General features: G+C 33.7%; 1 protein-coding gene across 1 annotated transcript; it reads right to left on the minus strand.

The window, feature by feature from the left end:
* Nucleotides 1–8,371: 8,371 nt before the first annotated feature.
* On the minus strand, nucleotides 8,372–52,144 carry LOC123654351 (solute carrier organic anion transporter family member 74D-like). The gene is made up of 11 exons (XM_045590297.1): nucleotides 52,140–52,144; nucleotides 51,325–52,061; nucleotides 30,635–30,775; nucleotides 21,308–21,439; nucleotides 17,442–17,606; nucleotides 14,778–14,903; nucleotides 14,054–14,187; nucleotides 13,569–13,699; nucleotides 12,203–12,375; nucleotides 11,171–11,347; nucleotides 8,372–9,580 (listed from the first exon to the last, which is right to left on the minus strand). The coding sequence occupies exons 1-11, from the start codon at nucleotides 52,142–52,144 to the stop codon at nucleotides 9,447–9,449; spliced, it is 2,055 nt and encodes a 684-aa protein (XP_045446253.1). The 3' UTR covers nucleotides 8,372–9,446.
* Between the last annotated feature and the right edge of the window lie 19,945 nt (nucleotides 52,145–72,089).

The following is a 72,089-nucleotide window of genomic DNA, read 5'->3' on the forward strand; positions in this document are numbered from 1 at the left end:
CCTAATGAAAGAATTCTTAAGTAAAGCAACAGTGAATACTTTTTTATATAAAATTAACACCCACTGGCTAAAAATGTCCATGACTTTTGTTATACATGCATTATAATATACCACAGGAGATTGATTATTACAACTACAAATCGACACTCCTGTGACTGTCTAGTAAAGCTAGAACGTAGTCGGGCGCTGACGGTTTTTTTTTTAATGTATACACACACTCACATTTTAATGTACACGCACATATACACGTATACATTTCATTACATAACATACTTACACATATACACCTATATAATTATTATCAAATATAAAGAGAATATTTGGATAAATATGCTTTATTCTCTACCAATGAATACGACAGGGTTTCTATTTTACCCACGTTTAAAATTAGACTAACATAATTAATTGTGTTTGTTCGCAAACGAAAAAAAAACAACTTCAACTACATCGACAAGTAATACAACTTAAGAAGACGAAAAAAATTAATAAACACACTAGTCATCACGATTTTTGAGGGTTTCCCTCGATTTCTCTGGGATTCCATCATCAAATCTTGATTTCCTTATCATGGTATATATATACGGTCGAATTGAGCAACCTCCTCCTTTTTTGATGTCGGTTAAAAAAGAAATAAAAAAACATTTTCTTTACATGACGCGAAGAATAAAACCACGATGTAGTAAAAAGCCCTCGGAAAAACCTAAAAATTACAAGCAAACCCAAATCCAAATGACTGTGGATCATATTATGTTGTAATTGCCCTTAAAGAGAAATAATGCCCAACAAAACGCAACTTTTCTATTAATTTACTCTTAGTTATGTTATACAATTAACCTAACTATAAAAGTGGAAAATTTGCCAGTTTAACGGTAAAAGTAGCCGAAAGTTGTTTTAATAGACTAAATAAATTAAACTTTATTTAATGAAGGGCGTCTGTGAAGCAAAACAAACAACATTCACTTTCGATTTTCTAATACTATAATAATATTATTGAACTGTCCTTCTTTATGTGTTCTTTTTATATTAATTTTTGTAGTATGATTATCAGACTTTAAATTATTTTAATGAGGTTGGTTGATGAAAATATGAAGTAATATTTTCATGTAAAAGTAAGCTAAGGGTATTTATTATACATCAAGAGATAATCTGAGCAGACATTCGATTCCTACCGCAAATGTTACCAAGTTCAAGTCTGCGGTTTTACACGATAAGTAACGCTAAACAATACCAAGGTAATATTTATTATCTTTATAATTTTCATTTCAAAAACAGACGGACAAATTATATATCAACCGATTTAAAATAATCAATTTGTTATGGCACGTTACCGAAACCGTGAAGTTCACGACCTTCGTATAATGTCTAAAAGTTAATTTGTCGTGAACCGTCCATCCTGTCACATGGAGACAATGGCTATATAAGTCACTATATTGGAATGGACCAGGCAGAGAACTACAACCATGGCGAAGTTAGTGTCTATTATTTTTCTGATATTGGTTTTGAGTAGTGCATTATCCTTCCCAGGTATGGCAAAATTTTCATTACCACTATATGTTTAGTAGTGAATTTTCACTAACGCTGATGCTGCAACTGTTATTAGTATCTTGGTGGTCGAAGTCAATTGAGTAATAATAAATTTTAGGTGTCTTTGGAAAAAAATTACGTTGAAAATTGTTTTCAATGGATCTATTAGTCAACGGTAATGTACACCAATAATATGATAATACACAACAGTACAATCAGTATTGATACACCAATAATATGATATTACACCAATAATACAATATTGGTAGGTACCCAATAATATGTCTAGCTTATAGAATTTATTTTGTTAATTAAACCAAACAATGTGTCGACCTTATTCTTTGTTTTTTTTTTTTTTTGATATATATATGACAACTGCGATTACTTGATTTTAAAAATAATCGTCTTCCCTAACGTGTCTAGAACTTAATTTACAGTAAAATTGTTGATACTTATTTGTTTCACAGAACGCAAAAGGCGTTCCCTCGGGTTTAGCGGGCTAAGTGTAAGCGGGGCAAAGGCTGGTGCGGCAGCGAGCGCTGGTGCCAACGGCTATAGCAGTAGCAGTTCGAGCTCCAGCGAGAGTGGTGGATGTGACAAGTAATATAAATATTATACAATTACTTCAACTTAAAAACTAATGGAAAATTAGCTCCATCTAATGACCATAGTATAAAATGGTAGCACATAACTTTTACCTATGTGTCACCTTAAAGTGGCTACGTCACAAAGAGATTTTGTTTTAGATTTGACGAATGATCGGTTTACAAACAGTGTTTATCTTCTTTTTTTTTGTAGGATTAGATCGCAAACAGTCTTACCGACCGCCTAATGATAAGCAGATCCCGTGCCTATGGACTCCTACAACATCAGATGCATTACAAGCGATTTTGCCGACCCTAACGTCTTGCCCTCCCCCGGAACTCTGGCTACCTCACTCACTACAGGAATACAACACTAATTGAGAACGGTATTAGCATTAGTACTAGGCTGTGATCTTCTATAAGACTGGAATACTTCCTCGATCTTGAGCAAAAAATGTTACTGTTTTGCCCTACCTCAATTGCTTAGACAATAACATTAACTTAAACGCTGATAAAAAAGAACATCTTCTACTAACCACTGTATAATATCCTGGCAACCAGGTAACAGTTGTCCTGGAAATTAATAAATGTTCATACTAAAGCAGCTGTCCTAAATGGTTCAAAAGAAGATTTATCCCGAATTATTGGCGTCAAAACTTCAGAGCTTTGACGCCAATAATTCGGGAGTGCCGTAGAGTGATTCGGGAGCAAGTGTACATATATTATAGATAGCAAGTAAGTGTATATATAAACATAGATAATAATAATAATAATAATGACAACAATGATTTTAAAGTAAGGCGCAATTTAATAAAAAATAAAATAAAAATAAAAACAATGTTTAAAAAAATCTGTCTTTTTGCATGTAAGATATCAATTAAGTTTAGCATATTTTGGTCGGTGGACTCATGTCTGCATTAGGGGTACTAAAATAGAATAACTAGTATTCTTAATGTAAGCTGCAGTAGTGTACCAAGTAAACGATCACTAACAAAACTAAAAATCGGAATAACAAAAGCACGGGCATTATAAGCATGTGGACATAACTTTATATAAAAAACAAAGAAGATTTATCCTAAAACAATGGTCCGTTTCCAAAACTATAATTTTTTTTTGCATTTTTACTCAAACACTTTATATTTGTAGAATAATTTTAAGACTATTATTTTCTATACAAGGCATCTATGAATGAGAAAATATGTAGTTTAATGGAATATTCTGCTCTTTAAATTAAAATCAATTAGATTGATTTTAATTTAAAGCCGTTGTTAATTGTAGTTTTTAAACGACAATTAATAACGGCAAAAATTTTCACTGAAAGAGACACATTTTGTGGTAACACGTTTCTTGTTGTTCCGTTTTATAAATAAACAGTTTTACACTAGAATTAATATACTATTAGATTACTGATAGAAATAAAAGCCTAAAAACATTGTCCATACAAATAAATAACGGCTAAAGTAGATTAGGGTTTTTTGCATTATATTAGTTAACTATCTGTGTCCACGACTTCGTCCGCGTGGAGTTTAAAAAAAAAGTTATTGCTCAGTTTGCAGAGTTATAAAATAAATAAATTTCTAAAATAAAAGTATCATAAGTTACTCCTTATTACATCAGCTATCTGCCAGTGAAAGACCCGGTCAAAATCGGTCCAGCCGTTTCAGAGATTAGCCGGAACAAACAGACAGACAGACAAAAATTGTAAAAATTTTGGTATATGTACCGTGTATACATCCATATGCGTTAATTAAAAAGCGGTTATTTTAATATTACAAACAGACACTCCAATTTTATTTATTTGTATAAATTTGCATACATTTAACTGTCAACATCTCGATTGTTTTTAGGTAGAGTTAAACCTACTATTATATCTCTTAGTTATATTATTATGTATAATTTTAAATTTATACTCAAATCAGCTAATAACGATAATTGCTCAGTGGAAACGCTATATACTATATACATCTTATACGATACTGTACGGAAGACATAAGCTTAGAAAGATTAGAAGTATTTATAAACATTTTTGAGTAGTACCTAAGTACTTCTCTTAAGTAGTGTTGTGCTCATGTGGTGTGCATCGTAGCCAGAACTTCTGGATAGGTTCAGAGGTAAGGTTGGTAACACTCCTTGGGCTATCTCGATTCCAGATAGATCTATCTGGGCTAGGATAGCTAGTTTACGAATCTCGAACATGATAATTGAATGTTACATATAATTTTCCTTATTTTTTTTTCAGTTGCAGTGATAGTGACGATGGGTTAACTAAAGGTCAATCATTCGCAAGAGCATCCGCTGCGGCATCCGCTTATTCTTATAAATAAACCGAAGACGAATTCTTGACTCAATTACTATGTACGATAATTAATAATTATTATTTATTATTACTATTAGACATATAACAATTTTTATTTATATACATATATGTAATATTTTACTACCAGAGATCAGCGGTTTCACACGCTTCAGCCTGTAGTATCCCACTACTGGGCATAGGCCTCTTTCCCCATGTAGGAGAAGGATCAGAGCTTAATCCACCACGCTGCTCCAATGCGGGTTAGCGGATATATTTCTTACTATGAGTAACGATCGCTACCAGGTGTACATGATAACAAGTGGGACCGACGGCTTAACGTGCTCTCTGAGGCACGTTGCGGAGACCCACAAGGACTGCACAAACACCCAGACCACGGCACGGTTTGTCATGTGCTGGGATCGAACACGCAACCGCCAACGCAACAGGTACAATCCATAGCTGTGACCGTTGCGCCAGCGTCACGTGTTAATTTGAAGAAAAAAAAAAGCCTTCCTCGGTAAATCCGACACATAACTTTTCAATTCGAACCAGCAGTTCCTGAGTTTAGCGCGTTTAAAACCAACTTTTCAGCTTTATAATATTAGTATAGATATTAAATGTTACTTATTTTAATGTCGTCATTTCAATAAATTATTGCTAGAAATATTTTTTACTTTTCACTGTTTCTTTTATCTAATATTTTTTTTAAGAAAAATATAATATATATGTATATATAATATAATGGGCATATCCTACGATTAACAGTAAATTAAACAATAATTGGATCTACATCCTAACATGACGATTTAATACACTGTACTCTTAATACTATATTAGATATATATCTGTTAGTAAACCATTAAATAAAATAACTAAAAATGTCTTTAAGTAGTTAGTGTAATAGCACTGAAAATAATTTAAATTTAAATTTACAACACTATAATATCTTTATTATATAGTAGTTTATTCTTAAATTTGGTAGAATTTCTAGAATAAATTTTATAAGGTGTCGATAGTATATTTTTATAAGGTTTCACGTTGATTATAAAATCACATACAAATATTTAAAAAAAAATTATATTCTATATAAATAAAAATAAATGTCGCTAAGTGCATAACTCGAGAATGGCTTGACCAACTCGGCTAATTCTTTTTTGGATGTTCGTTAGGGCCACGGAAAGTTTTAATACAAAAAAATAATAATTAAAACAAATTATTATTACTATTAAATTTTGACAGAAGACGAAGTCTGTCCGGACAGCTAGTATTTTTATAAATTTCTTTATTCGCAACTACCAAGATTCTTAAGAATAGAAATATCAATAAAACAAAAAGGTCTCAATAAAGTTTTTATTTACAAATAATTAAAAAAAAAATACGTGACAAACGTCACAGTAACAAATCTACACATACATCGAAGTTACATTACGAAGCTGTACCGAACTCATGACCAGATATTTATTCTATTATTAAAATGGACATATTGTTCACAATTCATTTATTTTCAAAAAAAAAATCTTACGCTAATATGAAAAATATAGAGTACTGTCGCGTACAAACTCGCTACGTAAATTGTAATTCTTCTAAACATTTCTTTGTGATATTTTGGTACAATTTTATTACTAGTCATTAAACTAACTTATAAACGATTCTTCGTACGAGCATACACAGTGCTATAGGCGTTATATATTTATAAATAATCATAACATTAAAAAACAAACAATAATAATATTTTTATGTTCATTACCGAGGCTGCTACAGAACATAACGCTTATAGCAAATCACTTAGGAGATATATCAATAATATTAGTATGCCCATACGCTATAAAATAGGTGTACATCTTCCCGATGTAATAATTATTTACTAAATTACGATAAAATAGTTATTTACCACATTACATTATTCCACAAACTCTTAAAACACTAAATAAAATTTAGACAAATGATCGATTGATGTATTTCTTAAACAGTACGTTAAAGTACTGAATAATCGGTATATTCATATCGAGGTATTAAACGTTAGCACTAAAAGATAGACTAGTAAAATTGTGTTCATTACATGAAGAGATATTTCGATACTTATACAAGCTGCGAACATAAAGCAACAAACAACAAATTCAGCTACATTATGAACAATACATAAGAAGATAATTGAAAAGATTTTAAATATATAAAATGGCAAAAATGATTAAATATATATATATAAAAAAATCAATATGCATTGCACAATTTCTAAAGCTATGTTTACATTTTTTAGTTTTTTCGCAGTTCTAGTAAAACGAATGTTAAAAAATAATTCCACTGCAGGTAAAATTGCTCAATATTGTTTCAATTCACATTAACTCGTAGCACCATAGTACCAACATTGTAATATAAAAATGCGTAAAATTGTATTAAGTGATGCCATCTAAAAAAATAATATTTTACTTTAAAAATTTATCTTTAAAAATATTTTATTTAAATTTCATTTAAAAACATTGCACAAATATAATGCACATTTAATAAGTATTAGGAAAAATATTTTAAAAAAATGTTTTCTACTAATATACTATACATACCTACCTAACCTAGCTATACCTAAAACCTAATGACATCTAAAATTGACACCCCGAGTCGTAAATGACAATGTCAAATATTGACATGTAAACTTGAACAGGGATCAAGATATCATTAGGTAATTTTTTTTTACAACGCGCATTTTAATTCGTATTTATATATTTTAGAACTGTTTTAAGTAGAAAAAAATAACAATTATATCAGCACTGTATGGGCAGTATTTGTTGCGATAGAAAAATTTATCTAATAAGAAAAAAGGACTCAAAGATGTAAAGAAACATTTTGATATTTTAAATTTACCCGTTAACCTAAATTGACATCTTATTTTTACTAAGTATTTTACACATGACCCAGCCTTATTAGACCTTCCGTAATATTTAAGGTTAATAAAAGTAATATTGCATTAATTGGAACTATAGCTTACCATACTTATTTTTACCATAACTATACCAATATTAATAACATATTAAAAGCAAGTCAATATTATTAAAACTACTTACTCCGTTTTGATTAAAAAATATATTAATTTTTTAAAAATTGTTTAAGCACTTCTAATGAAAATTTAATTTATATGTAAAATATAAATAAAAATGGCAAAAGCCATTGCGCATAAATATATTGTCGAATATATTGACGAAATTTTTAATAACTTTATAACTTGATTAGGATGTACGTTTTGCTATAGACACGTTAAAAACACGTCAACACGTTAGCAACCGAATACAAGTTTGCCATTTTTAATTAGTATGGCAAAATCATTATACAAATAACGTATCAATGTGGCCGTAACTAATTTGATAATGAAAACGAACCGATATAAATACGAAACGTCCTAAATAATAACAGATGTCTAAACTATACTAATATAATGTGATTACATATCAAATTCATTTAATATATTTACAGTATTTAGCAGTAATTTGTATAAAAACCTCGCACTAATCTAATATAAAAGTCTAATCACTAGCCATGTAATTCGCAATAATAAAAAAAAAATTTTAACTTTTGTGACCACTGCTTACTGCTTTATAGTATTTTTTTTTTAATTGAGTTGGTACAATTTCTGTCGCTTGTGATTATTTTCATCAAAACCTCCTTTGTTTTTTTTTTATAATTTAGCAGTGGACACAAAGTTTCATAAAGTCAGTCCCAGTAATATGATTTCTTTGTAGAAACACATGTAAAAAAAACATAACTATACCGACATTAAAACTATATTTTGGGACTTTAAGGATCCAACCAGACCATATTTCCCTCCTATGAAAAATTCCAAAAAGAAAATAAATCTTGTACTATTTCTATAAAAAAAATTGTAAAGAAAAAAATCATATCGAGACTTTCAAATATTATGCGTATGAATTTTATTACTTAAATAAAATTGAGCACAGATTATAAAAGAAACTAGCGTACAAAAATTGTATAAATAATAAAATGCAATTATAGTATATTTCATTGTTCAGTCGTTATTAACAGTAAAAAAGTATCAGTAAAAATTGTGATTTGAAAATTATAGAAATAGTAACAATTAAAAGTATCTTAACATCAAGCATACAATATTTTAATTATTATGACAAATTTATATTAACACCGACAACATACATTTTTCTAAGCAATTAATGTTTATTTATAAAAAAATTCACATATACACCAAACAAATAAGTTGAATGCGTTATTCGTAAATTTCGTTAGAACGCAATAGCATTTTTAGTAAACTTTAATTATAATTATATTTTTGTTACTTCAACAAAGACTTTCATGAGAGCATCAATATATTAACATTCTAAATCCCTTTGACTATACGAGTATATCAGGAGATTATATTAGATACGAATCTAATTGATTTTTCATAATTCCACCTACAACAATACTTAAAAGTAACTCGTTTGTGATGGGCTGTTTTTAAAGTGACGAAAATAAAAATATTTTTTTACTAATATACATTATACAAGGCTTGGTTTGGAAGAAAATCAATCTATTTCAATCCTCAGCACTAGCATCTGAAAATTTTTTCAAATGTAAAAATGATATGAAAATTACCCCCCGATATATTTGTTGGATTGCTAAAGTCAATGCAAAAACTGCATTCATTTATTAATTTTAATTAATTAAAAACATGACGAACAGTAATAAATTCGTTTGACATGTCTTTAAAGGTCTAACAATACAATACATTCAATAGCGACGCACTGGGAAATTCCTACTATACTTATGTTGAATAATCAAAATCGCCACTTACAACACAAAGGATCTATGGCACCCACTACAGTATATATGTAATTATAGTCTTACAACATTTCATACCGATTGGATTTGAACTCGGATGTGCGGTCGATGAATGTTGAGAGTGTCCTTGTTGATGAACGTAGGTGTGAGAGTGGAAGTGATGGTTGTGGTGATGGTAGTGGTGATGGTGGAGGTGATGGCGGAGGTGATGGCGGGGGCGATAGCGGTGATGATGGAAAGGGTGATTGTGGAGCAGGCGTGCATCAGAGCGGCGTGTCGTTGGGCAGTGGGTCCCGGTCGGGGGGTCGCTCGGCGGGGTTCATGTCAATGCGGCCGGCGCGGCTCCACACCAGGATGTCCATTATAAACGCGAGGAACATCAGCGCGGCTGACAGCCCTGCAAAAGATTACAATTTGGTAAGAATGACTGCCCAGCGACAAATCATACGTAAGTAAGAAATATATCAGTTTCTTGGGTGTAATAACAAATACGAATAAATAAAACGGAAGCGATCAGGGTTAAGATCTAGACTACGTAAAACCGAATTAGAAAAACCGAATTATGGGGTTTTTGGGTGTGGAGGGTGGAGGGTGTAGGGGAATCTATACAAGGTAACACTATCACACCTCAAAACCCCATGGTTATGGAGATATCCATGGTTAAAGTTTTGAGGTTAGAAGAAGAATTTAAAGCTATTATAATACCTTTGAGCTCGTACTGTTTGCATTGTGTGACAAATCGACACTTTTAAACAAAATAACGCGTCAGAAATAATATTCTAATAAAATTAGTAACATTGCGTGCTAGAATATAGGTTTAGAAATTCGAAAAATACCCAAAACCGAATCGGAGCACCCCACTGTCCACGTGGTCTTGGTCTGTCCTACCCCTAGAGTGTTTTTTTTGTGCCGCGGAGGCGCGGAGGGAGGGCAGCCCTCGCCCGCCGTGCGAAAGCGCGCGAACGAATGCGTAGAGGAGCGGCTCCGCTGCGGAACGGAGCACGAGTGAGCGTGCTTTCGCACGCAAGGGCGGAAGGGCTGCACTTCCCGCAGCGCCGGAGCCAAGCGTTCCTCTAACTTTCGAAATTCTTCTTCTAACCTCAAAACTTTAACCATGGATATCTCCATAACCATGGGGTTCTGAGGTGTGACAGTGGTACCAGGGGTAGCGTTCCCCACCCTCTCCCTCCCCCCCTTCCCCCTGAAATTCGGTTTTACCTAATCTAAAGCTTTACCGCGATCAGTTTAAAAATTTGTGACTTTTTTGAAAAGGTATCGAGGCTTCTTTTTTATGAACAAGTTATACTTGGCTAAAAAAATTTAATCGTTATCATGTTACTAGTCTAGCTCTTAGTTTTGTCTCTTTTACTTTACATATTTTTATTTTCAATCGGTAAACTGCAATAAAATGACTATACGTATACATAATGAATACCCATTGCAATCGACTCAGTAGTCCGCAAGTCGGCAAGCAGTCAGTTCTTCATAATTTATTAAGGTTACTGAATAACATTAGGTACATTACCTAAGTTACTGATGTACCTAATGTTAAGATGTAAATTTTATTTTATTGATTGATGTTTTTGCTACCTTAAATTTATTCATTTTAGTTCAGTTTTTTTGGAATGACATTTTTTTTGACATTCGTTAAGCATGTGTAAATTACGTTACGGCCAAATCAATATTTAAATTTAATTTAATTCCATATACGAATGTCCGGCAGCTACGGAAAGAAAAAAAGGAAGAAAATTTTTTTATTATCCTTTTTTTGATTACAATTTTTAAAAAATATAACAATAATAGAAACATAAAAGAGTACAATAAACAAAAGGATAGGTAACAAACAAAAAAAAAATTGCAAAAAAAAAATGAAAAGGCCAACAAGGTTTCTGCCTCAGCAGTGTTTTTGACAGCAAGAATTTGTCGGCAAAAACGCTGTATCTCAGCCAGAACGTATAGCAGTGGACGACGTCTAGCAGCGGTTCACCGAGGTAGAAGTGGCGCAGGCGGTCGGCGTCGTACGAGGCGCAGGCGCCCAGCACGCCGCACGCCGCGTCGCGCAGGCGGCACGCCGCGTCCACCGCCGCGCCGAACACGATGGGGCACGGCACGTTGCCGAACACGCCGATCGCGAACTGGATCACGCCCATCGCCATCGCCTTGTCTGCGGGGCGGACCGGACTAAAAACGGGGCGACCGCTTTCGTTCACGATTACTTTTAAGCTATGCTAATATCAATCTGGTACCGTACTGCGTGTACCGTGTGAGTGCATACACGCACACACATCAACCTATCGCAGTCCACTGCTGGGCATTGGCCTCCACAAGTTCGCACCAAAAATACCGCGAACTCGTGTGTTTTGCCCATAGTCACCACGCTGGGCAGGCGGGTTGGTGACCGCAGGGCTGGCTGAGTCGCACCAAAGGTGCTGCTGTACGTCTTCGGTCTGTGTATTTCAAAGCCAGCAGTTGGATGGTTATCCTGCCAGCGGTCGGCGGTGTAAGTGCATACGTATCGGCAATTGCAATGTCTTCTGATCTTAACACAATTTATTAAATAAGGTGACAACGACCCATTCTTAATTACACATCATATACAATGAAAGTGAGATTATTATCTATTTCGCTATGGCTCGATACTAATAATAAAAACCGATCTGGTGTAGTGATGCAAATGGTCGCCTAAAACACCGACGGTTTGTAGGTTAGATTCCTGCTCGGGAAGGATATTTTTATTTGTACAAATATCCTTTTCGGTCTGTCTTTGTCGATCTCTCCGCCGTGCCTCGAAGAACACGTCAAGCCATCGGTCTCGATTGTTATCATAGAGACCTGATAGCGATCACTACTCATAGTAGGGAACGTATCCGCCAACCCGCAGTGAAGCAACGTGATGAATTAAACTCTAATCTTTCTCCTACATGGACAAAGAGCCCTATGCCCAACAGTGAGATTATACAGACTGAATCTCGGTACTGAAGTCTCTGATGTTTCGCGAGCGGGCTAGAGCGTCACCCACCGTGCTTGTCGGTGCAGCGGATGATGAGCAGCACGGCGCCCACCTCGCCCGTGGCGTGCACGAACATGAGCGCCGCGAACACGGCCACGAACGTGTAGATCTGGCTGCACGCGCCGCTGCACTCGCCGCTCACCGCGAACTGTGCGGGCGCCTTCCGCGAGTAGCGCTCCAGCCTGTGGAGGGTGGGGGGGGGTGAATATATAGTGACTCGCTGCATCTCACGGATGCGGCTATTATTTCCTATATCGTGAGAAAATAGGAATAAAAAGTAGCTTAGTAGTAACTGAGGTAGGGCACAGCAGGAATTTCCTGCTAAAATATGGAGCAGCCCGATTGGAGTAGTACCTCGACCTTACAGAAGATCACAGCAAAATAATAACTGTTTTCAAGCAGTATTGTGTTCCTGTTGGTGAGTAAGGTGACCAGAGCTCCTGGGGGGATTGGGGATCGGGTCGGCAACGCGCTTGCGATGCTTCTGGTGTTGCAGGTGTCTATAAGCTACGGTAATCGCTAACCATCAGGTGAACCGTACGCTTGTTTGCCGACCTAGTGACATAAAAAAAAGAAAAAAAAGCTTATGTATTATTATGGATCTCCTTCTAAAGAGTTAAAGAGAAACGAAAATTTATTCATCCATCATTTCAGCCTCATTAGCTTCTCTTTTACAATATTGTGCTTGGATTTCATGTTTCGGGGTTACGCTGACCACCGTCGGCGTCTTGCGTGCGCTCAATACTACTCTAAAATCAGCCTTATTAGAGTAAATGTTCGCCTCATTTGTATTTTTTTTAAATCCTATCTTAACTTTTTTATCACTTGTAGCTCATAGAAATTTAGCACCTAAAGTATTATAAGAAAAATTTATAATGTACTGACCCAGCCCTGCGCTGCTGTGACTCAGTAATTGCAATAGATGGAATCATTTTACTAATTCTTTTGATACAATCAAATAAATATTTTCTAAAAAAAAAAATAATAGATTCATTCTGTGTGTGGAATGAAAATATATATAAATTCTATATTCAAACGCGCCATCTATAATCTAGAAATAGAAATACGGCGCCATCGACCGGATATCTGTGTAACTTAGATGTCAAACCGCCATCTATTACGATTTTATAGAACTAACCGATATATAATAAACATTTAACTTGCAATAACAAATATTGAGATCAATAATTGAGATAAAAACTACCCTATCACCCAAGTTGGATCAAATTACAGATGCTTACAAAAGTTTGATAAAAATTGATTCAGTAGTTTCGGAGTTTATCGCTAACATACATTTTGACACGAAATTTATATATGTATACATATATATATATATAAGATGAGATATAAAATAGGCACTGAAGATGACGCTTACGTTTTAATAGCCTTGTCTCCCTTCGAACTGCCATCAACGCAAGAGCAGTTGTAGTACAGCCAAGTACTGTTGTCAAGCTGCTCACTACTCACACAGCCGGCCTGACACGGTGATTGATACGTGTACGAGTCCTGAAAAGTATCAACATTTATTAATTGCTTTATTTGATAAGCAACTTTATAAAAGAGATTTTACAACGGCACTAATTTCAGGATATAGGGAAAAAAATGTATGCAGTACAAAGTCTCTTTTTAACATTATAGGCCATAATAGAGCAGGCTACGGAATAGAAGATTAAAATCAAAAGAATAGCCAAAACTAACCCAAAATAGTTTCAGTAACAAAATAATTTTCGACCATAACAGTATTTGTATACCTTTTTAGGCAAGTTTTTAAATTACTATTTTAATTTTATATAGTAAGTTACCAAATCGAAATAGGAGTGATAATTCGGTTGTTTAAAATATACAACGAAAAATACAAACCTGCCCGCACACTGGCGAGTACGGGGCACCGTAACAGTGACAAGACGAGCTACAGGAAAGGTTTGCGACGTCTGCCGGTGTTATAGCGCGGAATGTTTCCGCAGGACAGCTGACAAACATCAACATTACCATACCTGGAAATATTTGTCCGTTTTACCACAAATACCTTAGTTTCTAAATTGTACAATCCACGAAAATCGCGATTTTTTTTTTCTTTTTTTAGAAAAATAATAAAATCGGACAAGTCAGGTATAAACATCTCCAGATAACATTAATATTAGTTTTTGTTGGCGCCGGTTCAAAATAAATTGCTTGCATTATTCTACGAACTTGTTTATAAAGACTAAGAAGGTTTATTCTTTGTTTGTGATACATTTTTTCTAAAGTTTTATTTTTGGTAGTTGATTTGCCAATTTCTATACCGTTTACAGTTTATATCAAGCATCATCGAGATAAGTAAAATAGGCCCCAACGTGAAGTAATTGTTGTAAACCATTAAAATTTCCCGCGAACATTTTTCCTCTACTTTATCAGATCAGAAACCAAATCTACATTATGGTGTATTGTCTATATTTGTGCTGTGATTTAGAAAGTCTGATTTCTTTCTGAACTAAATTTATTTTTTCGCATTTAAGAAAAATCTCAAAACAATCAAGTTTTTTTTAGGCATATTGTTCCGACATTTTTACATATGTATAGTTATTTCAATTATTAAAATTCTTACCGGCACTGTAAATAGCGGCTGTAATAGCCGTCCAAGCTGCGACTTGTCTCGCCGTGGGGACCAACTTTAGTATCACAACGCCTGAAGTTATGATCCCCAAACCCATCACCAATATACCACCCAAACCTGAAAGTAAAATTAAGAAAATGAGGAATATTGTCAATTAATAAAATATTTATGTAATCTTTATTGTTGTTGACGACGCGTTAGATCTGCGGTCGCAAGTTCGATCCCCGCTCAGACAGACATTTGTATTGGCCATATAAATGTTTGTCGTGGTCTGGGCATTTGTGCTTGTCTACTGTGTGTGTTTTCGGACCCCTGACACAGAAGAAAATCTTACTGGGGGCCGTGGAGTGTGAAGCGTTTATTTATTATTATTATTATTTTTATTAATAACTGAAGTACTTGTTTGTTTCATCACAGCAGCCTTTCGCAGTCCACTACTGGACATAGACCTCCACAAGTTCACGCCAAAAATGGCGTGAACTCATGTGTTTTGCCCATAGTCATCACGCTGGGCAGGCGGGTTGATGACCACAGGGCTGGCTTTGTCGCACCGAAGACGCCATCTTCGGCCTGTGTATTTCAAAGTCTGCAGTTGGATGGTTATCCCGCCATCGGTCGGTTTTTTAAGTTCCAAGGTAGTAGTGGAACTGTGTTACCCCTTAGTCGCCTCTTACGACACCCACGGGAAGAGAGGGCGTGGCTATATTCTTTGATGCCGTAACCACACAGCACTTGTTTGTTTATACACTCTTAATAGGATCTACTGGACTATTTTCAAAAATACTTTTATATTCGATAAACTGATTAATAATCAATAAAGAAGCTTGTACAACGTGATAGGAAGAGCACTTGATATAGGTACTTTATTTCAATGGTATTGTCCACAAGACCAAAAACAAAAAAAAACTAACAATGTATAATTAACCGAAAACGACTCTGAAAGTGTTGATATCGCGAAAACCAGTCCGCGAAACAAACACGAACGGCTTTACAACGATAGATTGCATCATTAGCAGTGATCGAAAATTTTATCTTCTAATGAATTTACCTTTATCTCAATTACAGTTCAAAAAGCTAACATCATACGAAATACTCATATCTATATGATGCCAAATTCTGCACGTCTACGCAAACTTTCTGTCAAACGGATTATCGTCAAACAACACTCACTATATAACAAAAAGTATAACAATTAGTAAAATACACAGTCGATTAGATCATCTATTACAAATAAAGAACCCGGTCTTTTTTCATTTCGTGCAAATTTATGGTAAAAACTCTTAATTTTATCATATGAGGTTTCGAATGACTGCTAATATTATTAAATAAACATTAAATAATCCTAAGTACATCAGCGAAAGTACCTTCATTCGTGAACACGATATTTCTATTTGAATTTTCAAGGTTAGTGATCATTGACCTCGAGTTTTTGTACGCCGTGAAATCATAAACGGTGGAAAATAATCCACGCTATACACTGTATTAGTCGAAAATATATGCAATTCGTAAACATATAGATAGTATGAATTTGTGCACATCTATGGGTATTAGGACTTGGAATAGGGGTGTCGGACATTGGTAACTGTCACAGTGAGCTGGCAAAATACTCGACATACTTGACAATATTTATTTACATAACAAAATCTTTGCTGCACATCTGATAAGATCTAATTTGTTGATAAGGCCACATTTACTGTTTCAAATTTAGTATATTTATAACGAAGTCGACCACTCTAAGAATATGTCAAGTGATTTACTGATCACGCTGACACTTAACACTTATAACCATGACTATTGACCATTCTGAAAGGTAAGAAAATTCTGAAAATGAATCAATAGAAAAAAAGTTTCGAGTGAATTGACAACTTTCAATTTTGTTACCAAAATTGTTCACCGTGTATAAGAAGGGTCTGGAGTCATAATTATTTAAGAGTTTTACCGAACATTAATTATCCATCTTTGTAAGATTTCGCCGTAAAAAAGTGGTATCGTAAACAAAACATTTTCACAGATAATAGAAATCGTAAGAATAATTTATACGGTCGTGGCACACATACGTAACGATTTGAATAATGTATATCGTAAAAAACATTTAAATAAATATTCTCGAAATTATCAAAGTGATTCTTATGAAAAGAAAAAAATTGAATATCGTTAATGTTGGAATTTTATTTATTTTTGATTATTTATTGGTTATAATATGTAACAACATATAAGGGTGACTGTTGTTTAAACATTAACAATTCGGTCTAATGGTAGTAGAAGACCGAAAAGAAGAGAAAAAAGTGGAACCAGGGCAAAAGAATGAAAAAACCTTACTAAGGAACCTGTATCAGCGTTTATAACTCAACCAACTACATGCAAAATCATTTACCATAAAAAAATTCTATTAAGGATCCCAGTTGTTATCATAAACAGCTGACAACGACCATCGCTCATAGAAAGCATTATATCCACTAACCCGCAGTGGAGCAGCGTGGTCCATTACGCTCCGAACCTTCTCCTACATGGAGAAAGAAGCTTATGCCCAGCGGTGGAATGTTACAGACTGAATAAATTAAAGACCTAGTAGAAGCACAAAAATCATATGACCTAAAAAAAATAAAGAGTCAAAAATGTCGATTACCAATATAAAATTTAATTCTAGTACCTCACCCGAGACAAGGTTGGCGTCGTGCGTCGGCAGTCGAAACTGCTTTTCTAGGTACTTGGGTAGAAAGGAGTACACCCCGCTTATGGGCATGAGATGTAGTACCGATGACGCTGTCCTCCACATCAAAATGTCGTTGGTCAGTTGGCGTTTGATTGTCGCGAAGAAATCTAAAAATAAAAATTGTATGGTGAATTTGTCGTTAGGAGTTGATACTTTTACAGTCCCATCATTAAAACTATGGTTATTTAGTTTAAGGGAAGGAAGGATAGGTATAGTTTACGAATAGTATATTTTTAAGAGAATAGCGGTTCTAATTCTAACATACATTTTACAGCATGTGCGGTGTAGTTCTTAATGGCTATGTACTTTTACAAAAAAAAAAAATCTCTCACCAAATGAAATACTAAATGTTTTAAAACAGTGTTTCCCAAAGTAGGCGATAACGCCCCCGTGTGGGCGCTGCAGTACTAAAGGGGGTAAGAGAGATGGGCGGTAAGAGACCTAGAAAAAAATTTTTGGCGTTGTGTAGAGGCTTGGGGGGTGATTTGTCATTTAATCTGTAAGGACTCTCGACTACAACTTGTGAAAATCAACTAATATTCATTAAAAGATTGCTCAAAGGGGGCACATTAAAATAATTTATTCTCTTAGTGGGCAGTATAAAAAATAAGTTTGGGAACCCCTGTTTTAAAAACAGATGTTTTATATTTATGTTAGTCATCACGCGACGGTTTATTTTATATCTCGACCGCACCGATCAATCTTCTTCACGTTTTCTTGTCATCTCTGATCAGGTAGCGAGCTAAGAGCGTCGTAATGGTTTTGCGATATTATATGATGATTATGTATTTGACGATTTTTGATAAAATCTAGTACATTTTGCAACTATACTAGTATTACAATATAATAATTTTTGTCAGGGAAAAATTAAATTGGGCATTTTTGTTAAATCTTCTAATTTATACAATTTTTATAAAGCATGGCTATTGAAGTGTTTTGCATATTGATTTTGAATTCGTGATTTTTTTATAAGGTTGTAGTTATTAGTCATAAGAATAGATACTTATCGACTTAAATTATGTCAACCGCATTGAGGAATTTAACGCGAGAGAGCGAGGATTTTAACTTAATTTTTTTTTTATGTCACTAGGTCGGCAAACAAGCGTACGGTTCACCTGATGGTAAGCGATTGCCGTAGCTTATAGACGCCTGCAACACCAGAAGCAACACCAGAAGCATCGCAAGCGCGTTGCCGACCTAATCCCCAATCCCCCCAGGAGCTCTGGTCACCTTAATCACCAACAGGAACACAATACTGCATGAAAACAGTATTATTTTGCTGTGATCTTCTGTAAGGTCGAGGTACTACCCCAGTCGGGTTGCTCCATATTTTGAGCAGGAAATTCCTGCTGTGCCCTACCTCAGTTAAAAATGACGACATCATATTTTTTGTATTCCTTGTTCCAAGGAATTACGAGTTCTAAATGAGTCTTTAGGGACTATTTTATTACATTTTGCTATTCTTTATCATCCACAACAAAGGGCAGCCCGGTCAGATAAGTAATAGCTATTTTAAGATTTAGTTAAAAATATTTGAACCACACCTAACATAGGACAAGCTATATAAAACCATGTGAAATGAATCACAATTTAACGTATATATAATCATTACTCGTAATGATTTATTCATTAAAACACCAATATTACATTCTCGCGACTAATTACTTTGAAGGATATCGTGACAAGAATCACTAAAACTAAATCATTATCATTATGTAAAGGAGTGAATTAATTTTACATTATTTTAATTACTTGTCTTGCATCAAGTGTCTCGAATGAAATTTTTAATGAAATATTTACATCTCTTATTTACTCATTTAGAATTGGTGTGTCTGTTACTTCGTAAGAGACACGTTTTTTGCTCGTAACACGTGTAAGATCGCACTTATGTACTCATAAAAGAATAAATTGGATAAAGTGTAATTGGCAGAAGTGTCGCTTCGTTGTGACTAGTAAAATAGATCAAGTAGTCCACAAAACGTTATAATAGTTTATATGAGTTTCAATGAAAAGTATTTTATAATATACTAGCTGTGCCCGCGGCTTCGCCCGCGTTGAAATTAGTTTGTCACAAAGTTTTCCCTGCAAACTTCCAGTGAAACTCTCATCAAAATCGGCTTAGCCGTTTCGTAAACCTTCCTCTTGCCAATGGTGGAGCCCTCTTTCCAATGGTGAAACCGCATGAAAATCCGTGCAGTCGATTTTGAGCGAATCGATCACATACACTTTTGGGGACTTGATTTTATAATACACTAACTGTTGCCCGCGACTACGTTCGCGTGGTTATGATGTTCGCGCATATCTATGCATTACTGTTAAGATGTTTAACGCAAATTATTTTTTTATTTAAGTCAATCGTTCAAGTTGAAATCAATCAGTTGAAATGCTTATCAAAAACTGAGTAACTTTTTAAAAAGCACAATTTAGTATAATTTAATAGTTATTTTTATAAAACCTCTCTATACACCACATTTTTAGTTTTATTTTCAGGCTGTATATATTTCATACAAACTATCAACTCCAATTAAATCCCCTTAGCGGTGGAATATCGTAAAATCCGTTCTTAGCGGACGTCTGCTAACTATAATCTACCTCCCTGCCAAATTTTATCTTTGTCCAACCTGGATGGATAGACCATCCAGTGGTTTTTGAGTTCTCGTGATGAGTGAGTTAGTGACCTCTCTCTTATATATTTAGATTACGATGCATTATTTGGACACCTCCTCACCATCTATAGAGCATATATTTTAAATTTCAAGTCTCTTACTTCAAAAACATAAGACTTTCATACAAACTTCCGACACCCGTTTTATCCCCTTAGGGGTCGATTTTCGTAAAATTAGTTCTTAGCGGATGTCTACGCCCTATAAGGAACCTACCTGCCAAATTTCAAGTCTGTAGCTGTTATAGTTTCGGAGGTTTCGTGATGAGTGAGTCAACCTACCATCCCCCGTTTTATCTCCAAAAGAGAGTTGATTTCTAAAGATACATTATTTGGACACCTTCTCATCATCTATAGAGCATACATTTTAAATTTCAAGTCTCTTACTTTAAAAACATAAGACTTTCATACAAACTTCCAACCCCCGTTTTACCCCCTTAGGGGTCGAGTTTCGTAAAATCCGTTCTTAGCGGATGTCTACGTTTTATAAGGAGTCTACTTGCCAAATTTCAAGTTTGTAGGTGTTATAGTTTCGGAGATTTCGTGATGAGTGAGTGACCTTTCGCTTTTATATATATTATATATATATATTATTATAGATTATAGATTAGTGATATAATTCACATTTGAGGGAATATCTCTAATTTCTTTTCCCATCTTTTCTTGTCTTAAAAAGTTTAAATAAATCGCAGTTTTTTACCACTTAGACAACCCCCATATACATAACCCCTTTTTATAGCACTAGAGTGCGAAACAAGAATATTGTCCACCTGGTGATGAGCGGATACCGTAGCCTGTGGACGGCCTGCATGACCAGGCCCATTACAAGCTCATTGTCGAGCCCAACCTCAGTCTTCCCCAGGAGCTCTGGCAACTTTACTCACCACAGGAACACAATACTACTTAAGGACAGCGTTATTTGACTAAAATCCTCTGCAGGTTAAGATACTTTCCCAGTTGGGCTGCTCTAGATTTTGAGCAGGATATTTCCAAATGTACTCTCAATTAAACATTAATACGTAACTAGCTACATACATTAAATTTGGAGTTATTAAATAGTTGCCATTATTTTAAAATTTAATGTTAATAATGACTTTGATATGCTCACAGTATACATACGCGTTATATAATAACAAATAGAAATACCTTTAAAGAGCGGTTCCTTCTTCTCTTTAGTCTTCTTAGGTGGCGGCGGCATCGGACTCTGTTTGATTTGTCGCGGAAAGAAGAACATCAGCGCCGACAGCAGCACGATAAACCCGGCTATGAACACCATTCCTGTAAAAATATTTTTAATTGTAGAAAACTAGATATGAAGATTTTATTACTAGTGTTATTAGTCATAAAGCGTTGTGATCATTTTTGTGAAATATTTTACAACTGGACGCCAAAGAACAAAAAATTCCTGAACAAATTATATGGTTTTCGAATGGAGAGGGGGCGCTAAAAAGGTATTGTTTCTCGGGTGCGAGTTAGGCTCGCTACGTCACTGGGTATATTTCATACCAAATAAAATATACGTGAACAAGATAGCTATACCACAATGAAACAAATATATCCGACTCACGCCCACCTGTCTAATAAATCAATTTTCAACCTTTCTACTTTACAAAAGATGAGGCATCTGCCTAAAAGTGAGAGGTTTACAAATTATTACACTAGCGTCTAGACTTAACGAGTTAAGTCCAAGATGGACTCGTATAGTGCCACGCTTTCTAAGAAAATTTGGCTCCAATGAACTGGCACAGCATTCAAACACTTCAGATTACCCACCAATTCATTAAATGACAATTTCATTGAAAAAAAAAATAATACGACGCTATGTGACTGCTACAATCAACATCAATGTAACTTATTAATAAAATCAATCAAACCGCTAACTGCTTATAACAAATAAAAGTATTCTGCTAACTTCTTAAATATATTCAATAACGGTCGGTTGCTATATATGACCAATTGTTATTAGTTTAAGTTATTTTATTTAGTTTATTATTATTAAGTTTTTTTTTATATTAGTCACTATAACATGAACCACAATATAACGCCATATTTAATATTTTTCCTGATTTCAAAATATTCTATTCACAAATTTACATAATAAATAAAATTAATATTGATTAATTGGACATACCCAACCCGCCTGCCCAGCGTGGTGACTATGGGCAAAGCACATGAGTTCACGTTATTTTTGGCGTAAACTTGTGGAGGCCTATGTCCAGCAGTAGACTGTATAGGCTGTAATGATGAATTGGACATACACACATACATAAGGTCTTCAGGCATCTATCCCTCTCTTTCAAACTCATCAACAATAATAGTTAAAAATTTACAATATTGTTACCCACTTAATAAAATGTATCTGCTGTGTGGTTACGGCAGTAGAGAATATAGCTACCCCCAGTGTTCCCGTGGGTGTTGTATGAGGCGACTAAGGGATAACAGTTTCACTAGCACCTTGGAAATTAAAATGCCGACCGATGGCGGGATAACCATCCAACAACTGGCTTTGAAATACACAGACCGAAGACGGGCAGCGACGTCTTCGGTGCGACAAAGCCAGTCCTGCGGTCACCAACCCGCCTGCCCAGTGGTGACTATGGGAAACATACATGAGTTCACGCCATTTTTCGCGCGAAATTGTCGTACTTCGTACCCTTTTTTGCGAAAATTGCGCGGACGGAGGAGTGTGAAATTTCGCACCCTTATAGTTTGTATAGAGGAGTACAGAATGCTAATATATTTTTTTTTAATTATGCATAAAAAATACATAAAAAAACATTGCACACACTACCATTTATTTGACACACGCATATATATTGTGTACTCTTTTGTTGAGTGTTCAAACTTATAATTTAAATTAATTATGGTCGCATTTTGACCACTCGAAGAACGCTAGAATAAATAAATATAAAACGCCGAGATGTTTGTATGTACACGCATAATTCTAATTCATTTTTTTAACTGACTTCAAAAAAGGAGGAAGTTACTCAATTCGACCGTACATATTTTTTTTCTCGGATAACTTTGTCGTTTATGAACCGAATTTGGTGATTCTTTTTTTGTTGGGATGGAGATATCTCAAGGGTGGTACTATGATAAGGAAGCCAGGATCTGATGATGGAATCCCAGAGAAATCGTAGTGACGACTAGTACGTTTGGTAATTTTGTCGTCTACTTACCTTGTATTACTTGTCGATGTAATTGAAGCCGGTTTTTTTCGTTTGCTAGCAAACACAATTATTTAGTTTGTTATTGTCAGGACAAAATAGATGTAATATTCAGCAAAAAATAGATATGACAGGACGAAGTTCATTAGCATTTAAAAAGTGATTCATAAACATAACTCCAACTAAAGGACATGTAAAAAGTTCTGTTAAAACTACCTGTGTAGAGTTCGATTTAAAAACAAATTTACTAAAAAATTATCGAAAGAATTGCAGACCACTGATGGACATAGACCTCGCCAAATTCGCGCCAGACATCTCGGTTTTCCGCCAGCCCACACCGGCAATCTTACGTAGATCGTCGGTCCAACCCGTTTTAATCATAACTAGCAAAGTGATTTTATACAGAAATAGATTTGTATTAAAATAGCATAATTGATTATCCGCCAACCCGCATTGTAGCAGCGTTGTGGATTAAGCTCTGATCCTTCTCCTACATGGGGAAAGAGGCCTATGTCCAGCAGTGGAATATTACAGGCTGAAGCGATCATAATTGAAATAGGTTTAATTTTAAAACGCTATATACGAGTATATACTAATTTAACAATTCTGTGCTATTTGCTCCGTATAACTAGTTATGTCATGTTATCAATGTTTCCTCTATTGACAGAGGTTGTCTGTAAGAGAGCACTATTAGTGATAAGAGCGCATCTGTACTTTGTTATGTTAGAATATTGTTATTTTCTTTAATGTACTTAGTTAAACAAATTATAGATAAATAAACTGCGTTCCATTCTTTCTAAATAGTTCGTACTATGACAACACTCGCCTTTTACAAATGACATAAAATTCAATATCTACATTATATAAGTACATATAAAAAATAATTTCCTATTTCCCTTGTTCACGTCACAATGTCAGAACAAATACTGATTTCATTAATCTCATTTGTTAAGTTTACTAATACTTTTTAAAAGCTCTTAGAATAGCCTATTAAACAAAATAATGTACTAAAAAATTTGTTTAGTATTAGAAAAGATAGAAATTATTTCAACTTCGTCGTCCTTTAACGTCTAACGGATTGGCTATCGTAATATTTAGGAGTGATTTAGATGTGATATATGGTCATCCGACGACCCAATTACAAAAAAATCAGGCTCAACCAGATATCAGGATAGAATAAGGCATGTCAGATCCGGCAAGCTCTATCAGGACCAGGTCTGGTCCAGACAAGGATAGCCTGATGTAAAATAGGTATAATCAAGTATGGTAAGGCATACTGGAGCAGGACCCAGTCCGGTCCAGACAAGAATAGCCTGATGTAAAATATAATGAAGTATGGTGAGGCATAGCGGATCAGAACCTGGTCCGGTCCAGATAAGGATAGTCTGGTGTAAAATATAATCAAGTATGGTAAGGCATAGTGGATCAGAACCCGGTCCGGTCCAGATAAGGATAGCCTGATGTAAAATATAATCGAGTATGGTAAGGCATACCTGCATCAGGACCAGGTCTGGTCCAGATCAGGATAGCCTGAAAGAAATTACGCGAACTGAGCCTAAATCGCACTCTCGATGTTTTTAAGCGCACTTAGTATATATACAGTTAACAGGACAGTCTAACAGGGAGTCCATTTCTACACAGTGGAGCAATCGTAACTAGTAGGAAGTAGTTAATTAGTAGTTAATTAATAGAATTTAATAAATAAAATTTAATTATTAATAATAAATAATTCATAAATATAATAAATAAAATAAATAAAAGTAATTGATATTTTAAGTAAAAACAAAAACAAATAAAAAATTGGAAAAAATAAAGGGAAATAAATATAATATTAATTGTTAAGTAACATATTTAAAATATCAATTCACTTTTTTTATTAAACAATTTTTTCAAGAATATACATTCGTGTTTTTAAAAGGACCGGACCGAACATATCCGACCTGTACCAGGCAAGGTATGTAACGCAGATGATTGATCTGGACCCGATCAGGACATCTCATCTTATTCTGATTAGGTCCAGACAAATCTTCTGCGTTACATACCTTATCCGGTCCAGATCAGGCATGAGGTCCGGTACTTCTAAGGAACACGAAAAAATTTCTACTCGGGGATATTATCATAGTAGTTTCAATTTCTGTTCCTATCTTCTTCTAGAATTGAATATAAATTAAATCAATATTTATTTAATTTAAGCATCGCCTTTATAAAGTACTATAACATTTTCATTACAAATAACGAAATCACTGATAACATAATATGGCATTACACAAAGTATACACTTGATAAAATTTTAATAATTATTTTTAAAAGTAATTTTTATTGTTAATAATTAGGCTAATAGTGAAATTATGAAATAAAATATAAATTAAAATATAAATTTTAAATTGAACACATTTCTCTAACCCATCAATCAAATCGTGACACTACCCTACTATGTTATAAACGCGAAAGTTTGTGAGGATGGATGCATGTTTCTTATTCTTTCACGCAAGAACCACTGAGCAGATTATAATAAAACTTGGCAACACAAAGGTTACTTTTAATCCCGACATTCCCACAGGATCGGAAGATACGCAAGTGAAACCGCGAAGTCAGGATATATGTAATTAATCCATATCTGTACTAATATTATAAAGCTGAAAAGCTTGTTTGTTTAAATAAATAAATAATTAAAATATGATTTTTTTAAATTAGAAAAAAAAATATTTACCGGGGTAGGTTTATAGGCTATATAATATTTTTATGTACGTTTTTTACTCAAATTAACGTAGCTGAAGCCGCGGACCACAGCTAGTGTATTATATAATTGACGCGTGCCTCTAACAGCTAGACCGAACTCCGTATCACAAGCATACCTCCTACGCGTGATAACTATATAAAATCGTGCTAAACAGCGTGAATATTCATTCAATCTTATTTACATTTGAATTTTACAATTTCATTATAAGAGTTCGAATTGAGTTAATTACTTTTGAACATTAATCCATTATTACATTTATAATAGTATTTTAAAATATAGAAGAATTTTTAAACGCATAGTATATTTTAAGTAGAGTTTCTAACGTTCCAAATTTGCCAATTTTTGTTTTTATTTGCAATAAGAATTAAAAAGTTAGCAAATTATAATATATCGTTAGTGATATTTTTATTATATACTCGCGCTAAGCGTTTCCAAAGTGATAATACAAATCGTTTTGGATCCACTGAAAATCTTACGAACACAGTTATTAATTTTTTCGGAGGTCCGGTACAACTTTATTATTAACATGGAGCTGTCACTGCATTTATACAATTCACCATCATCACTTCAGCGTAATATAGTCCACTGCTGGACATAGGCCTCCACAAGTTCGCGCCAAAAATGGAGTGAACTCATGTGTTTTGCCCATAGTCACCACGCTGAGCAGGCGGGTAGGTTGGTGACCGCAGGGCTGGATTTATCGCACCGAAGACGCTGCTGCCCGTCTTCGGCCTGTGTATTTCAAAACCCAGCAGTTAGATGGTTATCCCGCCATCGGTCGTAGTGGAACTGTGTTATCCCTTAGTCGCCTCTTACGACACCTACGGAAAGAGAGGGCGTACCTCCTCTCTTCTCTCCGAGGGGGTGGCTATATTCTTAATGCCGTAACCACACAGTTATATACAATTTAGTTTTTTTTTTTTTACTTTATAGTTTCCAGAGCACAAATTTATAAGATTTATATAGTGTTTATCGTCATTACCTAATTATTATTTATCACTATATATATAAACGGTACAACAACCAACCATGGCATCTGCAATCCAATTAAAAAAAAACAACTATAAAAACATATTTAAAAAATTCTTTTTAGACCAACATATAGAGAGAGATTGACATAGCCGCATTTATTATTTTTATTATGATTATTATTACTCTTTAACCACTTAATGTTTTTTTTTTCTTTTTCTTTCCAATTATATTCACATGTTTAATCTATTATTTGTATAGCTTAATATCATATTTTTATGTTAGTATATAATATCGTATGTACTTTAGTATTATTAATTTAGAAACACAGTGCACTGTTCATTGTTTTTGCTGCACTGTTTATCACATAAATTGTATCTTTTTTTCTGTAAATAAATAAATAATCCAACGAAATATCGTAAATGTCAAAATGTTAATCACTGAAAGTAATTTATTTTTATATCGTATAATTTACATAATATGGTATTTGAAGTAACAGTGTATACTAAAGGTTCCCGAATCCGGTCTATTGTATACAACGTGTGTGCAAAGAAAAATGTATCATCGAAACGGCACAAAAAAGTGCTAAGTTGAAAATAAATCTCGGGGGCGAACGACTCATTCTCAGTTTGCACAAACTATCAACGTCGGCTATGGTTTATTCTAATTACGGCAGTTGAGCTGCCACTGAGTTGTATGACCTTATAAAGCATACACTTCAAGATTATTGTATTTACTTTTACAAGTACTTCGCTTGAAAGATGGAAAAAAAAGATTAGCAAGTGTACACTTAACCGATGTATGGGTACGATTTTAACAACAAATAACCATGTAAAAATGACCTTCATTATTTGTAAGTGAGAAATGTTAAAAATAAAAATTAAATTTAAAAAATGTAATTAATTCGAAAAAAAAAAACAGCGAACGGCCTTGAACTATAAGATAACCTAAAATAAATTCTTTGAACAGCAATACTTAAATATTATGTCACGTCCACATTTTTATGATCTAAAAAAACTACACGCTCTACGAAGCATTACAAGACTGCTTAATTACACGACCCAGTATTAGCCGCACGGAAGTACAAAAAATAAAATTTAATATTTCTCGTTACGTTCCTAGCATCACTATTTATATGATAACAATTATTTATCTAGAGCTATAAATTAAAATAAGGTTTCCTAGTACGTACCGGTATCGGAGAACCTACGGGTTATTAATAGAATGTGATATTAAGTATAACGAATACTGGTACAATGCCGATGATAAATCTAAACAGAAAACATTTACGTGTTACAAGGTCGTCCGGTCGAAGCTCAGTCAAGGGCGTTCGGTAGACGCAGTACATGAGCAAGAATACGATTTAAATTATTAACACCATTCTGTTATCGATTATTGAATCAGCATCGATTTTTAGACATCGAATACAAATGCGTAACAATGACTCCGCTGGAGATGCGTGAGGAAATTTTGAAATACTTTATCCCAGTACGGAAACAAAGTGGTGCTTCTTGACATAGAGCGTGGAGACGAAGGTCAACTCGGAACCGGTTTAAAAGTAAAAGTGAGCAAGTCGGCGGTCGCGTGTCCACCCACTAAATCCTCATTACGGGCGTCGATGGCATAATTGTCGACAACAAGGCGCGCAGCCTTGGCCGTGACCGTGTGGATAGAGCGCTTATTTTAGTCTTGGTGACGCGGCGTGATGTAATGCATTATATAACTGAGAGCGCGCCGCAGCGTGACGGCGCGCGGTCGCCAGCGAGCAGGGAAAAAGCGAAAGCTAAGAGAAAATTGCACTCGACGGCCTCGCCGATAAGACTCAGCAACCGAACTAGATCAGACTAAGCCAGCTTTAAAAGAATACAAAATAGACCCAATTAAAACGAGTGCTTTCTATATTATTAAACAGCTGTTCAAAATTATTCCCTTTGCACTCGTTACGAGTTATGAGTACGTTACAATAAAAGGTCCTATCACCTCATGAGTGGTGTGATATATTCATTAATTACAAACCGGCTGATAGGTAATTGTATACAAAATGCATCCTAGTATTTACTTTAAGCGCAGCACGTACAAATAATAAGTTGATTCTATACATCGCAAATAATGGCAAACGAAGTAAATTGAAATTAAATATACGTTATTTATTTTAAATTGTTCGCAAGAAGGAAACGTTGCCGACAATTTATCAAGTCGAGAAATAGTAAAAGCGGTACTAACTTAAAATATAGTGACCATTAAAAAGCTTATTTAAATTCCAGGCTCCATTCATGAGCACACGGCGCTCGAACAATAAGGAAATACGCGGAAACCATTCCATGAGTATTTGCGAATTGAGTTTATTGCTAGTCGAAGCACGCTTGAAGCAGTTTTCTATCGTGACAGTGCGTATTCTGAAACTATAGTGACGGAATCCGAACCGTGCCCTAAAGGTAACAAAGGCGCCAACTGTTGGGAGTCAGTCGCAAGCGCCTGACAATGTGCATGTATTCGATCAGTAGTGCAGTCACGTGCGCGCTTTCTTCGTGGATTTTGCGCGCAAATCTGCGGCAATGCGTGGGTAACGGTAGCTGCCAGTTCCGCGATGAGTGTACGAAGGAATTCCAGGTCCTAAACCGAGTGAATGTAACAATGGAACATTACACGGTCTCTCTCCCATTCTACGCGCTCGTCAAAGTAACTATGATATTCAGGATGTGAAACTGTTTGCCCGTGTTTACCGTTGTCCATCGATACAAGGTTAAGCAACTATGGTTAAAATTCTCTCGCTAAATATGTATCGTTAAAGACTTACGAAATATGTTAACTGCTCGCGTAATTTATCACATTGCAAGGAAATCATTATTGCTTATAAACGTACGTAGCGTTATTTAAACATTAAAAAGGCTCGCGTGTGACTGGGGACATTATATATTTACGGAGAAAAATTTCAAATTGTTATTAGTGTAACATTTCACCGTCAAGAAAAAAACATAGAACAATAAACAATAAGAAAAACAGCACCATATTCATTACGGCGCTTTCATACATAATGGATAAGATAAAGAACAAATGTAAAATGGAAAATCCTCATAAAAATAAAATGCACGATCGTTAATATTATTTTCTATTTATACGTTATAGTTACGGTTAATTAAAAATAGTAAAGGCCTTCTATTGTTTGAATTTCAAGATTATTAAAGATAGGTAAAAACTAAAGACAGCGTGAGGCAATAAAAACTATATCTGTTAACTTTTACTAAAGGATAATTGTATTGTGTTATGTATTGTTATGAGTTTATTTTTGTACTAAATTTCATAAAAATATCAGTTTTCTTTGTAGGTTTAATATATTTTATATTTTTTGTTGTTAAATACGTAATTGGCAGTCAGTGTAGGCACTAATATTTTTGTATGTATAACAGTGATTCCCTAGATGATTTATATTCGCAACAGAACCCGGAAAGTAGACTATAATAGGACTCTAGAATATTTTCTGAAAGGACGACGTATGCATGCTAGTTTCATTAGTAGCAATCATTTTTTTTTTTATTGTGAAAATCAAAAAAAAATATTATTAATTTTATTTTTTAATAAGAAAAATGTAGAACTTACCGAGCCACCACGCTCCAACCCATCTTGGATCGCTGTATTCGTATCCAGGGTCAACGAGGGGGTCCACGTACACTCTGGTACAAAGCGCACCGAGGAGGAATCCAAGAGCTGGTCCAATCACTCTCGTGCCAATTGTAATAGCTATAAAGAAAATAAAAGAAATAAATAAATGCGTTATACTAAGTCTTTTTCTATATGACTTTTTTTTTTTTTTTTTTTTTTTTTTTTTTTTTTTTTTTTTTTTTTTTTTTTTTTTTTTTTTTTTTTTTTTTAATCTATACCTCCAACATGGGGGTCGGTGCACGTTTTCTATATGACTAAGTCAGCAAGCAAGCATACAACACACATGACGTAGGGCACAGCAGGAATTTCCCGCTCAAAATATGGAGCAGCCCGACTGGGGTAGTACCTCGACCAGAAGATCACAGCTAAATAATACCGTTTTCAAGCAGTATTATAAGGTGACCAGAGCTCCCGGGGGGGGGGGGGGGGGTATTGGGTCGGGCAACGTGCTTGCTATGCTTTTGGTGTTGCAGGCGTCTATAAGCTACGGTAATCTCTTACCATCAGGTGAGCCGTACGCTTGTTTGCCGACCTAGTGTTATAAAAAAACACATGATGGTAAGCGGTTAGCATAAGATATAATAACAGACACATCGCAAGCGCGCTGCAGATACAACCCCGACCATCTCCAGAAACTCTGGCTCCCTTACTTACTACAGAAACAGAACACTACTTGAGATGAATATTATTAAGCAGTCTGTACCTATCCCTAATGAGCTCCTGTATCCCGAAATACATAAACAAATGCCCATGAAAAGATCTTTACCGCATATACATTGTGAACTTTTGTCATTATCCAAGTCAAAATCGCGAACGTCAAAGCTACACCCATTGCTGAAACCGTTGCACCAATACATCGTTAAAAAATATGCGTAATTTATACAAAACTTTACAAGCCCGTTCCATGAAACATTTCTTCGAAGTTATGTAAACAGTTTAAATTATATAACTATAAGGAAAATGCGTTTGTATTTGTATATATGGTATGGTTGGAATAAAATATCCTGCAACATCGTTTTAGAAAAAATATCAATTTCAAAATATCTTTGACATTTCCTTAGCGAAAATGGTGATACAATCCAGAATAAATGAATAACTGATTTATGCTAATAACATTTTAAAATAAATACTCGTTTCATACGCACTAAAAACAATGTTAATACATTTTAATAAAAACTTTATCGTAACTTTTTTTCTGTAATGAATGACACCCTGTCTTTAAATTCAATATTATTCATTATTCAGTCATGATGACGTTACTAATTTTTCATTTCACAAACACAGTGTTGTTTTTTTATCACTACGAAACATATAATTTGATATTGCAGACCCGCTTGCACATATTGATTTCAGAATTGAACCAAATATGTAAATCATCAGTCACATCAGCTTGGAATGTATTCAAGCTGTTTTTGAAGTACCAAAGTTAATATTAAAAAGTTTGATGTAGTTTTACGAAGCAATTTTTATGTAAATTCAAATGGCGCTGTCTAATTCTAGACTGTTCAAAGGGTGTCCAACCATCTTTCGAAGAATTATGACTAGCCAACTTGTCTCGTTAAACGGTCATTAAATATCAGACACAACTGAATATATCAGATTAAGAATCATCTCGTCCACGATTATCATCTAGATCGTTTCATTGTCGCGACATTTAATAATATTATATAAAACGGACCGACGGGGTCGACGGCCGGTTAAAAAGCTGTCCCAGTTTTTGGTATTAAATTGAAAGTTATAATAAAAAATTACAAACAACCGCCAAAGGGTTAGTGACCGAAAAACAATCAAGTACTTAGTTCCCAAATGTAATCTTTCGGAGAAATCGACGGCATCGCTTGCCAAAAATTGATTCGAGCGTGCAATGTGCGATGTACGAACATCGTCGAAAAGAATATAAAATATACGTACACACGTACGTTATCACGGCACGTCGGTGCAATGAATAATGATCTCGCGGGGACCGTTTTTCAAAGTCGGCTTATGGCAGCTATTAATCGTAAGTACTCTTAAATACGAACCCAAATATCTGAAATTACATCGACCGAACGGTTAACGGCTACGGCGAGCTGAAATTTTTTTAATTGAAGATTAAAATTTTCGAGATTTTCGTCTTAAGAACCTGTCGTTTCGTATAGCGCAGTTGTTACCGGTTTCGATGCATCGTTAAAAGCGTTCAAGTACTGCATCTCCGAATTAACGCACGGACCATCGAAAATGACGAAACACGTCATTAAACTTATACGGAACTCGTTTCGAGGCGTTCAGAACTACCGCCGAACGAAGTGTATACAATTTCACAACACGCGATCGGAATTGTATATTTCGTAATTTTCAAAATTGTATATTTTAACTTTGTTTTGCAGCTAATAATCATGTGATACTATGAAATTATGACTTTTTTGCAAATAATAATGACTTGCAAAGTATAAACATTATATCTCACCCAAATGTTAAGTTATTAATAAATGAAGATTATTTATTTATTTATTATTTATTTATACTTTATTGTACACCACAAACAAAGACAGTAACAGACTGTGAAGTACAATGGGCAGACTTATGGCTATTTCGCCATTTCTTCCAGACAACCCATTACCAGGATAATGAAAAACCTGTTTCGAATTTTATTGCGGTTTATTAAATCTTTTACAGCAACATTGAGTCCTCCCGTGACCACGGTTGCTGTAAAGTATCCGAAACGTCGGTCATTTAAAAAAAATAATAAACCGCGATAAAATCCTAAAAAGTTTTTTCATTATAACGAGTGATATTCACGTAAACATTAGAAGACAATATTATCGGGATACATATTAATTAGGAATTATACCGCTGATATTATCTGAAAGAGTACGTAAAAGCATTATAATATTTATAACAACTTTATTTCTAGGACTGCATTACACAAACGATATACTAAATACTAAATAGGAATATTTTTCGTTTCCAATTATTCACCACCAATCCACAGTAGAATAACGTGGCTAAATAAATAAATAATATAAAGGAACTTCGTTCCAATAGTAGTTCAAGTCAAATTTTAAGCATACAAAACGCTTTATCCAGAAACCGAGTGCCAGGGAGGCTAAATAAGTTCTAAACAATTGTCAAATATTACTGTCTCGCTACTAGAAGGTGGAATAAGTCATCAATTATTTCCTCCTTAACTTTAACTCTTTACCCTAACAAAAAAAATTAATTAATTCAAAATTATTGAACGAATACTACTAATGCTTTTATATAAGCATACTTAAGATGAGAGGTCTCACAAATTGACAAACAATAAATTATGTTAAATTTAATAAATAAACTCGGTAAACATTTCCAAAACAGTACAGTCACTCGTGAATCATAGCTAATTCTCTATTCATTAGTGTCTAATAAAACTAATGTACTTTGCCTAAATTTACATATCTACTTCATTCACAGAAGAAAAAAAGTACGACGCTACAACAACCAAAACCTTTTTTATAATTAAAAGAGGAAATATATTTTAGATTAATTGCTAAACCGTAAACCGACTAATTTAACAATTGGACAATAGACCTACTAGGGATAAAATGTTGATAAGAATCTTATACTAATTTAAGCCAAATAAGTAAAGAAAACTAGAGATAAGTTATAATAGAAACCGGCTATCAATAAATAAAACATATTATTGTTATGATCGTTATGATCAGACAGTTTTATTTAACAACCAGCTATAAAAAACGATTACATAATACACCAAACAATATAGCAGATAGCTTAGTGCAAGTTACAAAAACGTCGGTATAGGATTATAAAGTTTAACGAACTCTAGAGGAATAGTTTTAGGAAGGATGACTAACGTCTAACCATAACCTGAATGAGTAGTGTCCGCTTCGCAGAAACCACCTGAGCTAGCTATACATATAATTAAATTAACAGTGATCTCTATATGAAATGAGGAAGATAGAAACAATGTTTGGAAATAACTTCTGTGTAAACAATACGAGGATATTAGAAATCGAAATTATTTTGAGGTATAATAGTTTATAAAATACGTTTAAAAATATAATATTGTGTTTTATTTTGTTTTTTTTACATTAAACTTAGGTATGTAAGTAAATAATGTTTGCAAATACAAATATCATAATTACACGTTAACTTAACAATCACACCAAAAAGTCTTAAAAATTATCTTCTTCAATAGTATTAACATATCAACACTTCGCAAAGCCCATTTTTCATATGAGTAAAAGAATTGGAGCTAAATCTGTCATGGTACTTTATTAATAGTTGACGCATAAGAAACAATATCACTTATTAATTATACGTAGAAAAAATTGTTTTCATAGATCTTTAAAATCGCCTATCTTATTAATTTAAGCTACAAAATAAAAAATAATCCTGTTTCAAATAAATGTTATTAATACATCGTCAACAGTGTAAAAAAAATCTAAATAAAAAACTAACTTGGAATGTATACACAAAACCGGTTCTTTTTCTAAGTTCCGAATGTAAACATTATAAATCTATACTTTTAAATTTTGAGTACAAATAAAGATTTTAGACTGAACTAAGTAAAAAGTTCGAAAACGTTGTATGCTGTGTGAAAGACAGCATTTCATTCAGAAGCTTATTCCATTGCATATTAAAGGCATCTATCACTAACATAAGTAACGAAGTAATCGCTATCAGGTGACTAAGATAATAACCGAGACCATCGACAGCGTGCTCACACACTACACCTAGACCAAAAACTAATATTTTCATAGCATACATAACGGAACAAATATTTGCCTCGAGCGGGAACCTAAACCGCGACCGCCGTTAAATCGACTTGCCACAACACTAAACCAGAACCTCATTTCCGACTATCGAATCAAATCTATCGTAATCTAATCTGAACGAAGTACGAAACTGACCTACGTCAAACACCGCAAATGACAAGTAATTTGATAAGAGACGAACTTGCTTAATATTGCGAAGTATTCGTGTAACGTGTAAGTGATCCCGATAAATTCCATTTCCTCTTCCACACAGTAGTATTATTTAGTATGGTTGATAAAATTCTAGATTCAAATGTATTACTGTGTAATTATAATAAAATTGTAAACTCCATTTGCAAACTTTCCTTTTTATAGACTGTTAAGAGGAGTTTTGTCGCACCTCATCATGTCATGTCGAATCTCAGAAGTTAAAGTATTTCATTGATTAAGGAAAAATATAAAAAAAAAAAAACTTTAACAACTTTCGTGGAATATATTTAAATTATTTCTAACCATTTACGCTATTTATAATTTAGCTAATAGCTCTTTGATATCGAACCTAAATGATATGAATATCCAAATAAATGAAGATGAGGGTAATTTAAAAAATCATGTTTTCCGCTTACTCCAAAATAAGACGACAAAATTCAAAGAAATTTACTGACGCGCAAATAAAGTGGAGCGAGTAAATATTGGTTTTGGAATACACACACACACACTGGAGGAAACTCGTTTAAATTATACACAAATATTTTAATGATAAGCCGTCAATTAGACTTTATGTTATATAACTTCTTAAGGGTTTCTTTAAAAGTTCAACATTATTGTATAACGTCTGCTCTTAGTTTTGTTTAGTAGTTCTATGAATAAACGCTACTAATATATTAAATTATCCACCATCAATATAACTAAAAAAAATGTGAAACTGTTAGGTATAAACTTTCAATTCTAACATAACGTTCAACTAAACAAAATAACTCAAATTGAAAGCGACAAAGTATTCTAAAAATGGTAACGTGAACGACCAAGAACAAATAGCGTTAAAATCAGCGAGCGACAAAAAGACGAAGACAAGAAAAAAAGAATAAACGAATCTCAAGAGGCTGTTAAGAAGAGCTCGTAAGAAACTTCTCGACGTCGAAATACCGAACAAAATAGACGACACAAGTGGAAGTGGACGCATCCCGTGCCCGCGTCCCAGTGACACAAATACGCACTTCTGTAGGGTTGTCATTTGGGACGTTTGGAATACGACAAATTTAATTATAAGTTATATAATAGTCACAATTTTGTTACATCCCCATCAAAAATTATATAAATATTATAATGTAATAGATGATTATATTAACCCGGAATATTATAATTCAAACGAACTACACCGATAGCCCCAGGAGATTGAGAACGTGAATAGGAGTAATGCCCTTCGGAGGTCAACTACATATTCAGCGCTAACTTTGTTATATGTATATAATTAGACGGATTTTTATATTTATAATATCTTTACATTTTCATACCGGAAGGGTGAAAAGGGAACTTTTTATACGTCTTTCAATCACAGAATTATATCTTTCAATCGTACTCGTATTAAAATTATAAAAGAATTTACTATAAAAATACGACAATTACTTAATAAAAACCAAAAAGTAAAAATTAAATGACATCAGCGTGCACTGAGCCTTATACCTGAAAGCTGAAATGCATTGTCACAAATTACTCTCCAAGTCAAAGCCGGCTTATACTTTGCTAATTTTTTCCTAACTAAAATGAACAGGGAATATACCTAAATATGTAACATTTGAAAACTGTCACAGATATGCATATCTGTAACGATAACAAAATATATGTCAAAGGTTTATAAATCATGCCTGATTTAGCAATAAATTTAGTTATGCAATAAAGATAAAATGTATGTAGATGTAGAAAATTTCACGTCACATGTATATCTTATCGGCAACATATGTACTTGATTAGATGAATAGAATGAATAAAATTTATTATTATCGTAATAAAATTTAAAGCAACAATTAACTCGTAGTAGTTCTTCGAATGAAGAAACCACAAGAAGCTAACACATTAATGTAACAAATTAATTTTTGTAAGCAAATTATGAATTTGATTGGAGAGTCACAAGAAATGTTCTAATTTCAAACTCAAACATTTCATAAACAGCATTACACGTTCAATTCAATAGCTACACGACTATTAGTCAGTAGATATCGCTCATAATTCAGGTTGTGGATAAAGGTTATTTTCCACATAAGTTACGAATAGACTTTAACAGCGGGGGTAGGTATTAAAACCTTTTTCGCCTTTAAGAAACTAAAACTTTTGATTCATAATTGCGAACAGAATCTACCACAAATATAGTGGAATTCAACGTTGAAAGACAATTTATCATAAACTTTTATCCTTTCGATAGCGTCATCCGTCAAATAGTGTTATTCACAAACAGTAAAACAGGCCCTAAGTGTGTGGTGTATAGTGCTAATCTAAATTCACTTTGTCAGCCCTGGTGTAGAAACCCAGTGCATATTGAATGCACAGAGCGCATTGACACATTTAGCAAACTAAGAGACGCATGAGCAGCTAACTTAATCTGATTTGAATCTTAAACGAGTGTTGCGCAATCATTGTATTCGCTTCAAATATAAAACACATCACTATTCTGTGTCTTCATTTCACCCCACTATTTTAAAACAAATTATTCCATATTGTTGCCCTATATCGGATATCTCGTACCCACCAAGTTTTGTGTTATTTGTATGAATCACTTTATATAAAAAATAAAAAATAGACGTCATATATTTTTATGATCAATAAAATAATCAATTTTTTATTGTCACATTTTTGTAAACATAATAATACTCATGTAGAGCATTCGTAACTGAATTTTTGTAATTTTAAATTTAATTTGACGGTCATTTTATAAGTATTCCAAAATTCAGTATTTTTTTATTAAATAACTTTTATTCTTCACTAGCTGTGCCCGCGACTTCGTCCGCGTGGAATTCAAAAAAAAATATTTTCAGTTCGTAGAAAAATAAATAAAAACAAAATAAATAAATTTCTAAAATAAAAGTAGTTTTAGTTAAGTAGTAGTTTTACCTAAGTTACTCCTTATTACATCAGCTGAAAGTCCCATCAAAATCGGTCCAGCTGCTTCAGAGATTAGCCGGAACAAACAGATAGACAGACAGACAAAAATTGTAAAAAAAAATGTTATTTTTGTATATGTATCCATATGCATTTAGTAAAAAACGGCTATTTTAATATTACAAACAGACAGATTTTTTATCTGTTTGTATAGATTTAAAGGTGCAATTAAGTATACATTCATAACGTTGAAATTAACATTTGAAACAACAAAAGTAGGATTATTGCGTAATTTTTCCTTTCCAACTCTCCTCTCATAAAATTGGAGCAACATACCAAAATAACGTCTTAAAATAAAATTTATATTTTTTCGTATGTTGTACTTCATTTCAGTACAACTTCTTAATTTTTTTTTTTAAGTTGAATCAATACACATTGACACCGTTTGTGCAAAAAGTTTTAGAACCTAGATATTTTTTTTTTGGACCTAGTCACTCATTTCAAAAATACAATATAAGCACTTTAATAACATGCTCCGCTTCATCAAGCGCATACATTTATCTTGAATCATTAAATATTTTATCAAAGATAACATTGCATAACAATCCCAAATGTCATTTGTTCAGTTCTGAAGTTCATGATAAATAAGAACTATTCTTTACATTAATATTTTTCTCAGATAATAATCTATACATCTATACAAATAAATAAAATTGGAGTGTCTGTTTATAATATTCAAATAACCGCTTTTTACTGGATGTATACACGGTACATATACCAAAATAACATTTTTTTACCATTTTTGTTTATCTGTCTGTATATTCCGGCTAATCTGTGAAACGGCTGGACCGATTTTGACAGAACTTTCACTGGCAGATAGCTGATGTATAAGGAGTTACGCTACTTTTATTTTAGAAATTTATTTATTTTATAACTCTGCAAACCGAACATTAACTTTTTTGTTAAATTCCACGCGGTCGAAATCGCAGGCACTAGTCCTATATATCCGTCATGCAAGTAAAATTTTGTGATACATTAGCCTTCTGACTATTGTAAGAAGTTGACGCAAATGCATACATAACACGTTAAGCTTTAATCCTGTTTCTTAATAGAGGTAGAAAAAAAAATTTTTTTTGTTTGTTTGGTGCTGACTTTTTTCGTACGTATATTTCTTTTTTAATTTTATTTCATACAAATTAATCTTGACATGACAATAAATAACACAAAAAAGAATAATTTGATTTGGCGCAGTCGTTCGAAATTTAAGCGCATACATATATATGTACGGCTGCACCAAATCATGATACCTAATGATTGATTTTCATTTAAATATGATAAGGACGACATAGAGCCGTAAAACACTAAGCATTTTATTCCATCCCGAGCGGGAATCGAACCCGTAAACCGTTAATGTTTTAGACACCTACACGCACCACTACACCAGAGCGATTGTTAATCACTACATAGTATAAAACAAAGTCGCTTTCTCTGTCCCTGCACATGTATGTACGCTTAAATCTTTAAAACTACGCAACGGATTTTGATGCGGTTCTTTATAATAGATAGATTGATTCAAGAGGAAGGTTTATATGTATAATAACATCCATTAAATAGTGGAGAAATACTGTTATTTTTGAGTTTTCTAATGTTATGTCGTAAATAATTATTATTTTTTTTCGCTTAAATTGCAAACGCAGGCTGAACCCTACGAGATTTATCAAAATAATGTACTAAGTATTGTACACATTGAAAAGGTCTACAGAAAACTCTGCGATGGTATATACCTATCTCTTATGGATATCCCACAATAACATTTTTTTGTCATTTACTTTTTACGACAAATAATGGCTAATTTTCGAAGCGATTTTAACCAATACAGCATTAATCCTTATCCAATTAAATACCTTAAATATATTTTTTATTTAATATAGATCTATATGGCCCTTTACAGCATATGATTTAAATGAATATTTTCGAAGATATTACAGATTTAAAAATCGCGGTACGTAGCGTTTGCGGCGGTTCCGGCCGGCTTTTACTCTAAGTTAACGCGTGTAGGACACGGGCAGTAATGAATAAATCAAAACTACTGGATCGATTTTAATCATTTTTTCAGTGAATGACATAGGCTATAATTATATTTTATACCCGTGCGAAGCCGGAGCGGGTCGCTAGTAAATAACTAAATAAAATATATTTTTCTTCACAACAAAAAGTCTTTATATTACAATTCATCAAATGATTTATTATTTCGTTTTTATATCGAAAACCTTTCAAAGGAGATCAAATGTTCTTGCTTTTGTAAAAAAAAAGGTTTTTCTATACGTTGTTACATGAATAAGAAATAAGAAAAAAAGGGCCAACTTCAAATCGTTTTATTGTATTTTAAATTTCTTGTAAGGTTTATTTAAGGAACTTAAAAAATAATATACGAGTATCGATGTACATCGAAAATGAACGACGTACCTAAAATATTTCTAAGAAACTGACATAAAAATAGATATAGACTGAAGTGATATTAGGGGACATCCATTAATTACGTGAGGTCAGAAAAGGGGGGAGCGGTCTAATGAAATCTCACTAAATATCATTTAAATCGAAGGGGGATAATCGAAAATCTCACATCAACTTCAAAAATATAAAATATTACAGATATTAAAAAAATATTTTGAGTGTTCATTTCGCCCGCTAAAATAAATCTCATGGTTATTAAAATCATTTAGTTTTTGCTTTCATCATCATCATCATTTCAGCCTATTACAGTCCACAGCTGGACATAGGCCTCCACGAGTTCGTGCCGAAAAATGACGTAAACTCATGTGTTTTGCCCATAGTCACCACGCTGGGCAGGCGGGCTAGTGACCGCAGGGCTGGCTTTATCGCGCCAAAGACGCTGCTGCCCGTCTTCGGCCTGTGTATTTCAAAGCCAGCAGTTGGATGGTTATCCCGCCATCGGTCGGCTTTATAAATTCCAAGGTGGTAGTGAAACTGTGTTATCCCTTAGTCGCCTCTTACGGCACGCACGGGAAGAGAGGGGGTGGCGATATTCTTTACTGCCGTAACCACACGGAACGGCACAACGGTAGTTTTTGCTTTGAATTTTATTTAATTCAAATAAATTAACTGTGGTATACTTGAACAGTTTATTGTTTCCCGTCAATCTCTATTATATTCAGCGTCAATCTCACGTAAGGGGTTGAGGGAGGGTCCAGACAAATCTCACGTAAGGGTAAGGGTAAAGGGGTCTAAACAAATCGAAAAACCACTACCAACAAAATCTAACAGACCTTATAAATTGGCTACATATTTAATATATATAAGCTTATAACATAGAACTACTTCAACGTTCAGATAGGGGTTTTAACACCATAACAAAAGTGGGTGAACAAAGTGGTACAAGGTTGAAAGTGATTCAATATAGTGAGTAAAATAAACATTGGAGGGCAAAGGTTAATTAACTTCACGACTAAGGAGAGCGTACAGTCCACTGTAGACTCCTTCTTTAAGAAGCAGCCGTATAGTGGTGCCAGCCCGAGCAATTCCTAAACTGATAAGATTCTTAAGCTGATAAGGGCACACAGTACCAGAAGTGATACTAAATAATTGTCACCTGTTAACACAAAATGTAAATGTGCTTTTACAAAATGGTAATCTGTAACAAAAATAAAATCTTGTCGTTAAAAATTTCCTAACATATTAATAATGAGAACGGTTACTAAGATTAGATTGTTATAGATCTCAGGAATTTGCTAATTATCTCTCAAATATAGAGCTGTTGTTTATGTGTCTGCACGTTTTCAACTATCAAAAATTATACAAATAATCTAAAAAACTATAAAAAATAAAAATTGTATATCATGATCTCGTAGACGCTTCTCTCTTGACACATTTGTTTACTCGGATAGAAAGGGTTCCACAAATATCTGCTGCTACGGGCCGCGTTATTAATATCTGATATTATCACTGCAAAAAAATTAAGCACCGCATTTCAATCTTACTGATACTACGAGATACATGCGACGAGCTACTTATTTATTTATTAATACTTTTTTCTTAATTTTATTAGTTTGGTAGCATTGACAAAATGTTATTCAAACAAAGAGAAAGATTGAAATAGGACAGAACACACTATTACACTGTACGACTGATGAGCAGCTTTATGTTATCTCCAAGATCACCAAGACAAGGGTGTATCACAAGGATTTGTTCAGTTACATAAATCTGCTCTGATTCGGCATAAAACTCACTAATATAGAAACTTATTTAATAAATTAAAGTGTGATTTAAAAATACTTAACAATTAACTACTTTCAATCACAACCAAAATTTAAAATATGTCAAGTGAAAGGACTCTGAATTTATAATTTAGTAGAAAACATAATTTGTCAGATATAGAAACATAATTTTCTAAAAAAAATCTCGATATAATAACAAAAACAATAACTCTCTGAAAGTAAGTAATTAGACAACCATAGGCGATAAGAAAAGACCGGATCTAAAAGGTCAAACAAAAAGATTACATCACTAGTATCATATTATATTCACATACATATTAGGAAAAAATTGTATGTCCATTATGCTCGATCACTCACGCAACGATACATAGGGTGAAAGCTGTGACATTAAACGTTAACCAAACTAATAACTGTCAAAACCCAAATCGTCGAAAGTAAAAAAGCTTTTAATGCATAGTATAACTAATACACACACACACACACACAAACACACACACACACACACACACACAAACACACACACACAAACACACACACACACACACACACACACACTTCAGCCTATCGTATAAACAATACGCGTTTCTTAAAGATTAGTATAAAAATGAAAATTTAGTAACAGGAGGCAGAGACTATTCTTTACGACCGAAGCGTTTAAATGTAAATTAAGATAAAGTTAATGACAATTAGCCATTTATCAGCGCTCATGTCTAAATATAAACTTTATAAAGACTATCTCTCCTTTTTTTCTTTATTTTCCTGATCTCATAATGCTCTATTCATTAATACAAATAACATACAAGTGTCGTTACAACAATATAATCAACTGCTTCACACATAACTTTGATGTGAATGATCTGTATAAAGTAAACAATGCATAATTATCTTAACAACGGGTTGAATTCGGTCGTAAGAGATGATTAATAGCGTGCTTATGCGTATATACATGTGTTTTATGTAACATATAAAAAAATATCATGTCAATTTATCTTTACATAAAATAAAATTTAATAGTATATAAATTGTTTACAAACAACCTGTTGCACATAATATATGTATGTACTCATTTATACGCCCAAAAATAGTTATCCTATTCTCAGCCACCATATTATAAATTTGTTACAAGGCCACAACGCTCTTTGGTCATAAGATTCTGGTTCCTATGTTAGCGGATATTACAGGAAATAAAGCCTCAATTTTTGTTATTATTATTAATATATATAGGTATATTGTTAATTTTTTATTAACATTTTATTAATTTAACTTTACGTAGAATAAATTTTACAGAATAAAAAGAAACATTTAAGAACAACAGATGTCTGCAGGAAAATAATTATAGTCTTTCAAACTATTGTCATAATGGTGTAAGATACAGAAAAAAATAGCATAAGTAATTTTCAAAACATTAAAAAAAATTATCAACATTAAAAATAACCTAAAAACACCAGAGTAAAATTCAATAAGAATTGAAACCCCATATCAAGGAAAACTTAAGTAAGCAAAAACTCGAATTTCGTCAAAAAAAAAATTATAACCGAGACTAAAATAATGAAAAATCAAGTCAATACAATTTATTGATGGTAAGGAAAAATTCGAATATTAACAAAGGAAAAGCTGGATTGTATTTTTGCTACACATAAGGATTGAAACATGCATCCTTTCCTCTCGAATGGTTGAATGTGTGATGGAGCATGAATGTGTAAGCCCAAGACTCCTCTGGATTAGGTTGAAAGTCGGACTCACTCGCTTGTTTATCCTTGGGGTCTATGCACCGACGGATCTGCGCGGAGGTGGGTCATTAAAAGACCAACAAGAGAGAGAGGAATTTTGGGATAGCATGAGAGAGGTCTTGAATAAATGCGGAGAAAATGAACGGATCGTAATGTTAGGGGACTTTAATGGGTGGGTTGGAGTAAAGCGTGATGGGTATGAAAGAGTTCTGGGTACGTTTGGGGACGAAAGAGTGAATGACAATGGGAGAAGTCTGCTTGAAGTATGCTTGGAATGGAATCTTTGCGTGGTCAACACAATGTTTGAACACAAAAAGATCCATTTGTATACAAAAGATGAGGGTGAGTCTAGAAGTATGATTGATTTTGTAATTGTGGATGAAAGACTGAGAAAGAAAGTGCTTGACACTCGGGCATACCGCGGTGTTGGTCTCGACACAGACCACTTCCTGGTCATAGCCCGAATACGTGGCCTCTTTAAACGATGGCGCCACCGAGGGGCCGAGCCTACGAGTGTTTTAGCCAGAATAAAAGTGGAAAATCTACAAGGAAAAGAAAAGAAAGATGAGTATGTAGAGAAACTGAAAGAAAGTTTTAAAGGCATAGAAGAGATAGGTGTGATTGAGAATTTGTGGGAGACTTTTAAGAAAGGGGTCGTGAATAGTGCTATTGAGGTGTGCGGGGTAGCTAAAAGAAGGAAAGGAAGAAAGAACTATAATGTGTGGATGGATAAAGATGTACAAAAGGCTGTGCAAGAAAAGAAGAAAGCGTGGTTGGATTGGTTAGCAACAAAAGCTAACCAAAAGGTTCAAAAGGCAACGGATGACGAGGTAAAGGAAGCAAGAACGAAGTATAAAAGATTGAAATCAGTAGCGAAAGAAGTTGTGTCTAGAAAGAAAGAAGAACGAAAGGATGATTTTGATAGGAGGCTCACTGAAGATTTCCAGTCAAACATTAAGTTTTTCTGGAAATCCATCAAAACAGCCAGAGGAAAAATTTCTACCTCGGAGCTGAGCACAATCAGGAGTCAAGATGGGAGCGTTATAAATGGAGAAGAATGTGTGTTAAAGAGATGGAAAGAGTATTTTGAAAGTGTGTTTGAAAGAGAGGAAGTGCAGGTACAACACCCGGCACCCTCCATTGAGAGTAGTATAAATGTCGATGAAAGTGAGATAAGCATGGATGAAATAGTGAAAGCGCTGAAAAGTATGAGATTAGGTAAGGCTGCAGGGTATGACAGGATCACCGTCGAGATGCTGAGGGCTGGACAGGGTATAGTGGCTAGCCAGCTGTACTGCCTTTTCAATTTGTGCTGGCGAAATGGGCAAGTACCGGAAGACTGGTGCAAAGCCGTAATCGTGCCGTTGTATAAGGGAAAAGGGTCACGGCAGGACTGCATAAATTACCGCGGTATAAGCCTTCTCAGCGTCGTCGGTAAATTGTATGCGAAAGTGTTGATTGAAAGAGTTGTGAATGAAACAGATGAAAAAGTATGGGATGCACAAGCGGGATTTAGAAAGGGAATGGGATGTACGGATCAGGTCTTTTCCTTGCGGTGCATAGCCGAAAAGTTTTTAGCAAAAAACAAAAAGGTCTATTGCGCGTTCGTGGATCTGGAAAAGGCCTATGATAGAGTGGTGAGGAATGAATTGTGGTCAGCATTGTCCGTGTACGGTGTGAGCGGCGCACTCATGCGAGCACTACAATCTCTTTATAGGGATTCTAGTGCTTGTGTGAGGATAAACGGGGCATACACTGAATGGTTTAATATCGAAAAAGGTGTTAGACAGGGATGTGTAGCGTCACCGTGGCTGTTTAACTTGTTCATGGACAATTGCTTGACAGAGTTAAAAGAGAATGAAAGTGGGTTGAGAATGGGTGAGTTACTCGTCAAATGTCTTCTCTATGCTGATGACCAAGTATTACTTGCGTCCTCGGCCGAGGAGTTGCAGGAGATGGTAACTGCTATGAGTGGAGCTTTTGTTAGAAAGGGAATGAAGATGAATGTAAAGAAGACGAAAGTGATGGTGTTTGAAAGAGATGAGGTAGTGACAGACTGTAATATCGTGATTGGAGATGAACAAATTGAACAGGTGAATGAGTTTGTGTATCTGGGTTCGAAGTTTACAAGAAATGGAAAGTGTGAGAGTGATATTGAAAGAAGAGTGAATGCAGGAAACATGGTGAACGGAGCTTTGAACTCCTTTATGAGCAGTCGGAAGGTGTCTAAAAAGGCTCGTTTGGCTGTGCATGAGGGGGTGTTGCTTCCGACACTCATGTACGGAAGTGAAAGTTGGGTATGGCAGAAGAGACATGAAAGCAGAATAAATGCAGTTGAGATGAGAGCGTTAAGAAGTATGATAGGAGTTAAACTGAGTGACAGGATGAGAAATAGTGAGATAAAGAAACGGTGTGGTCTGAAAGAAGATGTAGTGACAAAAATTGAGAAAGGTATGCTGAGATGGTTTGGTCATGTCGAGAGAATGAATGAAGAACGACTGACGAAAAAAATGTATAAGGCGAGTGTGAGTGGAAGTGTTGGAAGGGGTAGACCTAGGCGGACATTTCAAGACCAAATCGGGGACGTCTTGAAAAAAGGCCAGGTCAAGAGTACCCTAAACCGACGAGCATGTATGAAGGGAATAATGAAAGTGGATGAAGCGAAACAAGTATGTAAGGATCGTAGCAAGTGGAAAGAAGTGGTCTCTGCCTACCCCTACGGGAAAGAGGCGTGATTATATGATTATATGTATGTCATATACGAAAATAAATCATTAAACATCTCTTATCCGGGAGCAGCCGAGTCCTGGAGTGGAAACTCCGTCTCGGCAAACATAGTGTGGAACGTCCTTCAGCTCACTGATGGGACGATCTACATAAGATTGTCGTTGGAGGCCGGATAAGGATTGAAACCGGGATGATTGGCGTGAACTTGGGCAGGCCTATGCCCACCAGTGGACTGCGATAAGCGGCCTATGGACTGCGATAAGCTGAAGAGATTGTATACATACACTACTACAAATAATTGTTGCACTTGACACCGAAACAGTTTTGTTGAATTAATAGAAAATATAAACATCGCTGAAACTATAACCCGACCCTATCGCATAATCGACGAAACGTTGCAGTGGGTAGACTCATTCGAGCCATGCATTATGTACACATGCTACTGCAATTTTATATAAATAACTGCATTTGAACCGCAAACATTATCATATTACCTTTACATTATTTTTAACAAACTAAGAACTGTTGAGAGGGAGAGGATAAAAGTTTTTTTTTTTTTTTAACAGACTAAAGAACGTAGACAATTGTTTCATACATTTTATTTTCGTATTTTGTTACCATTTCGCCGCACATTAATACGCTATGTATTCGACTGACATTTAAAATATACTCTTAAAATGTTACGTCAATTTCTTTTAAATGTACTTCGTTGTATAATTAATTGAGTCGGATTAAATACTAAAACTATCAAAAACAATCACTATGACGCCAAGGATTTAAACGTTATTAAACTTATTTAATAATAGATTTCGGCCCAGTTCATTCATTTCCAAATTAATTCCTTTTTTTAATGAATAAGATATACCTCAAGGTCACAAGCACCATTTTTTGTTCAAAATCCTGTTACATAATATAAACACATCATTATTCTGAAACGGATTCGATATACACATGCGTTATCGTTAAAATATATTCATTTTTATTACATACTAGCTGACCCGGCGAACTTCGTATCGCCTAACACAAACTTTATCGTATGGTATTAAAGTTCAAATTGACTTTTAAGTATTATCACAAATCTTTTGTATGGGAGTATAGAAAAGTGTTGTTTTTAGACTTTTTCAGGATATTTAATTTTTTTTTTTTTTTTTAGAATTTTTCTCTCCGTAAGAACCATCCTCGTACTTCAAGGAATATTTTAAAAAAGAATTAGCGAAATCGGTCCAACCGTTCTCGAGTTTTGCGCTTAGCAACACATTCAGCGACTCATTTTTATATTATAGACTAGCTGCCCGGACAGACTTCATTCTGGCAAAATTTAATAGTAAAAATTTAATGTTTTTCCTAATTTTTTTTTTTGTATTAAAACCTTCCGTGGGCCTAAAGGAACATACGAAAAAATAAATTAGCCGAATTAGTCGAGCCATTCTTGAGTTATGCGCTTAGCAGCATTCATTTTTATTTATATAGATTTACTTTATTAATAAAATTATAAGAGGAAATCAATCCTATTTACATTGAATTAATATTAATTTTAAGATTTATTACAACTTAAAATGAAAGAAGATAACTAAATTTTCAGTCACCGATAGTTCAATCCATAATGATAGAAAAAATTTAGAGACGAAAATAATTGCAACCATATATTTAATTACTACAGGTAATTATGTTGGTTTAACTCTCAAACGCCGCTTCAAACTTCAAAGCTATATTAATACAAGAGTTATTGGCCCGCGACTGCAATCGCACGAGTACTGGTTATGGAGATGTTATCATTACAATGAACTTTCATTTTCCAAGACGAGTATTATGCTCAGTTGCTTCTATTAACTAAGACAGTTTTATTAACATAACACGCAAACCTATTCGAACATCTTGTATATTAATACGTGAAGCAAAAAACTTTGTATCCATTTTACGAAAATTGCGCGGAGATAGATACAGAGGAGTGCAGAATACTGATATTTTTTTTTTAATTATGTATAAAAAATATATTAATCTTTTTGAGTAGGGAACGAAAATGCATCATGTTGGCATGCATAAAATTTTATTTACAAATTATACAGATAATTGCGCTGCTGCACATACCTTTTCAATATTTTCCTATTTCTAAAGGTTGTCTGGAAGGGATCGCTACTAAGCGAGACCGCCTTTGTACATTACTATCTCTATGTGTAAATAACAGTTTTATGTATTTTTTTTCTGAGTGGTGTGCAATAAAGTTTATTCTATTCTATTCTAAATCAATTTAAAAAAAAAAATGAAAAAAAATTACACACACTACCATATGTATTTGACACACACGCATATATACTCTTTTGTTTATTATAATAGAAATATAGTCTTTGACAACAGACCCGTGATAATGTTCAAAATTAATTTAAATTAATTATGGTCGACTACTAGTTTTAATTAAATAAACAATATTTCAACTCTCACTCAGTCTCTACATCTCTATTTTAATACTAATGTTCTCGAATCTCCTCTGTCTCATCTCCTTGCCGTTGATTAAAATTCGAACCTTTGTTTTCAAATTTAGCACGATTAAGCCCGTTGGGTTATTGGTTCGATTACCATCTAATACTGTGCGTAATATTTTTATTTATTTATATATGTATTAGGTTTATGTATATTTATGAAATAAAGTACTTAACAGTCGGCTGTTACCTATAACACAAACATTAAGTTGCTTACCGTAGGAACAGACGACCGTGTATATGTGTTTGTTTATCTATACAAATAAATGAAATTGGAATGTCCTTTTTGTAATATTAAAATAACCGCTTTTTACTAAATTCATAATTATGTATGTATACACGGTACATATACCAAAATAACATTTTTTATAATTTTTGTCTGTCAATCTGTCTGTCTATATGGCTGTTTGTTCCGGCTAATCTTTGAAGCAGCTGAACCGATTTTGACGGGACTTTCACTGGCTACCTGATGTAATAAGGAGTACCTTGGGCTACTTTTATGTTAGATTTTTTTTATTACTCTACGAACTGAACAATAACTATTTTGTTAAATTCCAGGCGGACAGTCACGGGCACGGCTAGTATATTATTATATAATAATAGCTCGTATATTATAATGATCAAAATAAACAGTAGTAAAAGATGATTTTTGTGACAATTGATGGAGATTAAAGTTCAAAAGGTGCAAAAGGGTCTTTTTCGTCTGTATCGGTAAATGGATACTATTTTGTCGTTTTATGCTTACTTTTTTTTCTAATGTCTACTGCGACCCTTATAATAACCACCGGTGGTAAATTATCTAAACTTTTTATGGATATGGGCATTAAGGGCAAAGGTACCCGTTTTCGGGTTCTACAATATATCACATTTTTAACAATCGTTGTAAGATTATTTAATTATTTAGTTTTTCGTGCGATTTGAATAGAATATAAATGAATAATAATAATAAATACTCTTTATTGTACACTACAAAGAAATGTTACAAAAGGGAAACATACGAAGAAAGATGTACAAAGGCGGTCTTATCGCTAAGAGCGATTTCTTCCAGACAACCTTAGGGTATAGGACAGGGCATATAAAATGAGAAGCGGTAGGGAAGTGTACAAATAGTTGATAAAGAATTGGCATGGAGTTTACAAGTTATATGATATAAAAATAAGTAAATATACTACATATAATACATATATATACACATATAATACATATATATATACGTGTAATACATTTTGAATTTAATATGTTTTAATAGCAAATATTCCTACTAACAACAGCAATTAAAAAAAATCCTATAGCTGACTTTTAATAATAAAATATAAATATACTGATAGTTAAAAGGCAATTTTACTCTTCTCTCCCTGCGATAATAACGCTCGGCGCAATTCGTAAATCGATGTTATCAGGATATCGCTAAAGTAAAAGTAATGAGCTTATTCCTGTAAGGGCAAGGCCCTTAGCATAATTGCTAGCTATTTCATAGAACAGACATAATACTGCACGCATGTGTAAAGAATTATTTACCACATTTTAAATAAACTAATTCTTACTAACATTGTGATCAATTATGGTCTACATAAGATCATATGATTAGAACAATTATTAAATTTGAATACGAAATAGAACAACAAAACTCACCCATATATAATGGCGATTGTCTGCTGCCCACGTTGTCGTCGACATACGGTATGCCGAGAGTGGCGATACCGGTCTGTCCCACGCCGACGACGAGGAGGCAGATGAACAGCCACGGTATCACCACGGCGGTGATAGACGATCGCGTGGCCCGGCCCTTAGCGTGAGCGGCGTCGCATGCGATCGACGTCGAGTTTCCTTCCAAGGAGCACACGGGTGCCGCGCCGGCGCTGTGCGAGTCCAAGTGTACGTCCATCAACCGCGTCCCGTACAGCGCGTGCGGCAACACACAACCGATCACTCCGACCGCCAGCACGAGCATCATCGACGCTATCCACCTCGGTCTGTGACCGCGTCCGGCCAAATAAGTCAGAAACAATGCCGTGCAGATTTGTCCGATTTCCGTCGCCGCGAGCAACGTCCCGGTCGTCTTCGATTCTACTTTAAATAACTTTTCAATTGTCGTCGTCACGCTGACGAAGTACGTGAGGAACATTCCTTGTAGGACCCATCCCGATAGAAAAACCAACATGAAAACTCTCGTAGAATGAAACGCCGTTCGCGGCTCCGTTTCTTGTGGTGTTGGTAATTTGCAATCAAGAGATCCATTATTGTTTCCTGTTGCTAACCGTTCTTGTTCTTCTGGTGTGGCTTCTACGCCTTTCATAGCGCCGTCCTGGGTCACCGGACCGGTACAACCCACCTCCTCGGCCGCAGTGACACTTGCGACTACGGATGCCCTGCGACAACAAAAAGATAATATAAATATTTAAACCCACAAATTGAGTTATATCATACGAAAACTTAATTCAACTCACGTCATAGTTTAAGCGAAACTCTTATCTAGTTTCACCCAAAGCTACTAGTTACAACCCTAACTAGTCACGGCAAGTTTCTTAAATAAAAATAATCGCTATTTTAGCGCGATATCTTTACACGAATTCGTCAATTTAATGTTTAATAAAAGGTAAACAAAAACGCGTACGATATAAACGCGACAAGGACAATCATGGTCTTAAGAAAAATAAGTGAAAAGAAGTCTCAGAAGTGATTTAGGGATAAGCTGCGTGCGCGCAACTAGACCGGCACAGAGAGACTGCAGCGTGCAATTACAGTCGCTTCGAAGTGCAGCACACTGCACCCGCTACACCCGCCCCTCGACATCTCCCCACAGGGTTTTTATTGGCCGTCTATCCATTTTTTGTGCGACACGCAGTTACACACGACGAAAGCTGTCTGAACGCGGCCCTCCTCCGAAGATTACTTCTCGTATCGTAGCGGAACGTGTTTGTATTACCGAAGACACTCTTAAAGCTCATCTATATAAAACTTATATTGATACTTAGATTGCATTGATATGCATACGATTCTGTAGCAGACAGACATAAAATAGCGTTTTAATAGAATGTTTACGAAGAAAAAAACATTCAAAGCTCGATTTTTTAAAGAATGATATACATACTAGCTGGACACCGCGGTTTCACCCACGTTGATTTGAGGAAAAAATAGCCTTCCTACGTCTTAAAACATACCTAACTTTCATTTTTAAATAGTTTTATTTTTTACCTGTGGATGCCGGTAGAGCAAGCAATTATCTATAAAATGATAAATAATTTATGTGGAGTAATTGTGAGGTTTTTTTCAAAAAGGGAGGCAAACATCTTAACCTTAGCGTATTAATATATATGATAATATTAAGCTGGCAATTATATAATTAAAAACTGGAACATTTGCAACTGATAAAAGATAACGATACGAATTCGTAGACATTATTTACACATCTGTACCTACTTACCAATGACTCCGATGACCAACGAGACACTCAACACCTTACGTACTTTGTGCCCTAAACCAGTTTCGTAAACTATTTTTCGATAACACTAATTAACAAAGAGAAACAATTAACCAAGTAAAACGTACAAAAATAATGTCTTAGGATGTAATTTTTTTCACAGCCGAAGATCAACGAGACGCATCAGTAACTGCATTCCGAGATAAGAACATATAACTTGTGCAATGTTCGGACTATAATCAAATCCCTATCGCAGCGGCGATAACGGAACGAGCTATATAGACCGACCACTTGTAATGCGGGTTACTGGCCTAACAACCTTAAACAGAGCCCCTATCTATCGTGAACCATTATAAAAGTTAATAAAACGAAAAATGGCTCTACCTAATACTAAGACTATGAAACAACGTCAAAACAACATTTGATTGTCTGCCAAATTATTATTATTTTTAATTTATTCACGCCTAAAAATGTTTTAAATAAATTTTAATGATGAACAGCCATCTCAAAATCGTATAATCTCTGATTTTAATTAAACTTTCCCTTTCGTCTCACGTGTTCACGGTGATAATAATTGACCTCCGATCTCCACTTTCAATGTCAATTATGTAAAATAAATATTTATGATAAAATTAGGATTGAATGTGCAATGTTAACAAAAACATAACCGGTGTCCGGGTAATCATTCTTATCGCGAGATGGGATCATAGCGACGGCGGACGCAATCACGGCGACTGCGGCGAGACACTATTTAATTGGACGATGTTGTATGAAAGTCAAGCACGTAAGCAGTAACCGCAGACCTCATTCGCATCAACAATACAACTGCAATCAGTAATGATTTATTTCATCGTCTACAGCGATTGAGAATCAATGAATCATACTGAGAGGATGCAGGACCCACTGTAGCGATCGAATAATGTATGTTCAACAAAACGCTTATAAAAAGACGATTAATTTAAATTAAGCGGTCGTGTAGTGAGAATCAGATAAAAAATATACACGGGGCCGGAAACGAGATAATAGTTAGGCTCGTGTTCTCACTTACGATTCAGTGACATTCCAAAATGAATAACGTACGATCGTTCAAGAATATTTAAACGTCAACCCACGTCAAATATCTCTAAACATATGCCTATATGGCAAAAAATAGTGACCAGATGCAATAAACCTCAAAATATTCGAAATTTACAAACCAAAACATACGCTATATTATAACAACAATAGTGTTTTAAATATAAGACGTAAAAATGAATGGATAAATAAATCAAAAATCAGCGACTTATGACTGAAGCAACTTTTAATAAAACCTTGGATTACGGTTCGACTCTTCGACGAACTTAAAATGGCATATTGTCTTATAAATATTTTAATTAAAAACCTCCAAGACCTAGACTACAGAGTTATAATTATCAATAGAAAAAAAAATAAGCTTAGGTATTTAAAAATATATTAACATTAAATATGCTATAAGACTAACGGTACAAAAGAACGAAAAATTTTAATGGAACTGGCATGCTCAATCACAAAAAAAGAGAATCAATCCAATGTTTTTAAATAAAGAATGGCCAGACAAGTTTCGAGAAATGATTTGCCGTACGAAGGGCTAAACATAATTAAATACATGTCAAAATAAATAAAGAATATTCTTTTCACGAGAAACAAAACACTAACAAGAAATACATTTAATTCTAAAATCACGTGTACAACCAGTGAAATACATCCATAAGTTTTCAGTTTACGCAAATGACAAAGCTAATGAAGTTATTTAATCTGTGATCAAAACGACTCTCAGTTTTGTAAGAACTAATTTATTTCGGGGACAAAACAAAACGTCATGGAAATTATTTAAGAAACCACAGCGTGGTCAAGGCGAAAGATCAAGTATGATGACTTTATGTTTTCCAGAGGTGTATCGCCATATCCAGTTAGTTAATTTTACTTTCTGATCGTTAAACTTTAAAGCTTAAAAACCAAAACCAGTACAAACAGTTCTATAAATTTTAGCATTATATATTGCAATAAAAATTATTAATGATAATTATTTTATAATATGACAACATTTAAAAATAATACAGACATTACACAATGTTTATATTTTGAAATTTAAAATTAAATACTAAAAAAAAAATATTAATATTAAAATCAGATATTTAATATTTTAGGCCAATAATAAATTTTACATTTCTAAAGCATTAATTAAAATTATATAAATAACAAAACTAGAAACGTAAGACTAACGGATAGGTATTTTAGACAAAGCGTCCCAAACTAGTAACATGTTTAAATTATGAAGTCATAAAATTTATTACTAGCTAACTGTATTTTTCTCCAATTTATCCGTTGTTTCGTTTCAGCCTGTAATATCCCACAGCTGGGCATAGGCCTCTTTCCCCGTGCAGGAGAAGGATCAGAGTTTAATCCACCACGCTGCTCCAATGCGGGTTGGCGGATATATTGCCTACTATGTGTAACGTCACTATCCAGGTGTACATGATAACAACCGCGACCGACGGCTTAACGTGCTCTACGGGGCACGGTGGGGAGATCCACAAAGACTGCACAAACACCCAGACCACGGCAACCATCTATATGGCCAATGCAAATGTTTGTCATGTACCAGCCAGCGCAACAGCCTCAAACCAGTGCTATGACCGCGTCGTTATTTATCAATTTATCAATTGTATATAACATATAAAAAACGCGATCTTAAAAATAATCGTAAATTCTTCTGCTTACGATCCTTGTTACGAACTAAAAGAATTAGAATATCTCAAAGTACTTAAAAAACGACGTATTAGTTTAGATTACCATGATCTAGTGACAAAGCTAGAAGACATTTAACTTAAAAGTAAATCAGGCATATACGAGTATATACGTACCGTAAGCATGTACATTATTGTAGTCACATGTATGTAATTGTACCTATGTATTTGTGATCGCATCGGTTGAAACAAAACAGCACAATAAATCTTAGCGCTGAGAAAAAAAAACTACCCACAATAATTGCAGCATTAAATCTGATAAAGTTCATTGGTAACGATATATCATTATTCAGTCCGTTACATTAATGTTCATGCAAGCAATAAAGTTCAATTGCATTCCAACATAATAAAGACTAATAAAGACCCCAGGAGCTGCTTAATGTTTTACGATCATTGGACCCGTCTTTGACATGATTTCAGATATCATCTCTAAAATTAATTGCTCGCAAACGAAAAAAAAGTAATCAATTGAATACGCATTTTTACGGCTTTATCTCAAAATTCTCAAATATCGATCAAATTTAAATGGAACCACATGACAAGCGCCAGCTTCCAATTTAAAAAAAAATACATAAAAATCGGTACAACTAGTAAAAAACTTATAAGGTGACACACAAAAATACAGTTGAATTAAAAAGTTCCTTTTTGAAGTTGGTTAAAAATTGTTACGAAAAGCAAAAAATTTAAGCATGAGTTTGCCTCATCACAACACAAAAAGATATATGAACTTGAAAAAGACGCATTTATTACAATAAATTACGTGACTTATCGAAAACATCTGTTATAACTTTAATACTGTTATTAAAATAAAAATATAACGTTATACGTTCATTCTAAACACTCATAGATAACACACATTAAATAGTATTGACGTATAGTATGTTTGATTTGTACTGTTTTTCAAATAATGTAGTCATGGATTATTTCTGATATGGGCCTTACAATATACAGAACATCGTGATACTACTAACCTTGATAATGATTTTACGAGGACCGTATTTTATGTCGAAACGTACGGTCTAATACGTACTAAACTTAGATGATAGATAGATCTTTAGTGCCAGTAATAATTAATACGGTTTTTTAAATTATTATTAATTGAATTGTAATTAAATATATTCATTATGACTGCTTTTGCCTAAAGCAACGACTTACCAAGATGCTAACATTTTACTATACTAATTCTCTTGATAAAATACGCAACAGTATTTTAATTAACATTTTCCTTAAGTTGTAATAGCATATCGAAGATAAGCCATCGGACAAACGCGGTTCATCAACTGACAAACTGACAACTGTATCGTTAGATCGAATGATAAGAGATTATCGTAAACTTTTTAAAAGGTGGCTGTCAGTTGCAAGGTACAGTTATAGGGGAGAGTATGCCGTCATCGCTATAGTTATTTTCAAATAATCTAAAAAATGATAATACGAAATTGAAAGTTAATAAAATATTTATTAATATTAATCTGTTTCATTATTTTAAACTTAAGGGTTTGTTTGGTTGAACGTGTTAGTCTCAGAAAGTACCACGGTTGAAATGAAAAACAGTTTTAGAGTTAAATAGCTTATGTATCGAGAAATATTATAGGTGAATATCGTCACTCTACGAGTAATTTAATCGTTTTGATGGCATAATATTTAGAATGATATGAAAGTTCTGTTAATCCATAATATAATAATCGATAATATAGCGTTTAAAGATTTATGTGATTTGTGTGATTCCATAGCACCGTCGTAATAAAAAGGGAGACTGACTGATAACAGTAAGGCGCTGGGAACGATGAGTATTATCACCAAGACTAATATTTATCAAGAACGGAAATTCGAAATGCACGACCGTTTAGAATAAAAAAAGTAAATATACTATCTACTAGTATTACAAATCTAAATATTAGTATAAGATTTTAAATGATTTTTTTGTACTTATGTAACAAAACTTGTTTGCGTCTGGAGATGACTCTAGTTTTGTTTGGCAGAGCAAGCCTTTACTTCAATGAGACAATCTTAATCATCTGAAAGTGACCGTGATAAAATTTAACGTAAGAAAATCTGGCCCAAAATTCCTTAATCCTTCTATAATGTAATACATATATTATGACCTGATCTCAATTAGAGATTTAATTGAGTACAAACAATATCGTGAATGGGATTAAGATAGAATAGATAATCCAATCAGAATACAAAACAATAGTAAGTAAATCACTCTTGCGGACATGTTGAGCAGAATACAGACTATGTACCGATTTCGTAAACTTTTTTTAATACCAGTACAAGCAAACAAGCATACAGTTCGTCTAATGATAAACGGTTATCTATAGACGTCTATAGAAGTATAGAAACTTGCTACACCCCCTGGTTGTTTTACCTCCGTGGTCCACACGTCGAACCAGGACATTTGACCATATGACATTTGTATTTGGCTCTGACCTTCTGTTAGATCGAGGTATTATCTCCCAGAGAGCTGATCCAGATTTTGAGCAAGTTGTTTATCTGGTTACAGAATATTTTTATTTTCATTTATATCTAATAATATACTATTGATTAGTTAGTATTAATTTCATAAAAAGATTATGTTTCCTAATGATATTTAACGAGGAGTCGTAATAGTTAAACCACGTTCATGTGTAACTACCGTAACCATCTATTTGATTTTTATTTTTATTGTAAGCTTAAGGCAATTCAGTGGAATAAATTTCTAACCGTGGATGAACGCTATAAATAGCCACTTAATGTAAGGAGTATTTTTTTCTATTTATATCGATTATCGTTCACATTATTTGAAAAAGATAAAAATACTCAACATTATTGAATTAAAAGATTAAGGAAACCATGATATCTTGAATTAAGATCGATATGGAAGTGTAAAATATTTACTTAACAAACTCTATCTGAAACTCCAAGCAAAGATAAATATAAACCGAAGAACAAAGAAGGGTTTCAAGCCCCCAATAATCATGTTCAAGTGTCCTTGATAGGATAATAAACATCCTGGTCACCTTGACGTTACACGTGGCAGAGGATTGATGTAACAATATTGCCTAAACAGAATATAGAAACAGATACTATTTAAGAATTATTGAGATAGCAAATGCCTAGCAAATTTTCTAGGAAGTATTATACAATCACTCTACTTAACCACTGAACCTAAGTACCTAAGTACCTAAGGCTACTTCTACGACGTCAAAACTTTTTCAATAAACACAAATATGTATAAAAAACAAAAGAGTAAACGAGAGCTATAACCAAATTAAAAATAACAAGAAAACTTTTCCTAAAAAATGGAATACCAACACACGCCGAGAGGTTTTTTTTTTAAAGACAGACAATTAAATTTTCGAGAAATAATTATTATTCCGGAACGACGTTTTAATTAAGATTAAATTAGCTTTTAAAATTCACATTTGGTTCCTTCTGCAGAAGGCTAAGAACAGGTTATGTAAATATCATTAGCCCGAACGTATGCTGAGGCTCATTATGATATAATACAGAATTGTTGGAAAATGAAAGTATACATCTTAATCTCTTCATTCGTATATATGTATTTACTGCCCAACATTCACGTCTTGTGCTGCCAGCCAGTAAAAGACCAAACCAAACCAGCGGAATTTTAAAAAAAGTCACGGGAAATCCCTGCGTCTCTTTTTAGGTCACTTGTCCAACTAGGTGGGGAAAGTCTGCCTCTGCTGCCTTCTTCACTATATTTGCTACAAGCATCGATTCTTGGAGCTATGTGCCTTGCTATTGCCACAATAGATTTTTGACGCGAGAGATATTTAGGCTACTATTCTACAGATTTCGTCATTTTTTGTTTTTTTTTTTGTGTAGAGATGCCTAGCATAACTTCCACTATCGCTAATCAGACGTTCACATTCATAGAAAGATCAAAGTGGACATTTAAATGTAATGAATGGCGGTCTCGAACAGCATAGGGCTACGTCGTGGAAAATAGCGAAAATTTCTCCTTCCTTGGTGCCTCTGTCGACTTGGATGAATCGCTCGTATTCTGTTATATCAATAAAAATCATTTGATTTGTTTGTCTCTTATCTGACACAACTAGTTGGTAAAAAAACCACATGCGTCTCTGCTCGCAGGTGGCTGCCTTGCACAATACGACGATATTTATTTATAAATATTTAAAATCTGCTATTGCTTACATCACATGTCAGCTGGTAAACGAGTAATATGAAGACAGACATATTGTATTAACTCAGGAGCAAAAATGTAATCAGTTGAAAAGGAATACATTTTGACACTTCTAATCATTACATAGTATAAAACTAAGTCGCTTGCCTCTGTATGTACTCTATGCTTAGCTATTAAAGCTACGCAACGGATTTTGATGCGGTTTAGTAAATAGAGTGATTCCAGAAGAACGTTTATGTATATGTATAATACATGCATAATATAACATAAAAACACTGATAGTTTTAGAGGTTTCTAATGTGATGTCGTATATCAACACGTTTTTTGAGCTTACATTGCAAATATTTATTTTATATTAGTATCAGCAATGAACCGGTGCGAAGCTGGGGCGGATCGCTAGTAAAAAACTAAACAAATAAGTTATGGCATCCATTATTAAAGACATTTAGAAAAACACTATATAACTATAACTTAAAATTTAACGTAGAAGCATCAAAACTCAGACAAGTTTGATTCTTCTAAAAAAATATATTAGAATTTTTAGAACTTTTGTGTATCATTTAGTATATAACAATATCTTCAAGGACGAAACCATAGTAAGTTTCTATAAAATTCATTATAAACGAGTTCAAGCAATCAATTTATCACCGAGATAATTATCTTCGTGATGAATTTAAGAGACAAATTTAACGTTTCATTTGATCGCAATTGTTTATGGATAATATTCATAGATAATAGAAAATAACTCAGAATATTAAATTAAATAAGTTCTCGATGTGACACAGATTCTGAAATGTATGGCGAGGACAGAGCGACAATCAGGCACATTGACACATTTGCATTTTGTATCAGCTTGCTTACATAATAAATGTTATTTGTGTTCAATAAAAATCTATCAATCAACTCTATTTTTAACAAACTTCTTCAGAAAAAATATAGGAGGTTTCAATTTGACTCTATTTTTAAAGTGTTACTTCATCATTTTTATTGGGTGTAGTTTTAGTTTTTTTTTTTTTTTTGATAGTTGATGCTTGTCAAACGCTCTGGTGTGGTGGTACGAGTTGTCACCTAAAATACCAAGCAGACATATTTGTCCAAATATGTCTTTCCGGTTTGGATGTCTGTCTCTGTGGGTTTCCCTTATCACTCACTAATAAGGAGAGTACGTTAAGCCGTCGTTCCCGGTTGTTACCATAAATACCCGATAGCGATCGTTACTCATAGTAGGGAACATATTCGCCAACCCGCAGTGAATCAGCGCGGTGGATAAGCTCCAATCCTTCTCCTACATGGAGAAAAGGGCCTATGCCTGCCTATACGGGATGTTACAGGCTGAATGCAAATGCGTTGCTTGTCATGTGGTTCTACTTAAATTTGAGCGAGATCTGGCGAGAAGTATTCGAGTTGTCCCAAATAAAGTTTATTATACGTACTCTGTAAATTGACGTCGATTTTTTTTTTGTTTGAGAACCAATACAATTAAATCCATCGATGTAGAATGGGAGTATTATAAGTTTAGCAAGAACTTTCAATTAGGCAGACTATTTCGTACCAGACAAGTACCAGACGATATACTGTTGTAATCATACAAAGTACTTAGTATCAGACGGTTAAAAATTGTTTCCTGTCAATTTAATGATTACTAAAGAATCGTAACTAGAATCTGTTTGAATATTATTAATAGTAACATTTTCCTAATATGTAAGTATAAGTTTATTTGATAATTTATCAAACAGCTATGATAAAAAAAATAGCTTTTACACAGACATAGTGACACGCTCCTCTATTGCTTTTAAAATCTTATGATTGTTAAGCACATTCCACCTTAAATTTAAATTGAACATAACAATAACAAATTATATCAACGATTTTCGTTCGTTTATGTATTTTATGAACTTTTACTACATATTACTTTTAACAAAAATTATTATGAATATTATCAACATGGTTCATAGACAAATATAGTCAATTCTGTAAACGTAACTTTAAAACCTTTGCCTTAAGCGACTTCCTTAACTATGTAACAACGAAACTTGATTAAAACATTTTATGTTGGAATCGCGTGATTGCCTTCATATTTGCAATTTAATTCCAAAACCAGTTGTTACGAATTCAGCAATTGTAACTTAGCTATCAACTTAAAATTTACATGTAATTAATTGATTTGTAATTTGCATTCGAGATTACGATTTAGTTCTGCTTATCGCTACGTAACACCAGATTCGATTGATAACAATATCAATCTAGGTACAATGAATAATGTGAATAAATATTTTAACTGCATTTGCATTAAAAATTCCTGAATTAATTATGTCGCTGCAGCCTGTAATATCCCACTACTGGGCATAGGCCTCTTACCCCATGTAGAAGAAGGATCAGAGCTTAATCCACCACGCTGCTCCAATGCGGGTTGGCGGATATATTCCCTAATATGAGTAACGATCGCTATCAGGTGTACATGATAACAACCAGGACCGACGGCTTAACGTGCTCTTCGAGGCACGGTGGGGAGACTCACAAGGACTGCACAAACACCCAGACCACGGCAAACACCTGTATGGCCAATACAAATGTTTGTCATGTGCGGGGATCGAACCCGCAACCACCAGCGCAACAGGTACAATCCATGGCTGTAACCGTTGCGCCAACGCGGCGTCGCTATTATTAATGTAATTATGTAACATTTGAAAATTTGTACTTTAAACATTTCTTCCGGATCAAAAGTGATCTTTTAACAAAATTTGTCTGACGAATAATAACGTAGAAAAAATACTTTGACGTAAACAAAATTAAAAACAAATATATTTAATATTCTTAAAAGTAATCATTTAAAGTCGTAAAATAAGTCACATAATACATGTAATAAAGAACGGACTGTAGTGGATACAAGATACGAAACCGTATATCTTAAATAAATAAAATAAAGTTCTTAACTACAATAAAACAACGTGCATTGGCTTCGAATCGAAACTTAATAAAGAAAAAGAAATAAATAAATAAAAGGGAGATTAAAACGAATAATTCAGGCGCAAAGACATTCTCGCGTGAAACAAATCCTTCGCAAAGAGGTTTGCCTACATAAACCAAGTCTTGACAAGAGACGCCCTGCGGTGCTCCATAGCTGATGAAAGATATACCGTGTCGGCATTCACGAGAAGATTTAAGGAGAAAAGGTGACAACGAAGTTGGCAAAGAACCAAATATAAAAACTTGCTTGGAAAATCCAGACAATTGTTTTCTAAGTTTGTACCATAAAACAACACATGCACTTATAACGAAAGTTGTAGGACTTTTAGATGTTGATACACGATAAGCGACCTTTATGCTTTCTCGTTCGATAAGTTTTCCTTAGACAGTTTAGTTTGAGCAACGTGACATAATTGAGCCTTGACATTGTTGATCTCATACGCTAAGCGCGTACCGCGCGTACATCACAGGTACATCACACACGCGATACATTATTTAATGTATGCACAATAAAACATTTTACTACTGACATTTGCCTATCTACATCTAATTTAATTAAAATAATCTTGAATGCATCTTCAATTGTTTACCAGCGACGCTTAGTTATCTCGAATTTAAGAATCGTGAAAATGTGATTGATGAGTTCAATTTATGAATTATATAATGTTAAAAATTCCGTTCTGTTCAGGTGGGTGACAAGCAAGTGGAAAATTACGCCGAAATAAAGTATACGTTGGACGAGCAAGGTCGTTCCACAAATCACTAGTTCTGCCAATTTGACACCACCTAACCTCTACTTATTGGACAAAGTGGAACGTGTAAATGAAGAAACGATACGCTCCGTCCGCAACCGTTTAACAAGCGTCGGTAATGGTGTAACAGATGACATGTATGAAGGTAATATTCATTTAAATACGAAAAAGAGATGTACCCTTTTTTAGCTGCAACAGTTAGAAATGGAATGACAACAAAAATATAAAATGTAACAAAAAGCAAATGTTCTCAATAATTATAATTAAGATACTATTTGCATTAATAAATATGAACGTACATAGTATATAGTATAGTGGTACATATATTAGCCAGCCAGATTTGTATAATATTTTAACCAACCGACAATACAGGAAAAATAGATGTTTGGAAAAAATATAGAAAATTTCGAGTTTTTAAGATTTCTCTTACATTGTATTATGACTTGTGACAAACTTTTATGAGTGAATTAATAAACTAAATTGTATGTAATTTTAAATTTAAACATGATAACACTTGCGCGACAATATTTGCTGTTTAATCAAATTGTCCCCAATCAAAGAGAGTCGGTGAAAGTGATACAGCAACTGTCATGAAATTCGGCCTATAGGGGCGGAGTGCTAATAATGTCATCGTATCAGAGACGCCTTCGTGAGGTACGAGTGGGATTTGCATACGATCGTCTGAATTCACGTGGAGAAATCTCGACGTACAACTTTTTAAGAGTCCGTAGGCATTGTGTGTTCAACAAAACTGTTTCCATTACCCATTTGAGCAGAGTGAATACTTTAGGGTCAACGTACTCAAGACCGAGAGAATCGATACCTGGTACTGTCTCTTGACATTAATAAAATGATACATTTTTAACATGGCGTCGTTTTTTTTTTTTAATTTCCAAGTGACAATGAATCATGTTCTACGTTCCAATATTAATGAGAACTATAGGAGTTCGATTTAGGTAAATCATTTTTGCTATTTTTTTTTTTTGTTGTAATGTCTTGTTGTTGGTGTATTGTGAAAATATTGTTGTTCGATATACGAATTTATTATATATTGCTGCTGTGCCCGCGATTTCGTACGCGTTGAATGTAACAAAAAAGTTATTGTTCCGTTCGCAGAGTTATAAAATAAATAAATTTCTAAAATAAACGTAGCATAGGTTAATCCTTAATATATCAGCTGTCTGCCAGTGAAAGTCCCGTCAAAATCGGTCCGGCCGTTTCAGAGATTAGCAGGAACAAACAGACAGACAGACAAAAATTGTAACTGTTATTTTGGTATATGTATCGTGTACATATATCATCCATAAGCGTTTAGTAAAAAGCGGTTATTTTAATATTACAAACAGACACTTCAATTTTATTTATTTGTATATATTAATAATAGTATTTAAGGTTTCCAAAATAATTCATGAATTATTATCAAGATTATTCCTGTTTTTTAAAGATAGACAATGGTAATGATACTCTTCACTGTACACCACAGAAAAATTTATTTACAAACACAAATGATATCTGAAAATAAACAATACTATCATGATAGCTTTGTAACTCAGAGCAATTACATCATTTGATGGAGACGTGGATGCAAATATTAACACACAAGAATACGATAAATTTCACCTCTATTGTCTTAGTTAGGTGTCAATGGCCTAACTAACGTTGCTTTATATTGCTTTGACACCTTTAAATAAATTAAACTATAAAGGTAAAGTTTGCTGATTGAAGATGTTTAATTAATAAACAAAACACGCGCGCACTGAATTAAGTAGGTGAGGGCCAGTTGTGAGAGCCTCTTTTAAGATAAATCCTCAGAGACTTACACAGTTTTATACTCTCTACAATTATATTTTATACTTCACTTTTCAAAGACAAATTCACCTGAAATATTCTTTTGTACAAAGCTCTAAAAACGCCAATAAAGCATAGCCTTACAATTCTTGTACAGAAATTCAAAAGTTTAAATGAAATCAAAATAGGTTCTAAGGCTTTTGGTATGAATCTATTTCATATAGGGCACCATTTATACTTTCGACAAAAGCAAATAAGAAAAATTAAAACAAACAAGAAACTTTGAAGATCACTCAACACGGCGTTCCCCGATAATAAACCGAAAGGTGCGTTTTAAGATAAAATACCTTACTCAACTCACATTTATGCTGGATCGTACTGATACATAATGATCAAGGGTTTTTTAGGAGACACCATTTCAAACCTACACCAAGCAAATGAAACTCTCAAATTTACAATCATTTCATGTTTTAATTCAAGTATAATTTTTATAGTTTTATATACTGTATTAAAAACTTATATACATGTAATGTTAATTATCTAATTTTGTTTTACTATTACCTGATATATAAAAGAACTAATAAACGCAGTCAAGTTCAAAGCTTTAGGTCAAATTTTATCAATTTAGACACATTTCAAATACTTTTTCCACGCAAGAAACAACTACAGGGTTATCAACGTTCAATCGTTGAAGACGTTGAACTCGTTTTGGAGTGTGATTAAATATTAACTGTATATCAATTATTCTTTCTCTAATACTTTAAAAAAACAACCTTGATAAACTATACGTATTTAAAATGAATCCCTATTTCCTTTGGTCACGCCATAACTCGAGAATGGCTTTACCGCTTTTATTCATATTTTTTTTAATTTTTTTTAATACTTTATAGAAAGTTTTTATGGATTGAAAATTTTTAAAAACTTTAGAAAAATTTAGCGTTTTCCACGTGGGAAAAGCTGCGGGCACCAGCTAGTTTATTCATAAATGTAATTATATATGACTTCTTAAATGTACGGTAATAGTGATTGTGTGATGTGAATTGTGAGATATAAAAATAACATCGTAATGATAATAAAGTAATAAAACTTTGGATTTTAAAAGTAACAATGTTGTTACCTGTCGCTTAGCATTATTAAAGTTATCGAAAGATCTAGGTCAAAACAATTTAATACTATGTAAAGACAGAATGATGATAATGACACTTCTGCAAATGGAATTAAATGATTTTCTAATAGTTTGTGTGCACGTCGTAGAACGGCGTACAATTTTAGGTTTAAAGAACTTTATTTTTTTCTCAAGAACATTACAGTTCACTTATGAGTATTGTACATATAGATACTTTATTAAATATGTAACAAACAGTTCGACCGTATTTGTTTAAATAGGTAATGACTCAAAAAAGGGAAAGGTAGCAATAAAGAATCATGTTTATTTATTTGTTTACTACGAGTATTATGAATCATATTGTGAACACGGTTTAGTTTGTCTTTTTGTTTGATTGAAGGTAGTTGATAAATTAATGTGAATGTTTATGAGTGATTTTTTTGTTGTGATTGTATATGTATATATATATTTTTGTTTAATTGTTATATTTATTCATTTGTGTTTTATGTTTATTTATCCATTACATTTTAAGTATAATTTTTTATTTTTTTTTTTTTTTTTTTTTTTTTTTATTAATTTATTTTTTTTATTTTTTATATTTATTCATTTATGCTTTATGTTTATTTATACACATTATGTTTCAAGTATATATTTTTTTAATTTACTTTTGTATGTAGAAAGGTTTTCACATATTTTTATTTCATTTGGTAGTTTATTGTACCTCATGACACCATCATATAAAATGTTTCTTTTACCGTACCCTGTTCTTGGTGTAATGAGTTTCAGTTTGTGTGTATTTCTTAAGTTGTGTGTATACTCGCGTTTGATAAAAGCTGTCTGCATGCGGATGTGTCCAGATAAAATTTTTTTTATTAACATGCATATGTTTACAGTGTAAATTTGCTCAAGGTTAAGTATTTTAGTGGTTTTGTATAGCATAGAAGTAGGTGTTAGCTTGGGATATTGGAATAACACCTTAATAGCTTTATTTTGTGCACGTTGTAATGGCATGATATTCGTTTTAGCGGCGCTGCCCCAGACTTCTATTAAATATGTAAGTTTAGATTTTATAAGCGCATTGTACAGCATATATCGTATTTTAGGTGGTATACAAGAAGACATCCTCCGTAGCGCGCCTATGAATTGTGTAAGTTTACTTTTCAGGTGTTCTATGTGGGGTCGCCATGTCAATTTATCGTCCAAAATTAAGCCAAGGTACTTTTCTTGGTGTGATCTACGAAGAATTTCGTCGTTAATACGTAATGATATATCGTCCGGTATTTTTTTATTTTTTGCACTGAAAATCATGTAAGAACTTTTCTTTTCGTTAACTGTTAGTAGATTACATTGACACCAAATGCTGTATTGGCGTAGATCTTGCTGTGCTTGTTTGACCAATTCTGTTAGGTTCTTTCCGAAGTAAAAAAGACATGTATCGTCAGCATATAGTGTAATATGTCCAGTTAGATTGATATTAGTTACATTATTGACGTAAATTAGAAATAATAATGGTCCTATTACGGATCCCTGGGGAATACCGCAGGTTAAACGTTGGGGATTGCTTGTGTAGCCTGGTGTACCGATTTTAACAACTTGTGTTCGAGTTTCTAAGTATGATTGAAATATGTCGTAAGCAGGTCCGGATAACCCTAAATTTTTTAGCTTAGCTAACAGTAAGGAATGACTAACGGTATCGAAAGCTTTCTGAAGGTCGATGAAGATACCCAGACAAAAGTTTTTTTTATCAATCTCTGTATTTATTTTCGTTATTAAATCAATTACTGCTGATACCGTTCCGGATTTTTGACGGAAACCGTATTGTTGCGTAGAAAGGAAACTTAAACTCTCCAAGTGTGCCATCAGGCGCCTATATATGACACTTTCAAAAACTTTTGAAATCACAGGCAGCACAGAAATCGGACGATAGTTACCCGGATCAGTTTTTGGTCCGGATTTGTATATCGGAGTTATTTTTGCTATTTTCAAACTATTAGGAAAAGTTCCTGTAGCCAAACATTTATTTATACAATCTGTTAAATTTTTTACTATAAGGTCACATATGCAGATAAGTGATTTTGTGCTGATGCCGTCGATACCTGTACTACACGATTTGTCTAAACTTTTAATGATATTTTTTACTTCTTTAATGGTGCAAGGTTCAAAATGTGTTATTATATGTTCGGGTTCTTCATTTAGGTAAGTCATAGTGTTAATAAATTCATTTGGATGATATTTTGGTATTTTTTGAGCCAGTTCAGAGCCGATTGATGAAAAAAATATATTAAATTTTTCGCATATATCATTGCCATTGTTAATTGTTTTACCTGATACAATTAAGGTAGGAAGATATGAGTAATTTTTAATTTTATTGTTAGCTAACGTATTAATTAAACTCCAAAGCTTTTTTGAGTCATTATTACAATTTTTAAAGGAATTATAATAAAATTCTTGTTTTGTGTTTCTAATTAATTTGTGTAAGTTATTTCTTTCGGTTAAAAATTGACGTTTTAATGTTTCGTTTGTAGGATTGCCTTTAAGTTTCTTCCATAGATGATTTCTTCTGTATATTCCATTAGTAATATTTCTGTTAATCCAATCCTTCTGGGGTAAATTTAATATTTTTACTTTTTTTATTTTATTTGTTTTTATTTTTTCTAATATATAAGATTCTAAAGTAGTGTAGTTGTGCTCTTCATTATTTAGTATATTTTTCTTCATACTTTCATATAATGATATGTAGTTTATTGCTTCATATGATGTCCGTTGTAAGGGATTGTGTCCATGCTTAAGTAGTTCCACATATATTTGTTTGTGATCAGATAGCGGCGAGTCAATAATTGATAGATGAAATTTCTCATTATGGATATTTGAGCAAATATGATCTAATATAGTTTTGGTTGTTGTTGTCTCTCGAGTACAATATTTGATGTCTATTTTATTCAGTATGTCATAGCCAGTTGTTTGTAACATCTCTTTGTAGTATAAAGTTTCGCTGGTTTCGCTTAATAAATCAATATTAAAATCTCCAAAGACGATACTTCGTTTCTTATTTTCCAATTGCATGGTATATTTATCAAGGAAAGTATACAAATGTTTTCTTCCTGGATTGTAAATAGCACCAATATTAATAGAATATTTTCTCAGGTAAATCCATAGATAATGTACGTCGTCGTCGCAAATATCTTCCAGGATGTCATATTGTAGGCTGTTATGGATAAAAATAGAAACACCTCCACCTCTCTTGTCCAAGCGATAATTGTAAATATGTTTATAATTAGGTAAGCTAAAAGATTTGGCATCTGATTCGTTTCTTATCCATGTTTCTGTTAATATTATTAAATGAATTACATTCTGTACAGCACTCAAAATACATTTCAATTCATCAAACTTTCCAGATTTGCACAAACTGCGTATATTTGTATAATAAAAAGTTAAACTTGACTTCTGTGTGGGTAGGTCTTTATAATCATTACATAGAAAGTGTGTATTTTCTTGAGATTTTATTGGTTGAATATCTACAACTGAGCTCCGTTTTTTGACTGCTTTTTCACAATTTTAGGGACATTTTTAATATATTTTATGGTTAAATCTAAATCTCCGTTTTTTTCACGGCGATCTAATTCCTCTTTAAGATGGTTCATATAATTTCTTTGAGCGGGTGTCTGATCAGAGTATAAACGTATGTTACGCGAATTTTTCGGTTGATTTTGCAGTAGGTATTTAGCAGTTTCCGCTGTTGTGAAGCATACTTTAAGTAAGCGGCTTTTTTCAGGCTTATTTTTGCCTAATCTAAAGATTTTAACTGGATCTGGGCATTCGCTAAAAATAGATTTAATCAATTTTACTACTTCATCACGGTCGTAACTTTGTCTTTGTTCTAAGTTGTTATTTTTTAATTCATGTATACCCGCAATTATAATATTTTTTTGTCGCTCAATTCGTTGTTGTATTTCTAACACAGTGTCTTCATTACATGAGAGTAGCGATTTTTCAGCTGGTTTGTCGGTTTTGCTAGATTTTAATGCGTGTAAATCTGTTTCCAGAAAATTAATTTGTTCTTGCATAGTTTTATGAGAGCTTTTAATTTCAGATAGTTCACTGCGTAGTTTTAAATTTTCTTCAATCAAATTTTCGTTCATAATTTTAATGCATCTAATTTCTTTTTTAATGTCAGCTAGCTCCTCCCGTATCAGCTGTGCAATTTTTATATTTTGGTTTTCGGTAGATTTTTCCAACAAAGAAACCATGTCATAGCGATATTTTTGGAGTTCACTATTTATGTCTACTTCCATATCGGGCAACTTTCGTTTTCTTTGACCGACAAACGCATCATACCGGGACATAGCTGACAAGTCCGGCTCCGAACCGCTTCCGCTACCGCGTATCGGTGATCGTTGTACACTCATCCTTATTAAACAAATATTGTAACGTACCTGCACTTTGTTTGCGGCCGGGTACTTCTTTTGTTGAATAATAGTTTGATAATTTATTGCAAATAGATCTTTCACAATATAAACTTAAGTTTGACTTTACGTTGTTTGTATATTTTATTTTATAGAATAAATTTTACACACGTCTGTTCTGGTCGACTATTCATTACGAACTTTTAATTAAAAAAAAACTACTAAAACATATTATAGCCGCTTTCCTCGGTAAATGGACAATCTCAGAAATAAATTTAACGTCAAAAACCTTGAATATAATATTACCAAAAGGTTCTCTGCTGTTACATCTGCTATATTATTGTTTTGAATAATTGATGACAAAGCAGCTCAACTGGTTCGAACTACGCATAAAAGTGTAAAAAAAATATCTGGTTTACTCACGCTTACACAAAGAGCTAACAATAACTTTGTCTACGAATACATTGTTATGTTTGGTAATTTAACGAATTTCAGTCTTGTAATTACATGGTTTTCGACTATATTATAATTAAATTTACATAATTATATCAAAATTTATATACGCATTATAAAAATATTTATGGATAGGCTTATATAATAGACCGAACCTAAAGCTTTTACATATTTAAAGGAACTACTATTATGACATAAAATAGATATTTAAAAGAAAAATCTTAGTCACATAAACACAAACGAGTTTATAAGCTATAAAAACTATGATGAAGTTTGGATATACATATGTACATCACTTTAAGAATCTATTCCTGAAAGCATAAAGGGCAAGAAAGCTATTTAAAATCACGAACATGACTAAATTTACGATGACAAGATATTACTGAATTTCCTTTCGTTTATTTTCAACGTGCACCCGCTATAAAGGTTGCATAGTAGTTATTTCATGTAAATGTATTCATGCTATTAATCACACTAATAATTAAAATTTAAATTCGTAATCGTTCGTCTTGAAGTATATTTTTATTGGGATTTAATAGCAATTTTCAATTTTAATATTCAAGAAATCAATAAAACCATTTTTTTAACCGGTAACA

Source organism: Melitaea cinxia, chromosome 1, assembly GCF_905220565.1.
Source record: "Melitaea cinxia chromosome 1, ilMelCinx1.1, whole genome shotgun sequence".
Lineage (NCBI taxonomy): Eukaryota > Metazoa > Arthropoda > Insecta > Lepidoptera > Nymphalidae > Melitaea > Melitaea cinxia.

Bases quoted from the DNA above. Each gene is read 5' to 3' on its own strand.
- LOC123654351 (XM_045590297.1), bottom strand. The intron at 14,188-14,777 runs GTAAGAATTTTA...AAATATTTCCAG, and splicing joins AGCCGCTATTTACAGTGCCG to GTATGGTAATGTTGATGTTT. The intron at 11,348-12,202 runs GTGGGTGACGCT...TCCGCCCCGCAG, and splicing joins CCGCTGCACCGACAAGCACG to ACAAGGCGATGGCGATGGGC.